We start from the raw sequence: 72,089 nt of genomic DNA, 5'->3' as shown, positions 1-72,089 counted from the left end.
GCGAGGTTATTGCATGAGATTCTCACTAGGACCAGTGCCCTCGAGTCTACTTTCGGTGCAAGCGCTTCTTCTTAGAGTCCCCAACCAGAGAACAAGCAACCAAAAAGGCGTCGTTCTTCCTCGCCCGAGGGTAAAATAAAAAAGTAAAGAAAATCACACCCGAGCCAGCCGCAACCACTATAGTTATTGATGATGATGGGGAGACTAGTGATGAAGAGGCTTCCTTCCAAAGAAGACAATGATCTTCATCAGCTCAACAGAATGCTCAATCTGAAGAGCCTAAAATCCCAACCGATGGCGAGGTCTGAGCGCTCTAGGGAGAAATGGATTTAGTGGAGAATGTTGATTCTCCCTTTCCGGTCCCAGTTGTTGCTCCCCGTCCTATGAGGTCGGATACCAGGCCTCTTTTGTCTTTGGTTGGTGAGAAACCTACAAACAACATTGCCTCTGTCACAGCTGCTTCTCAACCTACAACACCATCAACTTCATCTCCTTCCACATCAGCTGTGCGTTAATCACCACCAACTGCTACATATCCTCCCTCGGCCATAAATGCGCGAGAGGAGGATTTCCCTCCTCCCCAGTTCCCTGACCATGGGAATTTGGGGCACAACTATTCACCCCCTTCTACAGATCCCAAAGGGGGAGGAGCGTATCTCTCTCTCTCTCTCGGTCTCAAAGGAGTGTCACCTGCTATCCAGGCCGGTGGAACTTGCCAACCATCTAAAGCCGTTGGCTTCAGATAAGAAGAAAATATACCCTCTTTCAGGGGAGTGTATGTTGAAGAACACGATGCACAATGTAGCAGCGGTACCGTACTTATTCTTTTACTGCTTGTTTCTATTTGTCTTGTTACAACATGGTTTCTGACTTTGATCTTTGTTTCACATGTCAACTTCCTTGCTTCTGAGGGTCTTCGGAGATTGATCCTTGACAAAGAGGGACTTATGTATGAGCAGAATCAACTGTTGACCGAGAGGAATCAACTTGTCGCGCACCTCCCGGTGCTAGAGGCGAAGGCTGCTGAAACGGCCGAGCTTGAGGCTCGGTTGTAACAGAGTGATCAAGAGATGATGAATCATAGTCAATAAGCCACCCAGATATATGCACAACTTCAGGATGGAAAGGCTAGGTGGGTTGAATCGCAAGATGCTGTTCTTGCTGCTACCGAGCGCGAGTTTGCGTCCAGTGACGAACAAAATAATTTGGAGGCAACTTTGAACTCCAAAGCTAAAGAGGCTGATGCTGCCTAGGAGAAGCGGTCCCGGATGGAAGATAGGTATAAGAAGATCATGGAACAAAATAAGGTTCACATAACTACATTTTGTTATCTTGATCTTAGCCTCAGTGCCATGAGAACCGAGAGGGATGGACTTTTGACCGAGGTTGATAGGCTTAAAGCAAAACTTCAGCACCAAGGGGATTCTTTCATTATTGAAAAAACACACTCTATGTACCATATGAAGAGGAAAACCTTGGAAGAGGCCAAAGCGGGCATTATTGATATCGACGATGAGATCGCTAAGGCCCGAACGCTAGAGTTAACTGCTCGGGAATGTCTCCCTACTCAGCCTGATGCAACTGACTCTTCTAGTGCTAGTTTCGGGTTTTTGGGAACCGAGGAGGAAGTTTAAGAGAATAACGATAAAGGCCAAGATCATGCACCGGCGGTAGATCCGCCTACTTCTCCCCTGGGCGTAGATGCCTCTCTTTCCCCGAGTTCTGGTGGCAACAAAGTTTAGCCTTTCTGCTTTCTTTTTGTTGTTTTCGTTTTATATTTTTGTACTTACACTTCTTAGCATGTTTGATAAATAAAAAGGACCTTTTGTTTAAGCATTGCGCAAAGTTCATTCCTTTTGCGTCAAACTAAGTAAGGCTTCATGTGTATTTTTTTCCTATAGCTTTTGGGTTCCGGACATAAACTCTTCCGGAACCAACTCTCTACTATGAGGGTTTCATAAGAGAGGGACCTCTTATGTTTAAGGTGCTCTTGAAGAGGACGTCTCCTATTCATTTTGGTACTAACATTTGAAATTTTCAGTTAACTTTGAAATAATAAAATGAGTTCATCGTTTGGACAAGAAACAAGATAAAAATAAAAGGACTTCATTTTTATTTCTTCTATCTTCAAAGTACATAAGCATTCGTTTGCTAAAAAACGAAATTGCCAATACATGTGGCTAACTTATACAACTTATTTCTATGGGGTTAGCTATGCAGTCTCCGGTCCTGATGAGACATTATTGTTCTCTGGTCTTGCAGTCCCGGTTTTTGTGGCAATCATGTTTCCTTATTCTCGTACTATTACCCCCAGTATTCAAATGCGAAGTATGCGAATTGGAACACTAGAAGTCTTGCTCTTATGAGGAAAAACACTTGTGAACAGTTGAACAGCCTTTGGTTCGATGGCAAATTTTACTTCCCATTAGCAATTTGCGATCAAGTCAAAGACTATCTAACCATCCCGCAATGGTTTGTTATCTCAATGCCTTGTCATTTAAAGGTCTTAACTCTGTTGATGACGTTTCCTTCGTAATATGCTTTCCGTTGCTGACTTGTTAAAAAAAATTCCAGAGAAATCCAATTGGGACAAAAACTAGTTAAAGAAAAAAAGAGTGCAGCACATACTTTCAGTATAAGTAGGATCCAACAACAGTAATACCTTTTAAGATGAGTCACATTCTAGTTGCTCGGCAATTTGACTCCATATTGGTTCTCTAGTTCGTATGACCCTTTTTCGGTGACAGCTGAAACTCGATAGCGGCCTTCCCATATCGAACACAGTATTCCCGCGTTGAGCTCCCGGGTGTTCTGAGTCACTTTTCTCAAAACCAAGTCTCCCACTTTAAAATAGCATGAGACCGGCCTTCCAGTTATAGTATCTTTCCATCCTTTGTTTCTGAGCCACCATTCTTATATGCGCCAAGTCCCTACGTTCGTCAAGCAGCTCCAGTTTGACCAGCAATGCCTCATTATTTGCTTCTTCGTCCGCCCGGATGTACCACAAGGTCGGTTCTTTTACTTCTACCGAGATTAGAGCTTCTGCACCATATATGAGAGTGAAGGGTATCTCCCTCATGCTCGATTTTACCGACGTCCGGTATGCCCATAACACGCCCGGTAACTCTTCAAGCCACTTGCCCTTGGCTGCTTCCAACATCTTTTTGATGTTTTGAATAATCACCTTATTGGTTAATTTCACCTGCCCATTTGTGCTCGGATGGTATGGTGAAGATGTAATCCGTTTAATTTTCAGGTCTTAAAGAAATTTTGTGACTTTGGAGCCTATGAACTATGGTTCATTGTCGTGGGCAATCTCCTTCGGTATTCCGAACCGGCAAATTATGTTTTCCCACAGGAAATTGACCACTTCGCGCTCACCGATCTTTTAGTAAGGATCTGCTTCAACCCATTTAGTGAAGTAATCAGTTTAAATTAAAAGAAATCTTATCTTCCCGGGACCTGGTGGCAGCAACCCAACTATATCTATCCTATATTTCATGAATGGCTATGGGGACAGTACCAAATGCAAGAGTTATGCCAGTTGGGTACCAACTGTGTATGGCGCTGACACTTGTCGTATTTTTCAATGAATGCCTTCGCGTCTTGCTCCATCCGGGGCCATTAGTATACTGCCCTAACTAATTTTAGCACCAATGAATCTTCACCAGAATGATTCCTACAAATTCCTCCATGCACCTCTCCCATGACATAGTCTACCTCCAAGGCTCCTAAACATCGGGCCAACGGGCCTTGGAACGACCTTCTATATAACTGCCCCTACAGGCTATAGCGGGCTACTTTGGTGTGGAGTGCCCAGGATGCCTTCGAGTCTTGGGGCAACTTTCCGTGCTGAAGGTAATCGATAAATTCATTCCTCCAGTCCCAGACTAGGTTGGTTTTATTTACTTTATAATAACCGTCCACATCCAATACCGAATGCATGAGTTGCCCGACAGTATCAGAATTTGATCCCTTCATCTCCGTGGATGATCCCAAATTGGCCAATGCATCTGCTTCCACATTTTCTTCTCTCGGGATGTGGGTTATCGACCACTCCCTAAATCGTGTGAGTAAAGTTTGAACTTTAATCACGTACCGTTGCATGAGTTCCTCCTTCGTGTCAAAGATATCATACACTTGGTTTACCACCAGCTGCGAATCACATTTTATTTCTATGAACTTAGAGCCAAGTCCCCGGGCCAATTCGAGTCCTGCAATAAATGCCTCATACTCGGCTTCATTGTTAGTTAAAGGAACAGTTTTATGGCCTGCCTCAGGGTTTCTCCCGAGGGCGTGACTGGGACCACCTCGAGCCCAGACCCTTTCACATTAGAAGATCCTCCGTGGACAAGGTCCAAACTCCCGATGTCATTTTCGACACCATCACCGCTTCTTTTGCAGCTAAAGGCAGTAGCCCGGGACTGAAATCGACCACAAAGTTGGCCAAAACCTATGACTTGTTCGCAATCCTGGGCTTATACTCAATATCAAGTTCACTAATTTCAACTACCTATTTGGCCAACCAACCTGACAACTAAGGTTTATGAAGGACATTTCGCAGGGAAAAGGTTGTCACCATGGCTATCAGGTGGCACTAAAAATAAGTACTAAGCTTTCGAGAGGCAACTACGAGATCTAAGGCCAATGTTTTGAGGTACGGATAACGAGTTTCCGCTCCTGACAAAATTTTACTAATATAATAAACATTAAATTGTGTACCTTCATTTTTCCGGACTAGAACGACACTTACCGCTATCTCCAAGACCGCTAAGTATATCAATAATTGTTCACCTTTCTCGGATTTTGATAATAGTGGAGGGCTTGATAGATAACGTTTCAGGTCTTTTAAGGCCTGTTAGCATTCTGGAGTCCACTCGAAGTTGTTCTTATTCTTCAGAAGTGAGAAGAAGTAATGACATTTTTTCGAAGATTGAGAAATAAACCTGCTTAGAGCGACCAATCTACCGGTTAGCCTTTAGACTTCTTTCACACTTGTCAGCTAGTCTGGGATGTCCTCAATGGATTTGATATTATCGGGATTTACCTCGATCCCTCTTTGTGACACCAGGAAACCTAAGAACTTTCTGTAGCTAATCCTGAACTCGCATTTTTCAGGGTTGAGTTTCATGTTATGCTTTCGTAGGATATCGAAGATTTCCTGGAGGTGTTTTAAATGGTCACTGCATTCAAATACTTGACCAACATATCATCTATGCACACCTCCATTGTTTTACCTATTTATTTCTCGAACATCTTGTTCACGAGCCTCTGATAAGTTGCTTCGACTTTTTTCAGCCCAAAGGGCATCACATTATAACAATATGTGCCAAAGTTCGTTATGAACTAAGTTTTTTCCTGATGTTCCAGGTTCATATTAATTTGATTATACCCAGAATAGGCATCGATGAAACTCATTAACTCGTGCTCGGCAGTGGCGTCAATCATTTGATCGATGTTCGGCAGTGGGAACGAGTCTTTGGGGCACGCCTTTTTCAAGTCCTTATAATCTACGCACATTCAAAATTTGTTATTCTTTTTTTGGAACTACAAATACATTAGCTAGCCAGTCGGGATACTTTACCTCCCGGATTGAACCGATGTCAAGTAACCGAGTTACCTCTTCTTTAACAAATTTGTTTCAAACGTCGGCTATTGGGCGCTTCCTCTGCCTTACCGGTCGGATGCTTGGGTCTAGGCTTAGCTTGTGTATGGCCACCTCTAGCGGGATACCTGTCATATCCGCGTGCGACCATGTGAAACAATCAATGCTAGTTTTAAGGAAATTAATAAATCCTGACCTGAACTCGGGGTTTAGTCCAGTCCCCAAGTGAAATTTTCTCTCCATGATTTTTTTGAACAAAGCCACTTGTTTGAGTTCTTATGCCATGGACTTGGTCATGTCTGTTTCTTCCGATATCTGAAAATATCTAGGTACCTGGTGAGATTCCGACGACTCCTCCCCTTTGTCATCTTCGCTTGGTTCGGGAGCAGGCGTCGGCTCCTGTAATTGCTATATGTTGAGTTCCTTTCCTTTACTGTTGGAGACCGATACTGCGTTCATTTCCCTTGCTGCCGATTGATCTCATTTTACTTGTTTGATTTCCTCTGGAGTCGAGAATTTTAGCAGTTGCTGATATGTTGATGGTACGACCTTTAACTCATGTAACCATGGTCTGCCGAGAATTATGTTGTAGCCTATGTAGTCGTCCACCACTTCAAATAAAGTGGTCTTCGTGACCCCCTCGGCATTCGTGGGTAGTAAGATCTCCCCCCGAGTTGTCACACTCGCTAAGTTGAACCTGGTTGCCGGAATGATGCTTCCGGTTAATTTGTGTTATTCCAGCACTCTCCATTGAATGATGTTAACTGAACTTCCTTAGTCAACCAAAACATGTTTAATCTTGAAATCTAGAACGTTAAGAGAAATTACCAGGGCATCATTGTGTGGCAGAAGAAGTCTATCGGCGTTTTCTTCCGTGAAGGTGATGTCGTCTTCGGCGACTTTCCAGAGTCTCTTGCTATGAGTCACTGATACCTTTGTCTTCTTGTCTGCCAAGAAAGTTACACCATTGATCTCATTCCCCCCTAAAAATCATGTTGATATTTAGTCGTTGAGGGTCTTCCCCTATCTTCGAGGGTACTGCGTTGTCTCGGTTGCGTCCATAATTATTCTTGGCCCGATCGCTTAAGAATTCCTTGAGATGGCCGTTCTTGAATAGTATTGCCACCTCCTCATACAGATGTTGACAGTCCTCAGTTCAGTGACCACGAGTCCCATGGTATTCGCACCATAAATTAGGATACTTGTGGTTGGGATCGAATCTGATCGGCTTCAGGAACCGTGCTTCCTTGTTGTTTCTCATTGTCGATACCAGCTCCACTACGCCAACGTTGAAATTATACTCTAATAGCCTGGGATAAGTGGAATTCTGGGAATCCGATACCTCTTTGTCCTGTAATGACATGTTGTTCCGGTCGCGGTCAGTTCTTATATCGGGGTAAACCTATCTGCTGACCGCAACCCTTTGCTGTTGCATCTTTTGGCCCTCTCGTAAGGCAAGAATCGGCCCTTAGAAGATCCGATCTGTATCAAAATCATCTTTAGATTTATCCCTGTTCTTTTCTCGATCCCGACCTTTGGTTCATGTCAGGAATCCGAGCTGATCATCTTCTAACCTTATCTTTGATTCATAACAGTTATGGACATCCGCCCATGTGGTTGCTTGGAACTCGAGCAAGCTTTCCTTCAGCTTTCGGGAGGTATCAGAGCTCCTCATGTTCAATCCCTTAATAAATTCCTCAGCTGCCCATTCATTTGGTATGGACGGTAAGAGCATCCTTTCTTTCTGGAACCTGATCACGAACTCACACAGCAATTCGGACTCTCCTTGCAAAATTCTGAATATGTCCGCCTTCTGGGCCTGGTCCTTCCTCGCCACGGCATGGGCCTCGATAAAATAATCTGTGAGCATCTCAAAGGAATCCATTGAATGCTCAGGTAGGAGTGAATACCATGTCAAGGTCCTATTCATGAGGGTTTCTCCGAATTTCTTCAGCAGGACCGACTCAATCTCATGTTCGGCCAAGTCGTTTCCTTTCACCGCCGTTATATAAGTTGTGATGTGCTCTTAAGTATCTGAAGTCCCGTCATACTTCGGTATGTCTGGCATTTTGAACCGTTTCAGAATCAATTCTGGTGCTGCGCTCGGTTTGAATGGCTATTGGGTATGCTTCTTCGAGTTTGGGCCCTTCAACACTGGCGGTGCGCCTGGAATTTGGTCCATTCGAGCGTGGAACTCTTTCGCAATCTAATCCATCCACTCGTTTATTTCCCTTTTGAATCTCATGATTTCGATTTTGATGGGATCGTTATCGTTGTCATTATCGGATTCTCTACCGATCCCCCCGCCTCCGTTGAAGCCGACCTCACCCCTCGAGGTATTTTTATCAACTCTTTGAGTTGTTTGATTTACGGAAGAACCGAGAGTAATATGGACTCTTCCATTCCCATTGTTGGAAGTTCCTGACAACGCCTGCTTTAGTTCTGTCATGACCTGGTCTTACCTTGAGAGAAGGCCCATGATGGCCTTTTGCTGCTCTCTCAAGATCCTTACTGTTTATGCAAAGTGCTCGTCCTCAGCGTCATCAGGAGTCGTCTCTTGCACATGTAGAGGATATTGCCCGCCATGGACCAGAGTTGCTAATCCCCCTCGTTGCGGATGTCACTGATTGAATCCTCACGTTGAGGCAGATTTTCATGTGTCTCAATGTTATGTGTCATGTTAACATCATTAGCTGCCATTTTTCCGATTTTTGCTATGAAACAAAGAATCAAACAAGTTAGTAATAGACGCAAGGATCAACTCAATTACGCACCTGTCTAAGCCCCACGGTGGGCGCCAAACTGTTTACCCATAAAATAGTATAGTTGAATTTATTACGTGATTTATAGACAAACGAACTGATTTGATCCAAAAATGATAAATAAATTAAATGAAAATATAAGACTTAACGTTGAAATTGAAAGAAATAGGAAGCATGGTTCTGGGAGCAAGGCTTCCGAAGATAGAAATAAGAACAATAATAGAAAGGAAATAAAGTTTGTGTTATTTAGCTTAATAATAAAATATTTTCGTGTCTTACAATGGTTATTGAAGCCACTATTTATAGCTATACCTAAGGAACAAGATCCTAGGATCAAGCCCCTATTAAATGACAATAAAGGGAGGTTATTGATGAATATGTAACGGCAGGTCATGAATACTAAAATTCTCTGCAACGGCTGCATATTTAATACTGATGAATATTCTTCATTAAGTGCTATCTGGTGACAAACATTTGTTTGCTCCCGTTGACTGTTTTCTCCTCGGGATATACCCGGTACCAGCCGAAGCTATTGTCCTCGGTCCTGGTTTCCATTCGATTAATCTTCCGTTTGCCTCCGGTTTCACGTGTCATGCAATTATTCGAATATTTAATATAAATTAATTTTACCCTATACAATAAGATCAATTTCTTTTATGTATATATATTAGATATTAAATTCCTTTGGCTTCTTCGCATATTTACTTTTTTTATTCTTTGAATCTCCTTGGTGAAAATTTTATCTTACCACAGTTTAGATCACGTACACATTTTCGTGAGTTCGTATTTCATGTTGTGTTACCGAAACTTTAATAATACAAAAAAGAAAAAAGCTATAATGGCATGAAAATATTATAAGAGCAACTTTTAGTTTCTCTAACAAAATTGTCCATTCGGAACATACAACTAAAAACTGTATCCAGATTCAAGTCTCCATCTTTTATATTTAAAGGGATTAAAAAATAATTACAAGTTATTTTCCTACGATATATAAAGCTATCGTACATTTAAGATAGTCTAATAATATCATTACAAGGAGGATACTACAATTAGTTATACGTTACTCGTTAACTAATTAACGTATTCCTAGTAATAGTATCATTACAAGGAAGATTTGACTACAATCTATGCAAATATTTTTTCCTTTTAAACAAACTTTCTCCAAAAGTTTCAAAGTAATCGTTTGAGTTAATAATGGTAAGAGAAATTTTTCTCTTCTTCTCCCAAAAAAAACACACGTACGATAGTATTTTAACCAAGAAAAACTCTCTCTAGCTTAGGGATCTCGACACACGTTAAGATAACGTACGGCGACGGTGGTAGCCATGGCCAGAGGGCGAGGTCGACCGAAGAAACAACCAATTGTTAAAGCAGGGAGCTCGGTAAGTACTAGAGTAATAGCTGAAACTCTAAAAATGGAGGAGAACAAAGAATTTCAACACCAGTAGCAACTCATTTTCCAGATCTTTCACCATTAGTGTCGGCAGTGAAATCGAACCCTGGGGTTAAGAAATTGAACCTCAACGGAGAACCAAAGATGCGATTGACTGGAAATGAAAGACCACAAGGAAGTACAACCACTAATGATTCAACAAAGGAGAATGCTGAAGCAACAATGAAGCAACAAGCTCCAGAGCCTACTTGGACTGGACTATTCAATCGTAATCATGCTGCAACTAATGGTATGTCTCTTGATTACATTCCTCCGGAATTGGTTAAGGGATCTGTAATTGTTAAGCTTGACAAAGGAGAAACAGAAAAGGAAATTGATAAATGGAAGTCGGCACTAATAGTATATGTAGTGGGAGATACACATGGGTATAATTACATGAGCAAATATGTGCAACAAAACTGGAATACTATATCGGAACCTGGAATCTATTATCATGAGGAGGGATACTATGTTGTTAAATTTTAAAGCATAGCAGACACGAATGAAATATTGTATGCATGACCATATAATATTAACAACATACCTATAATTTTAAAGCAATGGACTCCAGATTTTGACTTCAATGCAGAGTTCCTCACAGAATTGCCTTTATGGGTTAAGTTCCCAAATCTGCTCATGGGTTGTTGGAGCAGAGAGTCATTGAGTAGGATAACTTGTGCCATTGGTGTTCCTAAATATACGAATGAATGTACAGCAAAACAGACTAGAATATCATTTGCTTGAATGCTCATTGAAGTTAATGTTACTAATGTCTTGCCATCTGAAATAACAGTGATGGATCCTTTAGGGAAACATTCAAGCAGGGAGTGATGTTTGAATGAAAACCTGAATAATGTGAACAATGCTTAATGATAGGGCATAACTGTGGTAAGCAAAGAATGTATAAATTGAAGACAGGAAATAAAACAAACTAGGCCAATAGAGAGGAAGAAGAGACCCCAAAAACTGGTTCCAACTTGGGTGCCAAAGATAGACATTTGTATGCCAGCTACCTCTACTCGTGATCAGCAGGGTACTAGCTATGCAAGGGCAGCCAAACAAACACAGCAAGAAGCAGAAACAATGACAAATGAAGAGATAGATCCACAAGCCAAAGAGAAGCAGATATTGAAAGGAAAGGTAGCTAAAGAAATAAATGGCAGACCTATGAATCAAATAATGGAAGTTGCTATACCTGTGAGAAATGAGTTTGAAATATTGCAACAAGATGATGTTGTGGTGGCAACCTCACTCTCTTCTGATTTAGGAGGGGGATTCATATGCCATCAATAATGTCTTGGCTAGCATGGAATGTGAGGGGGTTAAATAAAAGGTATAAACATAAAGAAATTGCTACATACCTTAAATAGAATAAAGTAAAGCTAGTTGGATTAGTGGAAACAAGATTCATGGAGCATAATACAGGCAAAATTAGTAGGAAAATAGCTCCTGGATGGGAGTTTGAAACTAATTATACAAGTTCAGTTAATGGAAGAGTTTGGATACTTTGGGATAGTGCAGTATATCATATCAAGAGTATACAACAAGAAGCACAATTACTACACTGTAATGTGGTTAGCAGAAACCAAGCCATTGATTGTGACATAACAGTGGTGTATGGATATAACACAATAGAAAAGAGAAAAGAGCTATGGCAACAACTTGCAGGAATCTCACATAAGGTATATAAACCCTGGATTATCTGGGGTGATTTCAATTCATACACAATGCCCACAAGATAGACTATATGGTACTGCAGTAACTAGCATAGAGATAAAGGACTTTGTTGAATGTGTACAAAACCTGATGATGAATGAGTTACCATGGAAGGGAGATTACTATCCTTGGACAAATAAATAATAAGGTGGAGACAAAATTTAGAGTAGGATTAATAGAGCAATGGGAAATGCAGATTGGATGATGCAGTTTGGACATCTCACTACTGAGTACAGACTGCCTCACATATCATATTATAGTCCTATGATGATAAATACTAACCTGAGGGAGCCAAAGATCAAGCCACCATTCAAATTATTCAATGTTTGGTCAACACATGAGAACTTTCCCAAGATGGTGGAGAATTGCTGGACATGGAACCTGTATGTAGATACAATGAGAAACATTTAGCTGAAGCAGAAAGATTTACAAGGAAAATTGAAGGTCCTAAATGAAACTGAGTTCAAAGGTATTACTATGAAGATTGAACAAGCCAGGGAAGACCTAAAAGAGGTACAGACCAAGATAAGTGCACATTATACAGATGCACTTGCATTAGAAGAGAAGAATATATTATGCCAGCTTGAAAAGTGGTCCTTGATTGAATAAAGTATAATGTAACAGAAGGCGAGGGCAATGTGGATAAAACTTGGAGACTCTAACACTAGCTACTTCTCAGCATTTATGAAAGATAGGAAACAAAGGAAATAAATCACAGAGATTGATTCTCTAGATTGAAGGAGACTGCCTGACCTAGTAGCTATAAGGGAATAGATTACTCAGTTCTACAAATCACTCATGGGCACATCAATTCCCAATGTGGCAGCAGTAAATAAGAAGACCATGAAAAGAGGCAAAAAGCTGAAACATGATCAGCAACTTCAACTATGTGAAACAATAACAGAACAAGAAATCTATGATGGATTATGCTCTATAGGAGATGACAAAGCACCAGGGGTGGATAGATACAATGCAGTATTCTATAAAAAAACATGGACAATTATCAAGAATGAAGTTATAGAAGCAGTAAAGGAGTTCTTTATAACACGTACTATGTTCAGAGGCATCAATTGTACTGCAGTAACTTTGTCACGGCCCAATTTCCCCTCCGTATGACGTCGTGACAGCACCTAGGTAAGCTAACATTTTGCGGAATAAATAAAATAAAAACAAAAATTTAACAACTAACTGTAGCAATAACACTATAACTGAGTACTATGCTACTTGGCATGTATAATAACCAACTCCTCAATATACTACACAACATTCCCAAAATCCGAAACATCGTGAATCATAAACTACAGAAGGAAAATCTAGTGTCTCTATACATCAGAGTCTGTCAAAGAAAATACAAAAGATAATGGACATGGGGAAGAGTAGAAGGGGACTCCGAGGTCTACGGACGCGACATATATACCTTGAAGTCTCCAAAGTTATCCTAACTCACTGATAGTGCGGCTGATAAGGAGTACCTGGATCTGCACACGAAAAATATGTGCAGAAGAATAACACGAGTACACAACAATCGGTACCTAGTAAGTGCCAAGCCTAACCTCGGTCGAGTAGTGACGAGGTCAGGTCAGGGCCCTATTGGTATACATATAATAACACAAGATAGAATGAAATACCACAGTAAAATAAAGACTGAAATTTAACAAGAATGAAATCATAGAAGACAACAACTCAGTACACAGAGATAACAATAGGGGATTTCCTGAGATACCATCTCGTAGTCCCAAACGTAAATGTGCAGAACAGAGAGATCTCCCGGAATACCATTCCATAGTCCCAAAGTAAATATGCAGTACAGGGGATCTCCTAGAATACCATTCCGTAGTCCCAAAGTAAATATGCAGTACAGGGGGATCTATCGGAATACCGTTCCGTAGTTCCAAAGTAAATATGCAGTACATGAGGATCTCCCGGAATCCCGTTTTGTAGTCCCAAAGTAAATATACAGCCAAATAATAGGATTCAAAAGTTACGGCACGAAATTCTACAGTTCAACCTAAGTACCAATTAAGAAAAGACAGGTAAATTTACTAAACAGGTTGCACGTAGTTCAAGTAAACAGATAAGGCAAGTAGGCATGCAATTCTAGTCTAGCCGGATACCACACATACTGATGGAACTCAAATAAGAAGGAAATCAGGTTATTACTTAGTAGAAAAATCGGGTTTTTACACAATTAGCATGTGTACGTACTCGTCACCTCACGTACACGGCGCTCATATATCAAAAACAATACAAATCCTACGTGGAGTTCCCCCCCACAAAATTAGGCAAGCCACTTACCTCGAACCAAACTCAATCATTTGGCAAGAATGCCTTTTCCACGAATATTTGACTCTGAATGGCTCGAATCTAGCCAAAATAATTCGATACGGTCAACAAAAATTGTAGGAATCAATTTCATAAGAAAATACTACATTTTCAACAAAAAACCGAAATTAACTCAAAAATCGCATGTGGGGCCCACATTTCGGAATCCGGCAAAACTCACAAAATCTGATAACCCATTCAATTACGAGTCCAACCATACCAGTTTCACTCAAATCTGACTCCGAATCGACACCGAAATCTCAAAATTTTATTTATATGAGATTTCTAAAATTTTCCCAAATTTCCATCACAACACACTAATTAAATGGGGGAAACAATGATATATTCGTGTATATTGACCAAATCCGAGTTAGAATCACTTACCCCCAATATTTTTCCTTGAAAATCTATCAAAAATCGCCTCTCTTCAAGCTCCAATTCGTCAAAAATGGCACAAGGGACGAAGTCCCCTGTTTTATAATTCTGTCCAGGTAGCCCTCAGTCCTGCCTCAATCATGGCTTCGATTATGTCCCTCGATCATAGCTTCGATCATGGCCCCCGATCCTGGGCCTCGATCCTGGGCCTTGATCCTGGCCTTCGATCATGGCCCTCGATTCTGGCCTTCGATCACGACCCTCGATCCTGAGCCTTCGATCATGGCCCTCGATCCTGAGCCTCGATCATGGCCCTCGATCCTGAGCCTCGACCATGTCTTCGAACGTGGCCCTCGACCCTAACCCTCGACCCTGACCTCGATTTTTGTGCTTTGATCCTGGGCTCGATTTCTGCATTTCCAGCATAAGAAAATTTGCAGCAGCTGTTTTAGTCCAACTTTTGATCCATCAACCATCCGAAACTCACCCGAGACCCTCGGGAATTTAACCACATACACCAAAAAGTCCTAAAATATCATACGAACTTATTTGAAACCTTAAATCACATAAAACGATGCTAAAACCACGAATCACACCCCAATTCAAGCTTAATGAAACTTAAGAATTTACAACTTCAACATTCGATGTCGAAACCTTTCAAATCGAGTCCGATTGACCTCTAATTTTGCACACAAGTCATAAATGACATAACGGAGCTATAAAAATTTTTGGAACTGGATTCCGACCCCGATATCAAAAAGTCAACTCCCCAGTCAAACTTTCAAACTTAAATTCCTATTTTAGCCATTTCAAGCCTAAATGAACTGCAGACCTCCAAAACACAATCCGGACACGCCCCTCAACCCAAAATTATTTAATGGAGCTAACGGAACCGACATAATTCCATTCCGGAGTCATCTTCATATAGTTCCGACTACGGTCCAAATCCTAAGGCTTAAACCTCCATTTAGGGACTAAGTGTCCCAAAACACTCCAAACACTAAAACGAAACCTCCCGGCAAGTCACAATAGCAGGAATATATATCGGAGAAGCAGTAAATAGGGGATCAGGGCTATTACTCTCAAAATGACCGGCCGGGTCGTCATATCCTCCCCCTCTTAAAACAATCGATCGTCCTCAAACAAGCATGGAGAGATACCTGAAGTGGTGAAAAGATGAGGATAATAGTTGTGCATATCCTGCTCGGTCTCCCAAGTCGTCTCCTCGACCGGATGACCTCTCCAGTGAACCTTCACGGAAGCAATATCCTTTGACCTCAGCTTTCGAACTTGCCTGTCCAAAATAGTCATTGGTTCCTCAACATAAGATAGATCCTTGTCCAACTGAACTGAACTGAAGTCTAACACATGAGATGGATCGCCGTGATACTTGCGGAGCATGGAAACATGGAACACTGGATGAACTTTAGAGAGACTAGGTGGTAGGGCAAGTCTGTAAGCCACCTTCCCAACTCTCTCAAGAATCTCAAAAGGCCCAATATACCTAGGGCTCAACTTGCCCTTCTTCCCGAACCTCATAACACCCTTCATAGGTGAAACCCAGAGCAAAACCCGCTCACCAACCATGAATGCAACATCACAAACCTTCTAGTCCGTATAACTCTTCTGTCTGGACTAGGTTGTGCGAAGTCTATCCTAAATCACCTTAACCTTCTCCAAGGCATCCTAAACCAAGTCTGTACCCAATAATCTAACCTCGCCCGGCTCAAACCATCCCACTGGAGACCGACACTGCCTACCATACAGAGCCTCATACGGTGCCATCTGAATGTTGGACTGATAACTATTGTTGTAAGCAAATTTCACAAGTGGCAAGAATTGGTCCCAAGCACCCCCAAAATCTAACACACAAGCGCGGAGCATATCCTCAAGTATCTGAATAGTGCACTCGGACTGTCCGTCCGCCTGAGGGTAAAATGTTATGCTCAACTCAACCCGAGTACCCAGTTCCTGCTGTACAGCCCTCCAGAACCGTGATCTAAACTGCGTACCCCGGTCAGAGATGATAGATACCGGTACGCCATAAAGCCTGATGATCTCGCGGATGTAAATTCGAGTCAACTGCTCGAAAGAGTAGGTCGTCATCACAGTAATGAAATGAGCCGACTTGATCAGCCTATCCACAATCACCCAAACTGCATCAAACCTCCGTTGAGTCCGTGGGATCCGAACAACGAAATCCATAGTGATTCACTCCCATTTCCACTCCGAAATCTCCAACTTCTGAAGCAACCCACCCGGCCGTTGATGCTCATACTTCACCTGCTGGCAATTTAGGCACCGAGCAACATACTTCACTATGTCTTTCTTCATTCTCCTCCACCAGTAGTGTTGATACATCTTTGGGGCACCCGGATGAATGGAGTACCACGAGCTGTGAGCCTCCTGGAGAATCAACTCACGCAAACCATCTACATTGGGTACACATATCCAGCCATGCATCCTCAACACGCCGTCATCACCAATAGTCACATCTCTAGCATCACCTCGCCGAACCCTGTCCTGAAGGACGAACATATGGGGGTCATCATACTGACGCTCCCTGATACGATTATAAAGAGAAGACCGAGAGACCACACAAGCCAATACTCAACTCGGCTCAGAAATATCCAATCTCAATAACTGGCTGGCTAAGGCCCGAACATCTAACGCCAATGGCCTCCCCAAACACTTTGCCCAGCGACACAAAGTATCGGCCACCACATTGGCCTTCCCAGGGTGGTACAAAATTGTGATATCATAATCCTTAAGCAGCTCCAATCACCTCCTCTGACGCCAATTAAGATCCTTCTACTTGAACATATGCTGCAAACTCCGGTGATCGGTGTAAATCTCACAAGGAACATCGTACAAATAATACCGCTAAATCTTCAAGGCATGAACAATAGCTGCTAACTCAAGGTCATGGACATGATAGTTCTTTTCATGCACCTTCAGCTGTCTGGACGCGTATGCAATCACCCGACCGTCCTGCATCAACACCGCACCAAGACTAATTCGTGATGCATCACAATATACAGTATAAGACCCCGAACCTATAGGCAATACCAACACTGAGGCTGTAGTCAAAGTTGTCTTGAGATTTTGAAAGCTCTCCTCACATTCCTTTGTCCACCTGAACGGAGCACCCTTCTGGGTCAGTTTGGTCATAGGTGCTGCAATAGATGAGAAACCCTCTACAAATCGACGGTAATACCCCGCCAAACTAAGAAAACTCCGGATCTCTATAGCTGAGGACGGTCTGGGCCAACTCTGCACTGCTTCAATATTCTTCGGGTCTACCTTGATCCCCTCATTCGATACTATATGACCCAAGAATGCCACTGAGTCTAGCCAAAACTCACACTTTGAAAATTTTGCATATAATTTCTTTTCTCTTAAAGTCTGAAGCGCAGTCCTCAAGTGCTGCTCATGATCCTCCCGACTCCGGGAGTACACCAGAATGTCGTCAATAAACACAATGACGAATGAGTCAAGATAAGGCCAGAACACACTATGCATCAAGTGCATAAAAGCTGTCAGGGCATTGGTCAGTCCAAAAGACATAACAAGAAACTCATAGTGACCATATCTGGTCCTGAAAGCAGTCTTCGGGATATCTGGCTCCCGAATTTTCAACTGATGATAACCTGAACGTAAGTCAATCTTGGAAAACACTCTAACACCCTGTAACTGATCAAATAGGTCATCAATACGAGGCAAAGGATACTAGTTCTTCACTGTGACTTTGTTCAACTGGCGATAATCAATGCACATACGCACAGAACCATCTTTTTTCTTCACAAACAAAACAGGAGCACCCCAAGGTGATACATTAAGCCGAATGAGTCCTTATCAAGCAACTCCTCTAACTGCTCCTTCAACTCAGGAGGAGCCATACGGTACGGAGGAATGGAGATGGGTTGAGTGCCCGGCAACAGATCAATGCCAAAATCAATATCTCTGTCGGGGCAGCATGCCCGGAAGATCAGCTGAAAACACATCTGGAAAGTCTCTCATTACTGGAACTGACTCAACTGTAGGGGTATCAATGCTGACATCTCTCACATAAGCTAGACACGTATCACACCCCTTCTCAACTATTCGTTGAGCTTTAAGAAATGAAATAACTCTGTTGGGAGTATACTCTAAGGTAACTCCCCACTCTAATTGAGAAAATCCTGGTATAGCCAGCGTCACGGTCTTAGCGTGATAATCAAGAATAACATAATGGGGCGACAACCAGTCCATGCCCAAAACAATATCAAAGTCCACCATGGTGAGCAATAATAAATTGGCCTTGGTCTCAAAACCACTAAGAGCAATCAAACACGACCGATACACGTGGTCCACAACAAGAGAATCTCCCACAGGAGTAGACACATAAAAAAAGGAACTCAAAGAATCACGAGATACACCCAAATACGGGGTAAAATAAGAGGACACATAGGAATATGTAGAGCCTGGGTCAAATAATACCAACGCATCTCTATGATAGACTAGAACAATACATGTAATGACAGAATCAGAAGCAATTACCTATGTATGAGCAGGAAGGTCATAATATTTGGCCTGGCCTCCCCTTTTAGGGCGACCTCTACCTCCCCGACCTCCACCTCGGGCTGGCTAAGTAGGTGGGGTGGCAGCTGGTGCTGTAATTATAGCCTAAGGAGGAAATGGTCTTGTAACAACAGTCTCACAATAATATTGTATGCTCTCCATAAGGAAGTGGTACCTACCGTGGCTAAGAAACGGGAAGAAAAAATCAAAAGTAATATTCGAGATCATATGAGTTGCACAAAAATTTCGGCACGCGTGAGAACTCAGATATGCTAACTATGCACGCAACAAGGGGGCAAAAAGACCAGGAAAAGTAATTGCTTACATTTAAAGAAAGATGAGAAGGAACGAAAAGAATTATCCGATCAATAATCCAGAGTTAGTTACATTATGAAAGCATTTAAGATTTTGGAGTATTATCCATGCAGCATATATGTTGCCAATCATACTACCATAGAAGACTCCGGTATAAGTTAAAAGAAAGAACAGAGTCCAGGTCATAGACAAAGGATTGAATTGTTAAAAGATTGTATCCTGGATATTCCATAGCGTCCATAAAAGGCTAAAGTGATACCATAAGCAGCAGATCAGAAGATAGCTTAAGCCTAAATAAAGGCTGATCAGAAGGAAGAGGAAACTAAAGAGTTACATCAACGAAGTAAATCAGGAATCTGATTATTGGACCCAGAAAATTATAGACCTTGCGATTGAGAATATTACAGGATCACTCTTAAATATCAGAGGTACAAGAGAGATAGTACAATAGCCATATTCTATAACGGCTCTACGATAAAGCCAGTCAGAAGAGTACCAGCCTCCTAAGAAGTCAGTATGAAGCTCTCACCGGATTGTATATGCACCAGAGGTGCAAGTATTATAATAAAGCTTCAAGTTGTGGATGTAAATCATACCTATGTGGAAGGGAAGTTATGAAAGATATAGACGATGTGATGTGAGATTTTAAAGCAAGTAAGGTAAAGGTGAATAACGTACGAGATACTCAAGTACAAAAGATGGTGAATAGTTCATATTGCAGATAAAAGGCTAGAAGCGCAAGTATTCAGTACCCAGGAATAATAGCATCATCATCAGTAGCATATCTTCCAGCCTATGGTTTCTAGGTACCGAAAGACCTAGCCGAGAGAGTAAAGAAGAGTTAGAGACGATGCGTTGTCTCGCTTGATGTTCCAGAATAATACAAGGAAATCTATGTTGCAAGCAAGATTGCAAGTAGTATAAATGGATATATGTAGGTCGCAAGCTAAAGTATGGTAAAGCGACAAGGTTTTAGGAAGACAGAAGTGAGGATAAGAAATGGCAAGTGAGAAGGTGACGAAAATGGATAAGTCCTCAGGATTAAGCCCATGAAAACAAGAAGAGCTGATGGTTTCTCTAAGTTATAGAAAGCTCAATATAGCCTGAATGAACTCAAAGGAGTTTAAGACTAGTAACATTTAGAAGAGATGGAATGCTGCCCTGGTAGTAGAATGGGGGTGTAATTGTGGTAAATGGTACATGATTAAAATACCCACGTAAGGTGAATAACATTGGGATGCTATGAAATATGGTTATGGAAGCATGGTATCCCCCTCCAGGTGGATCAGTCTAATCATTTCAAATGTTCCCCGATAAGACGTAAGCCCTAGTAATAATGTTTTACATGAAAAGTTTCAAGATATCAGTGGTAGATTGTAGATCATCATTGAGGTAAATCAACAATGGATGGATAGAAGTTACAAAGTATGAAATGAGATATGGCAATATTCGTAAGTTCGACAAAGTACCGACCGAAGAACTTCAATACACTTATAGATGCCCAGAGGGACATCTTATCAAGTTCTGTATATGTTCCCAAAGTGAGGCCTAAAGATTGGCTAAAAGCTGAAGGGAAGAGTGGCATAGGAGCACATGCAAAAAAAAAAAAAAAAAAGTCCTACAGGCTGCATGGCAAAAGGTAGCAAGAGTTACGAGATTGGAAGAATTCCAATCACAAACCGTGGTGTGAGAAAGAGGCCTAAATGGGGGAATGCCCTGGCCTTTGGAATTGTTCACAGAACAATTACCTAGATGGCAATGAGATTACTAAAGTATTCGAAAGGCATAAATCATGAAAATGATAAGGGCATCAGTCAACATTCGAGGACGAATATTCCAAAGGGGGGGGGGGGAATGATGTTACACCCCATGTTTTCGTACGGGGAAGTACGCTAGAAATAAATTGATGAAAGCTCGAAAATAAGATGTTACATCCCGCATTTTCAGACGTTAAAGTTTCGTCGTAAGTTTATCGACGCAAACTCGGGAATGAGATTATTTTGAGGTTACAAATATTATGCTATTTCAAATAAGTGATGAGTAAATTCGTGAAGGTGAGAGGGTAAGAAAATTGAAGAAAATAAATTTCGTCGAAGTTTGATATGTTGGGATAAAATACGGCCCGAGCTAAAATACCCGGTATTTATGGACTAGTACCATACAAGGTACCATACAGCTATGATAGTAAGGTGTATAAAGTGTAGTAAAAGTGAGTAGTATTTTATGTAATTTGAGATAATTTTTAATTATGTGAATAATCGAGTAATTATTTATTTTAGTGGGAGATTAATAATTAGTGAATACTTAATTAGGATCTTGGATTGGATAAGCCTAAGAGGCAAAAACGTGGCAGCAAGTAAGGATTAAATAATGACTAAGCAAGTCTTGAAAGTTAGGTGAAAAGATTTGAGAATTTTTTGGCCAAGTAATCCAAAAGGTGGGCCCCACTCAATTTGACAAAGAAATAACCTACCTTCAATAATTAAATGGAAATGGGAAGTGCATATGTTTAGCAGTGAATCTTTAATAAGAATTCAACCAAAGTTGCTTATCATCTTAGCAACGTAGTTGCTTCAATATTCCATTCAAAACGGGAGATTTCATAGCATCTTCAAGCAATTCTTACAAGATTTCAACCAAACTTCTTGCAACCAAACAATTCCAACGAGAATTGTTAGAACCGTAGCAATGTAAAATTTTACGGTTCTAAAGGAGTACGGTGCAACCTTTTTCAAGAATATCATACAGATTTTCCCCTACTCTAGGTATGTTAAGGCTATCCCTTCTTTCTTTTTGGCATGATCCAAATGATACAAACAAAACGAGCAAAATACGCAACTTTCATAAATGACTCTATTCATAGAAATACTAGGGGTGTCTATATTCTTGATTCTCCATGTGAATTATTATTATATCCTCTGTTCATGGGTCTCAGAAAAATACGTATTTGATAAAGTTTGTCCGAAAGGCATATGGATTTTATGATATTCGAGAAATCTTATTAACGTATTTCTTATGCATTTCATGCATTTATACATGTACATTGACCCATGACCAGATGGCGTTATATACGCGTATATTATATGTATATGGGATATGGGAAAAGGTTATGGCGTTATATACGCACCACCACCTGATCAGCTGGTATACGTTGATGATTTTGCCCACAGTGGCCGAGATGATATGATGGGATGCCCTCAGAGGCCTGATAATGTTATGAAACATGTACCTAAGCACGACATGACATTCATACGCATGTGCATGACACTATAATTATTTCATGATTTACAGAGTTATCCAGACTTACAAGTTAAGTCATTTACTCTATATTTCTTCCATGTCTGTTATGTACTTATTTATGTGCCTTACATACTCGATACATTATTCGTACTGACGTCCCTTTTGCCTGGGGACGCTGCGTTTCATGCCCGCAGGTTCCCATAGACAGGTCGAGAGTCCTCCAAGTAGGCCATCAGATCAGCGGAAGATGTTGGTGCGCTCCATTTGCTCCGGAGTTACTTGTTTGGTCAGTATAATTTAGACGTGTATTGTTTAGTATGGCGGGGCCCTACCCCGACCTTTGTGATAAGTATATACTCTTAGAGGCTTGTAGACAGATGTCATGTATACGAATATTTGTATGGCCTTGCCGGCCTATGTTTAGAGTTTATAAATGATCATGTTGGCCTATTAGGCTCGTATGTCATGTATATATGATGATGTAATAAGAAAGATACGTTACGTTGGTACTTGGTTGAGTAAGGTACCGGGTGCCGGTCGTGGCCCATCAGTTTGGGTCGTGACACAAATCTAGCCAAAATAATTCGATACAATCAACAAAAATTATAGGAATCAATTTTATAAGAAAATACTACATTTTTTCAATAAAAATCTGAAATTAACTCAAAAAATCGCATGTGGGGCACACGTCTCGGAATCCGGCAAAACTCATAAAATCCGATAACCCATTCAATTACGAGTCCAACCATACCAGGTTCACTCAAATCCGACTCCGAATCGACACCGAAATCTCAAAATTTTATTTCTGTGAGATTTCTAAAATTTTCCCAAATTTCCATCTCAACACACTAAATAAATGGGGGAAACAATGATATATTCGTATATATTGACTAAATCTGAGTTAGAATCACTTACCCCAATATTTTTCCTTGAAAACCTATCAAAAATCGCCTCTCCTCAAGCTCCAATTCGTCAAAAATTTTGTCCCCTATTTTATAATTCTGTCCAGGCAGCCTTCAGTCCTGCCTCGATCATGGCTTCGATTATGGCCCTCGATCATAGCTTCGATCATGGCCCTCAATCTTGAGCCTCGATCCTGACCTTCGATCTTGGGCATCGATCATGACTTCGATCATGGCCCTCAATCCTGGCCCTCGATTCTGGCCTTCGATCATGGCCCTCGATCCTGAGCCTCGATCATGGCCCTCGATCCTGAGCCTCGACCCTGGCTTCAATCCTGGCCCTCGACCCTGGGCTCGATTTTCTGCATTTCCAGCAGAAGAAAATTTGCAGCAATTGTTTTAGTCTAACTTTTGATCCGTTAACCATCCAAAACTCACCCGAGGCCCTCGGGACTTTAACCAAATACACCAACAAGTCCTAAAACATCATACGAATTTATTTGAAACCTCAAATCACATAAAACGACGCTAAAACCACGAATCACACCCCAATTCAAGCTTAATGAAACTTAAGAATTTACAACTTCTACATTCGATGCCGAAATCTATCAAATCAAGTCCGATTGATCTCAAATTTTGCACACAAGTTATAAATGACATAACGGAACTATGAAAGTTTTTGGAACTGGATTCCGACCCCGATATCAAAAAGTCAACTCTCTGGTCAAACTTCCAAACTTAAATTCCTATTTTAGCCATTTCAAGCCTAAATGAGCTACAAACCTCCAAAATACAATCCTGACATGCCCCTAAATCCAAAATTACCTAACAGAGCTAACGGAACTGACGAAATTTCATTCAGGAGTCGTCTTCATACTATTCCAACTACGGTCCAAATCCTAAGGCTTAAACCTCCATTTAGGGACTAAGTATCCCAAAACACTCCAAAAACCAAAATGAAACCTCCCGGCAAGTCACAATAGCAAGAATAGATATGAGAGAAGCAGTAAATAAGAGATCGGGGCTATTACTCTCAAAACGACCGGCCGGGTTGTTACAAACTTTGATTCCAAAAGTAGCTAATCTTGCTACAATCAAAGAGTATAGGCCCATTGCTTGTTGTATAAAGTCCTCTATAAAATCACTAATAAAGTCCTAGCAGGAAGAATAGAAAAGGTTATTGCTAGCATCATCACAGAAACACAAGTTGGATTCATTCCTAGGAGAAGAGTTGCAGACAATGTGATCTTGGCACATGAATTGGTAAAGGCATACACATGGAAATACATCTCACCAAGATGCACGATCAAGGTAGATATTCAAAAAGCCTATGATACTGTAGATTGGAGGTTCTTGAAGTAGATTGGAGGAAAGAGCTACACTTTCCTCCAAAGTTTGTTAGATGGGTGATGGAATGTGTGTCAACTGTTAATTATTCCATAATGATTAATGGAGAACCAACCAAACCATTTGATGATGCAAGAGGGCTTAGGCAAGGGGACCCAATGTCACCTTTCTTATTTGCCATATTTATGAAGTACTTAAGTAGAAATCTTAGTGAATTGAGAGATGAGAAGCAATTCAAATATCATCCTAAGTGTTCAAAAATGAATATCACTCATTTAAGTTTTGCGGATGACCTACGAATGTTTGCCAAAGGAGATCTAACTTCTATAGGTCTATTGCACAAAAAGTTTGGTAACTTCATAGATGTTTCAGGTTTACAAGCTAACATGTCAAAGAGTGCTATATATTTTGGTGGTGTACCAGATCCTCTTAGACATGATATTCAGCAACTGCTGGGATATGGGCAAGGGGAATTACCTTTTAGGTATTTAGAAATCCCACTGGCTACAAGGAAGCTAAAGATGGTAGAATGGCAACCATAAATATCCAAGATCACTGCATGGGTGGCTTCATGGGTAGCAAAGAAGTTGTTATATGCTGGTCGAGTCCAGTTGGTAAAGTCAGTTATGTTTGGAGTCCAATCTTACTGGGCTCAGTTGTTCATAATACCTGCCAAAGTGATGAAGGCCATAGAAGCTTACTGCAGAAGTTATATTTGGTCAGGAGCAAATGAAATAACTAGAAAATCATTGGTTTCCTGGAGTAGAATATGTGTGCCAAAGTCAGCTAGAGGAGTTAACCTCACAAATTTGAAGATTTGGAACAAAGCAGCTATAGTTAAAACCTGCTGGAAATTACATAGTAAGAAAGATACTCTTTGGATCAAATGGATACATGAGTACTATATAAAAGGGAAACAGTTAGCAAATATGCCCATACCCCAGCAAGCAAGTTGGATGGTAAAGAAAATATTCAAGGCAAGAAAGGAATTGAGTAATGTGGAACATAAGTCACCAGGGAGCAGGAGCATGATTAGGACCATCTACATGAAAATGAGAGGAGATCTACCAAAAATCACATGGAAGAACCTAATGTGTGAGAATGCAGCAAGACCAAAAGCAGTCTTCATAACATGGATTTAATTTCAAGACAGATTACTCACGGCTACGAGACTAAAAAACTGAGGTATGCAGATAGATACAATGTGTCAAATGTGCAAACAAGCAGAGGAAAGCAAAGACCATCTATTTGCTGAATGTGAAGTTAGCAGAAGAGTGTGTAGTAAACTAATGGCATGGATACAAACTGATTGGCCATCAATCATGACATAGGGGCAAATGTAGAGCTGGGATAGAATAAAAAATAAGAGGAAAGACAAAACAAGCAAAAATACTAAAGCTGGTATATACAAAGTTCATATATGCAATATGGATTGAACGAAACAACAGAGTTTTTATGCAGAAAGCGAAAACTAGTGATGTTGTAGCTAAAGAAATAGCCTATACCTGTCATGTTCGTGTTGCTGAGAATCTTAAGATGACTTTACTGAATTTCAGATTTTCTAGTTAATGTGTATAGGATAGTTTCTATCGGTGTGGATGTGTTCGTCATATGAACATACTGAGTATAAAGTCTAGCTGGATTTGCAAATATTCAACTTGGTAATTAATGAAAGTTTGATAGTTACAAAAAAAAAAAAAAAAAGGTAAGAGAAGCGCAAGAGATATTCTTACATTTTTTGTGATATATGCAACATTTTAAGAGTTAGGTTCTTAGATATTTTCGGATGCAAAAAAAGGTAAATAAATATTCAAGTGATATTATTATCGAAAGAAATGGAAGGAAAATAGTCTTTACAATCAAAAAGTAATTACAAGTTATTACTGTATATGATATATATATATATATATATATATATAAAGCTATTGTACTTATGAAAACAAATTGCGATTTGATCTGAAATTATAATTACAGATCGTATTATAACAAATTGCATATGCAGAAATGTGAAATTAATTGATTTGATTTCGAAAATAATAAGAATTTTTGGTGTGATTTGGTTAATTATTAAAATCAATATAACAGAAATTGCAATAAGTTATTTGGTGCTTACATTTTGTTTTTTGAAGAATTAACTAAAATATTCGCTCAATCGTTTAAATTAAAAATAGTCTATGTATATATAATTCATATATAATATATGTGTAATTGTGTATAATATAATCTATATCTACTGGTTCGAAAAAGTAAACAATAAATCTGCCGGCTATTTGTATAAAGATTCTTCTTTAATTACTAAGTTCTTCTTTTAGTAATTTACACGAACTAGTGAAAAGAAGTTATTATGTTGAATCACTAGTTGAAAATTGTTATAACGAGAATAATTTTCTATTTTCGTTTTTTGCAGCTTTAATAAGCTTGTCTTGGTTTGTTTTTTTAAGAAGCTTGTTTTGAATAGATTGTTACGGTGAGATTATTTGGTCATAAGAAAATGATCCATTTTTTTTCATTGTATGTTAGCAATTTCTTCCCTTTCTTCCATTTAAAATGAAAATGCAATTAAGTTGTATGGTGATTTCTATTTATTCTTTTACTTGGATGCTTCACTTTGCCAGGGAATTGGTGTGGTAATAATCTATTTGAAGAAGTTCAGTTGAGTGTTAAATTGAAAAAAGACTATTATTTTCATAATTAGAATTATTTTTCTTCTTCTTTTTTTCAACTCATTAATCCAACTATTTTGAATTCGTATCGAGTAGGTTTACTAAGAAGGTAAAGCAATGTCTTATTAAGAAATATTTTGTTTCTAATCACCATCAATTAAAGGCAGAAGATTCCCAACTATCCCTATTGTTTTTCTTTTCCTTTCTTTTTTGTTATCCATTAAAAAATAATGTAGATCATATTTAGTACCAATAAAAAATACTACTACATTATTTTCACAAAATGCCAAAAAATACTTTGTTCCTTATTTAATCACTTTCTACTTCAAGAGCTTAACTATTTTTATTATAAAAAATCCGATTCAAAAGTCCGGTACTTTTACTCTAGATTTTCGAGATTTTTTAGGGTTCGTACATGCATTTACCTAATCGATTATTAAAATCTTAATGCAATCACAATTATCATGTATGCTTGTAAAGCTTAATCAATTATGTATTTACCCGAATCCAATGAAATCTGGTATTTCTACTATAGACCTATAGGGTTTTTAGGATTTGTATATGCATTAATCTAGCCGATTAGTAAAATCTCAATTTGTTGCATAAGTCATGTGTACTTGTTAGGGCTTAATTAACTATATATTATATGAATTCAATAAAATCCCGTATTTCTTATTCTAGACTTTTGAGATCTTTTTAGGGTTCATATTTGCATTTATCTAATCGATTAGTAAAATTTTAATGTATCCATATTTATACGCGCTTGTTAAGGGTAAATCAATCATATACTTACTCGAATCTAACAATGAATTTAATCTAGCCTATTAGTAAAATCTCAATTTGTTGCAAAAATCATGTGTACTTGTTAGGGGTTAATTAATTCAGCATTACGTATGCGTATTTATCTAATGGATTAGTAAAATCTCAATTTGTTGCCAAATTCCTATGTGATTAGTAGGGTTTCTCAAATTAATTGCGAGGACAAACTTGTCACTCTATGAGTAAGAAGCACAATTATAAGTACATCAAAGCCTTTTCTGGTAATTTCATGATTTTGCATTACAATTGAGTCTACCAAATATAGAGAAGAAAAAGGAAAGAATATAAGTAATAAAATAAAATAAAACAGAATAGGACACAAACAAAGAGAGAGATACTGATCACTGAAACCCTAAAATTTACAGCCTTTTTCTCTCTCTCACCTGAGCTTCCTAAAAACCTCGTTTCTTCACATCACTCTCCTTGAATTTTACAACTTATTATTACTTGTTTTTTTCTACATTTTAATTAATCTCTTTTTGATTTTGTTGATTGTTTTTGTTTCGTTTTGTTTTGTTTATTTTTTGGTTTTGAATGGCCACGGCGCCGGATTCTTCTGCAGATAACTCACCAAGTTCACCGGCCGCCAAGGCTGATGGTGCCGCCACCGGAGCCACCGTCAGCAGTCCACAGTCTCGACGGAGTTTACAAGCACCGTGGGCACAAGTAGTCCGCGGCGGCGGCGGTGAGGTTGAAGCAGCATCAGTATCCAATCCTCGCTCGCCGTCACCGTTGTCGCCCGCTGCCGTTGTTTCGCCGGAGAAAATTTCTATATCGGATGATTGCTCGGCCGCCCAAAAGTCTTCGCCGGAAAACTCTACTTCCGATGCTTTGCCGGAGAGTTCTGGTAGTAACGACGGCAATGTAGGTCGGCCGAAAAAGCATGCTTGGAATAAACCCTTAAATGGCGTCGTTGAGGCTGTTACTGTTATGGGTGGGGCCCTCTCTTGGCCCGCTCTCTCTGAGTCTACTCGGCCCGGCCCAAAATCATCTGCTGATTCATCAAAACCAATTCCAGATGGATCCACTTCTGTTTCTCAGGTTTTTAATTAACTCAAAGTTTCAATTTTTAGCTTTATCTTCATTTTTTGGATGTTAAAATATTACAGCATTTGTATTTATGTTGAATATGAATGAATTAAAAGTGGGGGGATTAATTTTGTGTGTATATGTTTTTGTGAATAGGGTCCAATAATTTCTCAGTTACCTCAAAAACAAGCTAATAGTAATGCAAACACAAATTCAAATGCAAACCCTAGTACCCCTGTTAGACAAAGATCAATGAAACACAGAGGAGGTAGCAGCAGCAGTGGTGGTGCTGGTAGTGGCCCTGGTGGTGGAGGATTTATTAGAACTCCGCGTCCGCCTCCAACTCCACCTCCATTGCCTCCACCATTTCCTGGAATGCCTCCCTATGGGAATCTGATACCACCGCCTCCACCGCCTGTTCTCGAGCCTCATGTAAGAGGTCCAAGGTCTGTTGGAGGATTTCCGTCTCAGCCGCATTCAGCAGGTGATCATTCTCCCCATAGAAATTATAGCAGGAAGGGTGGTAACTTTGGGGGACGACCCCGTGGAGATGGATCTTATCATAATAACCACGGGGGCAGGCGTGATCAAGATCGGAGAGACGTTCATATGGCTCCTCCTCAGTTTGGTCCTCCTCATGCAGCGTTCATGCGGCCCCCACCTGCTGGTTCTGGTCCATTTCTTCCACACACATCTCTGAGACCCTTTCCTGTGCCAATGGGATATGGTAAGTCCGCTTCTCCCTTTTTTAGTAATATACTTTGCTAAATGTGTCCGATTATGTTTTTATTTCCTTTCAGATATGACTCAACTCTTTCTTTTTTGATGGTTCAGATATGGGTCAATTCTATTATGTTCCATTGAGTCCAGAGTCCTTTACTAGTGTGCCAATTATCAACCAAGCTCCACCACTACCCCAACCTTTCCCTTTAGTGGATCCAAATTTACCTCCCTCCTTGGTTAATCAGATAGAGTATTACTTCAGGTAATCTTCAAAGCTAAGAATGTGATCCTTTTCCTTTTCTTTTTTGCTTCTCTGGTTTTTCTTTTAAATAAATTTATTTGGGGGTTTTTCATAACGATTTTCTGACAAAGTTTCTTTCTGTTTTTGGGGTTGCAGTGATGCTAACCTGGTAAAAGATAACTTTTTGAGGTTAAAAATGGATGAGGAAGGCTGGGTTCCTATTAAATTAATTGCTGAATTTCCTCGAGTAAGCGATATCCCTATTTCTGAAATACATACATATTGGTTGAATGCTGCCTGTCTCTGTGATAATGTGACAGTGTCATTTCTCCTATGTTGATAAGCTGAAGGACCATGTATGTCTTGTTTTCAAGTTATTGGCACACTTTTCGATTGCTTAAAGACTTGATGTGTGAGGATTTACCGTAGAACCATGAACTGGCTGTGATTTTCATTTCTTGTATTCTCTTTGATATTCAGCTCAGCTTTCTTTGTCGTTTTTCTTTTCTTTAATTATTTTTTGGAAGCGTAATACTAGCAGCAAGAACTTGGAAGACCTTGCCAAATCATTTTACGACGCATGCATCTGATTCATGCTGGGGAAGTTTGCTTTCTCATTTCATCAAATGCCCCTGCAAGATCTAATCTGCAAAGATTCTGTGAGCTTCTGGCTTGCATGCCATTATTGACGGTCTCATTTGAACCTGAAAACTTTACAGTTTCCATCAAGCATGGCGCTCTATGTTAGTTCTTCCTGGATTGTCCTTTCAGTTATTATCTTCTTAGTCCAATAAGTGGATTAATGCTTTTTTACAAAATTCATCGACTCAACGACATAAGAGATGTCTCATTTGGATTAATGTCACTACTCGTCAACTCTAGGATTGTTGCTAAGTGTTCTGACAAATGTGTTTTGATCATTGCTCCAGCGGTACTATTGTGAATTTATGTATGTTCTAGCTGCCTACTAAATGAATGCTTTGACTTTGAACTCCTTCAGGAAAATGGAAGCTTTAGCATGTTCTTGTGCATTTGTCCTTCTCTTCTTTGAGCATAAGTTGTGGGGCATGGAATGACTGAAATTACTAGATGCATACCCCTGTAAATAAGTCTGATCATTTTTTGGATTTTGGCAGCTCCTCCCTGCTTCTAGCTTAATCTCTTTTGTATTAGAGCTGAGTTAATCTTTCCTTTATAATCTCTTTTGTGATTTCTGCATCTGCTTGATGCCATCTAAGAAATCTACATCATAAAAATTAAGAAAAACTGAAATTACTAGATGCCTAATTTCTCTAACCCATTTTAAAAAGTTCTTGTTCCTCTGATTGGTGAGCGAATACACAAGTTTCTTTCTCCACTTAAAGGGAGTGATATCTTGCCAAAGCATCTATGCAGTCTCATATTTTGTTTTCTACGTATATGCTGTAGTAGCTTCTAGTCAATTGTTTCATGTTGGTTTACTTTTGATGTTTATTAGCATAGTTTCTGTTTGCTGGTGGATGCTATTGCAGTTGACAGAAGTAAACTTTGTCGAAGCGAAAAACTGGAGATCAGAGTTCCATTTCAGACTTTCTTTGTTCATTTTATTTTATTTTTGTGCCCTTAAGGGAACTCAAGGATAGAAAACTGGAACTCGTTTCGCTTTTCTTTTCAACTCCATTTTAAATCCGTATACAAATTTATATTTTGGCAGTTTTTTTCTGAATTCTGAAATTTTCACTGACCTAGCATCTTGACTGTTCTTGTCGAAAACATTTCCCCAAGCATTTTGTCTATTCAAACTTTGTTACAAAAAAGGCTTATATACCTAAGTCAAGAATTTGGGGCTTTGTCCATGTGGATTTTTGCAACTTTTGTTGGATCTTTAAATATTGGAATTATTCAAATAAGGTTTTGGGTAATCTCTTATACTAGTGATCATATTATGAAATCCCTCTTTTCTGTGAGAAGAAGTATATGTTTTATAAATCTTTAAACCATTGCCCCAAGGGTGAAAATTCCTATATGTTGAGTATTGATGATGGTAATACGATAAGATCTAAATGCCTTTTTATTACCTTGAGATTTGCAATTTTGTTTTTTTATAGAGGGACTTTTTCATATCTGATGTACTGTAATCTGCAAATGCCATTATATACTATGTTACTTGGACTATTTATTTGCCTGACACATCCATAACGAGAAGGGATTGCAATGCTATAGTTACTTCCTATGATTTTGCAAAATACAGAAAGAAAAAAAACGTACTAAACATCAGTGGTGGAGCCAGATATGGGAATTTAAAAAAAAAAATAGAATGTCACATGTGGGATTTAAACCTGTGATCTAAAGCAATGTCTAAACTCCCTTTGCTACTTCACTAAACTTTCCTTATAGCAAGGGTATTCAACTTGTATATAACCCAAAAAATTCGTTATTACCCTATTTCCACTGTATAATTTTTCAACTGAGGGGATTCAGTTCCCCCAACTTAGCTCCGCCGCTGCTGGAAATGACCATGTGTAAACCATACTTGTATTGTGATTGTTGTATTTTGTGTGCTCTGGTATGTGCTTTTACAATAAAGTAGTACTTCATGTTTGCATTGTTATTGCCCCATAGACGAATCAAGGTTTTGCTCTATGGTCTGCTTTTGCAGGTTAAGAGTTTGACAGATAAAGTCCAGTTTGATAATATCCAGTTTATTTCGTATTGTTTGGCGACTTCAATGCTTGTAGAAGTGCAGGTAATATATCAGTTAAAACTTCTCTTGCCTTGATATATTATCTTCAAAAGCTTTTAATGCAGTTTGATAATATTAGATAGCACTGCCTCTGTATTTTCAACATGTTGTATCATCAGTTGAGAATTTTATCTTATACGGCAGTCTCTCTGTTTATCCTGCTCCTTTTTCCACCATTAAACCCCATGATATAAGTGCATGAAGGTTGCTAAAGTTATTGGTTATTGAACTGCCTGTCTGAGTTCAAGGACTGTTGTCATATTCCTTATCCAAAATATGATGGTGACAAGCTTTTTAGTAATTATTCACAGAGAACTGGATTATTTTCTTGTTGTCTTTTGAAAGCTTTTTCATGAACTAAGAGAATCATATCTATCACGGTTAATAAAGGGTAAGATATGTGAGACTCGAGAATCCTAAAGTCCTTTTCCTTCAATATAACCTTATTTCTCGTGTTATGTTTTGTAAGGGTGCTGTGGTTCATACAACATAATTTTGAACCACTAGATTCTCATTGATTTTTGGTTCTGCACTAACTGTTCCACTCCTGCTGCATCGACAGATGGTGTTCTAACCTGTTACTGGAAGTAATCTTGATAGGATTTCTTATTTCCAGGATGAGAAGATAAGGAGACGGGATGATTGGAGGAAATGGACGCATACTTCTTCCCCATTTGCAGCTGATTCAGGTTCTTCAGCACCTGTTGCATCAACAGATGGTGCTCTAACAACTTCCTTGCAGAATGTCTCTTTGAACGAATCAGCTACAAATAGTAGTGGTGCTACAGAAGCGACCAATGCTCCAATGGATGTGCCTGTCGGTGGCTTATCAGACGAATCGGCTAATCAATCAACACTGGCTCAAGGAGGCAGCGCTGAAGAAATCTCTTCCGGCCACGCATGAAACAATGGTGTTGATTTTGCGTATTTTGCAACGAGTGGCGGACTCTGTCTTGCATACTGATTCAATTACAAAAGGTGTATTTGGAAGGTTATACATACATCATTGCTGCCCCTGGTGGAGTCATATTTTTGCAGTTTTTGAGGTGAGTGCAACAATTAAAAACTAATGTGTAAGTTATCTGGTATAGAGAGCGGAACGACAGTGGAGATTAAAAGGATATACAGTTGATAGGTTTGAAACTTTTGAGTTGTTTGGCTCGTCACTTGCATTATTGATGCAGGGTGAATTCGGATTTTGAGCCTAAGGATAACTTTTTTGGGTTGAAATTTACCTCCATTTTAGAGGAAAGATTCTGAATATGTAGAAAGTTTATTGCTTGGCTGGTAAAGAGGGCGATTGAGCCCTGCTGATTTTGTTATACTTATCTAGGCTAGGCATATTGATTGTTACATTATTTTGTTTTATTCTAATTTTTTTTTCGTCCTTTCATTTTGTTTCCTTTTCTTTTTGCATCTCACAATAGTTAGTTAAGCGTAAATCATTATATGGTAGACTTCCAGCTAAAATTTCCTAAAAGTACTGGTGAGAAAAACTAACCATAAATTTACACTTCTACTATACAAAATATATCAAGTAATAAGTTTTCTCTTCGTTATATTTCGTGTATATTTCTACTCTTGCCATTAGCAAGTTGTCTTTGTAATTGCCTTCAACTTTAATGGAGCTCTAGCTTGAGTAGAGCGACTCCACATGTTAAACTAACTTGTGAAAAGGAGTTCAAATTTATCCGTCTACGTTAGGTTATTGGGTTATAATTATTCTTTGTTATACTTCAGTTCTAGAGCAAGTACGAGACAATGATAAGTATAACTGAGGGTAAATTTAAGATATTTCGTAGAGTATATAAAATTTTGAACCTTTGGAGCTGATATATGTATAGCAGATTAAGGTACATGCGATTTACTACTGCCTACCCCAAGAAGGCACTGAGACTAATTACAGAACCAATCTTATTTTTGGGAGTTACTTTGTGGTAGTCAACTTTCAGAATAAGAATAAAGGTTATTATTGCTTTAAGAACAATGAGTTGGAGAAATAATAATGACATTTGAAGAACCTCTGGGTTTGTGGACCTGTTTTTCCTTTAGGAATATCATCCAAAAAGTTCATAAGCCTCTCTCTGCCTGATACTCTTTTTCAAAGGAAAATTAATAATGGTTTAAAAAGTTTCTTTACAATAGGGCCCTTTATACTTCTAACTTTGTCCCAAAATGGGTCCAGATATCCAATAATAAAAAATAATAATAATAATAAAAAAATCGCTTATAGCATTCGGTGTTGGAACTCAAACTTAACTAATTTGAATTCGCGTCCTAAAATACCAAAGAGAATCCTATTAATAGGGGCTCGAACTGAAATCTTAAATTAAGGATAAAAGAACCTTTCCATTTCACCAAAGTTAGGTTAAGCTAATCAACTATCTTGTAAAGGTCTTAAGGAGGAAAAGAAGAGCTTATTATTTCTTTGAACTTATCATCACCTGGCAAAAAGCAGGGAAACAAAGTTATTAAGAAATTGGAAACTTGGCCTTGGATAGTAAAATGCATCAATACAGTTCACTAATACGAACAGCCAATTGCACAAAATCCCACAGAATTAGAACTAGGAATTAAAGTTTTGGTGTCTCACCAAAACTGAAGAATTGAAAATCAATATATGAAAATTACCAACCAATACAAGAAAATATAAATAAAACACAGTGAGGAAATCTTCAACAAGAATCCGTTATCGTCCAGCGGTTAGGATATCTGGCTTTCACCCAGGAGACCCGGGTTCGATTCCCGGTAACGGAATGTTTTAAACCCGTATAATCCTCCTTTTTTCTATACATATTTCGACGAAAAGCAAAACCATTGGAATAGCTCGATTACAATGTGACAATAGATTAAACTTCACTGACAAACCTAAATGTGACAATAGACTGATACTATTTATATAATAGTTTATAATTTATTTATGCTACTTCTCTCAATGGAAACTACAAAAGATGAGCAATTCGTGGGGTTATCATTGTGGTAAATATCTTCCATTATCTTTACTGATTAAATATGCTAATTAAACACTATCTTGAATGTACATGTCTTTGGAAAGTGTTCTTTTGTTTTGCCATGTTTCTTTATCAGTATCTTGAAAGTACATGTCTTTAGAAAGTGTTCCCCTTGCTTCCCCAGTTAATGTGCTCTTTGTTTGGGTTTGTTGCCTAACTTTTAGTATGTCAAATACTCATGTCTATGTTTCTGTCATATTTCCCTCAAGAAATAACATGGAAAAAAGAGGGGTATTATGGCGTGCACTACTTGTATAGGACATGATTTTCAATACGTTACAACACTAGGTATTTGAAAAGAAATGAAAGTAAAGTTATTTTCGTGTGACCTATAGTTTACGGGTTCGAGGCGTGAAAGCAGTCACTAATGTTTGTATTAGGATAAGCTGTCTACATCACACTTCTTGGGGTGCAACCCTTTCCCGGACCCTGGGTGAACGCGAGATGCATTGTACACCAGACTGATTTTTTTTTTTTTTTTTTTACAACAACTTGCTGGGTATATAGACGTTAGCAGGGACAGAGCTAGAGTTTAGGTTACGGGTTCGGCTGAATCCAATAACTTATTCTATTTGTATACTTATCTTAAAATATTTATTGAATACAACAACAACAAACCCAGCTTAATCCCATGCGTGGGGTATGAAGAGGGTAGTGTGTACGCAGCCTTACCCCTACTTTATAAAGGCAGAAAGACTGTTTTCGATAGATCCTCGACTATTAATAATATGTATAATTTATTAAATTAGAAACCAATAATGTAAAAGTACTAGAATTCCGAACATGTAACTTTCAAATCTTGGCTCCGCCTCGTAGAACCATCCAATGTTGTGTTGGGTACATAACAAACGCGTAAAAACATCATAGTTTCCCACAAAGCTAACTATTACTCCTTCCGGTCCACAATAAGTGACTATTTTACTTTTGGCACACCCATCAAGGAAATACGAACTCCTAGAGAAAAAAAAGATGTATTCACTAAATTAACATTAATTAATTGTTACTTTGACACATTAGAATATGTAAATAAGGGTAAATTTTGAAAAAATAAAATTATTTCTTTCTTGATTATGTAAATGAATACTTATTTTAGACTAAAATAAAAAGGTAAAATTGTGATACTCTCACGTACGAGTAATGTAAGAAAAGTGATGACCAACTGCTTAAAGTGAGTGTCGCCTTGAAACTCTAATGATTCACATGGAGCACTCAAGTTTGTTAATAATTGTTATTGACCCACCAAATTAAAGTAAAGGCAGCTAAAGTACTTCTTGTGCTTTATACGACTTTTAACTTTTAAGTTTCTCCTTTTCTTTTTGTCATTATTTTTTATACCTGCTAATAATCACAAGTTCTTGCTAATTAAAAGGCAGTCATGACTTATTAATTATATTACTTAAAAAAAAAAAATTCACTTGTAAGTTACTGCTCCCTATAGGTTTTAGCTAGTTTTTATCCGTATGTTCTTTCTAATAATAATTCCATTTGTGTGAGTTTGCTCATATTATTAATCTCGAACTTAGATAAAGAAAAAAAAATTGACATAAGCTAATAGCTCAATTAATTATGACGAATTCTCATAATACATGATATATTGAGCCCAAATGGAGCGATATTGTTAGCCTAGATTCATACAACCTAATTTGCTTGCGATTGAGGCATAATTATTGATGTTGTATATTCTTGCTAATAATCACGATGTGCTCGGAGATGCTAAAGCTAGAGCGTGATGGCAAGAATTGATCGAGCGAAGAATCACAGTTCTCAACTATCACATTCAGAAAGACTACTGGACTAATTTCATGTGCATTTAAAAGCCATGCAGAAACAAGTTTCGTTACATCTACTACTTAATTTCAAAATACTTGGGTTTATTCGAGCCCATCTCAGATTCCCAGTAAGATTATGAAAAAATTAATATAATAAAAACAACACTTAAATTGTTAGGGGAAACCTTTCCATCTAAAATGCATGGGTAGTTCAGTTTTATACTTCTTTACAAATATATATACACACTGTACCCTTTATGACTTCAACATAATAAAATTACTACCTCCATTCTAGTTTACGTGAACCTATTTTCTTTTTGGTCCGTTTAAAAAAGAATGATCCCTTCATAAATTTGAAAATAATTTTACTTAAACTTATAATTCTACCCTTAATGAGAAAATTTTATAACCACACAAATACTCTGGGCACTTTTTGAATTGTTTAGGATCATAAATTCCAAAAGTCTTCATTTTTTCTTAAACTCCGTGCCAAGTCAAACATGTTCACATAAATTGGAACGAAGTGAGTATATATTACACACTAGTTACCAGTCGCCACTAGAACGGCGGCCACCGCCACCACCACCACTACAACTCCACTGTCTTAGTGGTGTGTTTGGATAAGCATTTAAATGCATTATAGGTGGTTATAATATATAACCCGTGGCAGCTGATTGACGGGCGTTTTTCCAGTGGGCACACGTTTGAATGCACCAAACAAAGCTTAACAGACCACACTTTATTCCACTGCTTAGCTATTTATACATATTATATATAGCCTTACCGTGATCAAGATTTCTTAAAAAGACCTTCTTTTGCAAAAAAAATGAAAGACATTTCTCTGCTTTTCTGCCTCTATTTACTCCTCGCCTCTTTTTTTAGAGAATCCAACGCAGTTTCTCAAGTACAAAACAATGGTGTATATATTGTTTACATGGGTGCTGCTGATGCATCCAACGATGGCATTAAAAATAATCAAGCAGAACTTATGAGCTCTTTAATCAGAAGGTTAGTTTATATTTATACCCCATTTATTCCATTTTATATGATTACTACTATTTTCTTTTTAGTCTGACAATCATAAAAATGTCATGACATATTTAAAAACATACTATCATTACTTTCTAGACTTTTAGTATGTCCGAAAAGTCGTTCTATTTTGACAAATCAAACACCGCCAAATAAAATAAAACGGAGGGAGTACGAGTTACGACACATGAATTGAATTTGTAGTCAGGTTATTGAACTAAATTGGTGCTAACATAACTGATGAAAGCTTTCAATTTTGCTTACGTTCAAGAATGAGCTAACTTCAGTCTTTAATTTCTGTTAGGAAAAAAGATGCTATTGTACACAGCTACAAGAATGGTTTCTCAGGATTTGCTGCGCATTTATCAGAAGCTGAAGCGAACTCTATTGCTCAAAAACCTGGAGTCATCTCTGTATTTCCTGATCCAATATTGAATCTCCACACAACACGTTCATGGGATTTTTTACAATATCAAACTGATGTAGAAATAAGTTCTGGTCCACTCTCTGGTTCTGATTCATCACCAAAAGGAGCTGACACCATAATTGGTATCTTGGATACAGGTACAACATTTATCAGAAAATTTCCAATGACGTTATAATATTATAGTGCAAGCTAGTTGCATATCTATGTCTTTATTATGATAAAGATTTCCACAATCTTATTCAGGAATATGGCCTGAATCAGAGAGTTTTAGTGATAATGATATGAGTGCAGTCCCCTCCCAGTGGAAAGGAACTTGCATGGAAAGTCATGATTTCAGCTCTTCCAAATGCAACAAGTAACTTTCTCCTCCTATTCCTGGCCATATATTTCATTTTATATGTAAAACACTAAGCACGAAGTTTAAGGAAGTAAAAAGGGCAGCCCGGTGCACTAAGCTCCCGCTATGCGCAAGGTCCATGAAAGGGTCGGACCACAAGGATCTATTGTACGCAGTCATAGAGGCTGTTTCTATGGCACGAATCCGTGACTTCCTTACCACATAAGGAAGTAAAAAAGATATAAAGTACCTTTAGAAGTTGTGGTCTTTAATATATGGCATGATAAGGGTAAAGTATAGTTTGCAGTCTCAAACTGCAAACTACATTTATTTTTTTATTTTTTTTGAAATTGCTGAGTAGTTGAGACTGCAAAAAATATGTTCTGTTTATATAACTGATTAAAAACATATATCTTTTACTATATATGTGATCATTGTAATTTTCTATTAGGAAGCTAGTTGGTGCAAGATTTTATGATGACTCTGGTGAGGACAACAGAAAACCTTCTGGCTCAGTTAGGGACCAAAACGGACATGGAACTCATGTTGCATCTACAGCAGCTGGGAATCCAATTTCAGGAGCATCTTATTATGGCCTGGCGGCTGGGACCGCGAAGGGTGGGTCCCCGAGTTCAAGGATAGCCATGTATCGTGTCTGCACGAGTGATGGATGCCGCGGATCAGCTATAATGAAAGCATTTGATGATGCCATTGCGGATGGAGTTGATGTTTTATCATTATCACTTGGCTCATCATCTGGACTTGAACCTGAATTTTCGAATGATCCTATTGCTATTGGAGCATTTCATGCTGTTGAAAAGGGAATTCTTGTTGTCTGTTCTGCTGGAAATGATGGACCAAGCGCGAAAAGTGTTGTCAATGTTGCTCCTTGGATTCTCACAGTTGCAGCTACTACAATTGACCGTGACTTCGAAACTGATATTGTCTTAGGTGGGAACAAGTTGATTAAGGTAAAAACTATGCTAAACATCAATCCTGTGTTCTGTTTTTGCATGTTTTAAGCCAGAGAAAACTGTCAAAGTTATGTACTGAAATACTACTTAGTAATCTTGTTTGAGTTACAGGGAGGGGGCATAAGTTTTGGTAATTTGACAAATTCTACAGTATACCCGTTGATTAGTGGTGATTTAGCCAAATCAGAAGATAATGATATTTCTGAGAAAAATGCAAGGTAATTTGAAGAACATAAAACATTAGGATCACATCATTTTGATGTCTTTCTCAAAGAAATTGAAATAGTATATACATGTAACTAACTAACAGATGTGCTTCAGGAGTTGTGTTCCGGATTCATTAAATGAAAAGAAAGTTAAGGGGAAAATTGTTCTTTGTCATAATCACGACGAAGGTTATTCACCTAGTGATAAGCTAGAAGAAGTGAAGAGCAAAGGTGGCATTGGATTTATACTAGTAGATGATAATGCAAGAACAGTAGCACCAAAATTCAAATCCTTTCCCGCGGCTGTAGTAACCGAAAAAGATGGCAATGAGATCCTCTCCTACATTAACTCAACAAGGTAATGAAATCACTTTTAAGTTTCCAATAGTTAGCTATTCTGAATCTCATATATTGGATACTGCACATTTGAATAAAAGATTCTTTAAAACTTAATAGGAATCCAGTTGCATCAATTCTACCAACTGTTTCAAAAACCAAGTACAAACCAGCTCCTGTTGTGGCTTACTTCTCATCAAGGGGTCCTGCATACAACACTCTTAACCTCCTCAAAGTAAAGACACTTACCTTTTTTCTTCTTATGTTATGGTCTAATGATATAACAGAACAAAAAATAAGCTGACCGGATTTGAGTTTGTACTTGCAGCCAGATACTACAGCACCAGGGGTTGCCATTCTCGCGGCTTGGCCTGGAAATGACACGAAAGAGGCTGTCTTAGGACAGGAACCACCACTTTTCAACATACTCTCAGGGACTTCCATGTCCTGTCCTCATGTTTCTGGTATTGTCGCGATAGTCAAGGCGCAAAATCCTTCTTGGAGTCCTTCAGCAATCAAATCAGCTATTATGACCACAGGTAAGAAATCTAATTCACCTTCTTCATTTTTTGGGTATACTGACTCATGTCAAGTCGTGAATATGGTACGGCCCTTCCCAAGACCCCACACATTAGCAGGAGCTTAATGCACCAAGCTACCTTTTATACTGACTCATGTTAAGCTTTGTCTTAACAGCTATACAGACTAACAATTTGAAGGCTCCAATCACAACAAATTCTGGATCAGTTGCAACACCATACGATATTGGAGCCGGAGAAGCAAGCCCTTCAGGGGCAATCAATCCAGGATTGGTCTACGAGACTTACGCTGCAGACTACTTGCAGTTCCTATGCTCAATCGGCTATGACCCAATAAAGATAAAACTCATCTCAAAAACAGTTCCTGACGATTTTTCATGTCCCACCAACTCAAGTTCTGAATCAATCTCAAAAATGAATTACCCATCCATAGCTGTTTCAAATATCAAAGAAAATGAAACTAAGAAAGTAACCAGAATGATAACTAATGTTGCAGAAGAAGAAGCAACATACACTGCAATTATAAAGGCGCCAGCTGGATTGGAAGTCCAAGTGATTCCAAATAAATTGGTATTTACAAATAATAGCAAGAAGTTGAGCTATGAAGTGTCTTTCAGAACTTCATCTAAACCAAAGGGAGACTTGTTCGGATCAATTACATGGATAAATGGTAAATACAAAGTTCGAAGTCCATTCGTTGTAACCACTTATAAGGTGTCTGATAACACTCCCAGGCCTGCAGATCGCCGATCAAAGTAGTCTAGCAAGTTTGTATGTCCATGTCTCCATGAATACAACTGTATTACTACCACATCATGTACATGCAACTTAAACTAGAAAAAAAAGAAAGAAATAAAGATCAGGGATTACACACATGTGCAGTAAGTGAGAAAATAAAATATAATTGATCAATCATTCGGCAACAAATACCATTGTATTACAACCCATGTGTTGTAATTCATGTATAATTGTGCGTGAACCAAATGATTAGGATAGTACATAGGGTGGGCTGGTAGTTTTCTTCTCCTTGCAGTATACTACTAAAATCATTTTTTTAATGATTGGTAATGATTCTAAAAGTGATGAGACCATCCAACTATGCATGTTGGCATGCAAATCTAGCATAAGAACCTTCTTAAATGTTGGACAAGAAGCTGATGAACTAACAGTCTGTATGCTTTTTCTGTATGAAAGCTATCCCAGAAAACATAATCAGAATCACTGGAATATGCGAATGTGCAAAACTTTATAACTTCTATTTCCTTGTTCCACAGCATCCCTTGTTTGCAATCTTGAATCCTGCACAACTATATAAAGATAAGGGATGGAAAATCTTGTCCATTCTTAACTATTTCAAGAAAAAGTCAGACATATTTTTACCATATTTTTGAGGGTTGTAGATGACATCAAGTGTAGGATTGTATATATCTACATACACCATTCTTGAATCAGGAAGTTTGTTTCCCAGAGAGCTCAACTCAGCTGCCAGCTTGCAGTTGAACAATTGTGCCACTTGGTTCAAATAATCAACGCATTCCCTTTTTTTCCTCCTCTCAATGTTCTTTGTGATGGCAAACATCCGATTGGTGGTATGCTAAAAACATCAATCCGACGTGCCCCTAGCCCATATAAATCCTTCAAAGTTATGAAAAGAGATCACATATTTAGTCTTGTATATTCCCATGAATTCAGATTGAGTTAAAATGTTATATTACCTGTACAAAACTAGAAGCAAAGTTGAGCAAAATATCAGTGTATGATGAAACATCATAGTAGGGTTTTCGAAGAGGCATACTAAGTATGTGTTGATAATGTCATTGCTTCCTGTGGCCAATATGAATAGACGTACTAAGTATGTGCAGACTACTTGCAGTTCCTATGTTCAATCGGCTATGACACATTAAAGAAAAAAATTTGATCAAATTCTATTGAGTACTCATAGTGATCATTTATCGAAGAATAACTCTAGTTATGAAATGATTGAACAATCGGGAGCAATTTACTTACGATACTTAGTTGATAACTAATCTCAAAAGCAGTTACTGACAATATTTCATGTCCCACCAACTCAAGTTCTGAATCAATCTCAAAAATGAATTACACATCCATGGCTGTTTCAAATATCAAAGGAAATGAAACCAAGAAAGTAACCAGAATTTTATTTAATGTTGCGGAAGCAGCAGCAGCATACACTGCAAGTATAAAGGCACCGGCTGGGTTGGAAGTCCAAGTGATTTCAAATAAATTGGTATTTACAAATAATAGCAATAAGTTGACCTATGAAGTGTCTTTCAGAGCTTAATGTAAACCAAATGGAGACTTGTTTGGATCAATTACACGAACAAATGGTAAATACAAAGTTCGAAGTCCAACGTTGTAATCACTTACTTATAAGGTGTCCGATGAAAACACTCCCAGGCCTACAGATCAGTCAATCATTGGGCAACAAATAATAAGAATTCATTGATTATATTTAACTGTATTACAATCCATGTGCTATAAATCATGTATAATTGTCCCAAAAACCAAATGAGTAGGATAGTACATAGGGTGAGCTGGTATTCTTCTTCTCGTTGCAGTATACAACAAAAATAAATATTTTTATGATGAGATTATCCAACTATGCATGTTGGCATGTGAATCTATCAGAAGAAGCTACTTAAATGTTGGGCAAGAATTTGATGAACTAATTGTCTGTATGCTTTTTCTGTAAGATGAAAGCTATCCCAAAAAACATAATCAGAATCACTTGAACATGTAAATGTGCATAACTCTGCAACTTCTATTTTCCCCGTCCCACAACATCCTTTGTCTGAAATCTTGAATCCTGCACAATCATATAAAGGTAAGGAATTGAAATCTTGCCTATTCTAACTGGTATTAAAGAAATTAAAGGCAGACATATTTCACCATATTTTTGAGGGTTGTAGATGACATCAAGTGGAAGATTGTATACATCTACATACACCATTCTTGAATCAGGAAATTCGTTTCCAAGGGAGCTTAACTCTGCTGCCAACTTGCTGTTGAACAGTTGTGCCGCTTGGTTCAGATAATCAACACATTCCCTTTCTTCTCCTCCTCTCAATGTTCTTTGAGATGGCAAACATCCGATTGGTGGTATGCCAAAAACACCAATCCGACGTGCCCCTAGCCCATATAAATCCTTCAAAGGTATGAACAACATTTTATATTTAGTCTTGGATAGTCGCATGAATTCAGATTGAGTTAAAATGTTATATTACCTGTACAAAACTAGAAGCAGAGTTGACCAAAAGATCTGCATATGATGAAACATCATAGTAGGTTTTCCGAAGAGGCGTATTAAAGTATGTGTTGATAATGTCATTGGTTCCTGTGACCAATATGAATAGACTGTTGGCCAAGATCTCATTTTTCTTATCCTCTCCAACTATTTCTCTTAGCTTTAGTATGTACTCTTTGAACATTTCCAACTGACGCGACAATGAAATAACTTTCTGCATTTATTTATATTTAAAAGTTTTCAGAAATATATAAGGTAAAAACACAGAAAAATGAACAAAGGAAAGAAATGTACCGCGAGTTCAGATGTTAGAGGATCATATCCTGCACCACCCGAAGCAAAATTAACTCCTGTGATGAGGTCTTTTGGTTGTAAAGTTGGATCAAGATATGCTGGTAATAGCTCTTTTATTCCCAATTCTTCAACTGAAATTAAGAGAAAGACTAAGGATTATTCTCTAATGTAATTGTAGATAAGCAGGGGATGTAGTCTACATGCTACGGATTTATCTGAATCCATAACTTTCGACACTAAGTATAGCTATATATGTTAAATCTACTAAAATCGCAAAATATTAGATTTGAATCCATAATTTTAATAGTATAGTGAGTTCAATACTGAAAATCTTGTAAGTTGAACCCACTAAGTTTAAATCTTGGATCCGCCACTGTAGATAAGACAATACTCGAAATGCTTATATCTCAAATTGTTCTTACCAATCAAGTCCGCAGGAACTTTCCCATTAGAAAACCTTCCCGTTGGTTTTCCTCCCATGAAATCCTGACCATACGGCGGATAATTAACCTTAGATACAGTTTTGAGGCCATTATTGTTACCTGTATCGACAATGGAGTCTCCGAAAACTATCACTGCCGGAATAGACTCATTATATGGTATCCTTGTAACTGCTTTGACATAACACACCAGAAGTGAATAACAAACAAGAGAAGAGTATATTTTAAAAGAGAGGAACTTCATTGTTAAATTTGAAGGCTTTTCTCTGAATATAGGAGGAAGAAACACCACACAAGTACTAGTATTTAACTTTAAGAACTCAATCATGTTGAGTAAATGCTTTGATTGGTACAAGAAAGGTTGCACCTATAGAGCCATGATAACTTTTATAAAAGCCTTTTATTTAATGTTTCCTTAAATAGAAAGTTTTAAGCCACAAACCAAATATAGATAATTGGATATCTTTTGGACAAATTGGAGTGCAACTGCAAATTAGGAGTTGTAATACAAAAGATTGCATTAAATGACTGTACCTACCACTTTCTTGATTTTTTACAGAAGTATATCTCAACAAACAACTGCAAACTAAGTAGTAAAGATAAATGGCATGTGCAGACTGCAGAAATCCAGCTTTCATTCTACATTAGTAAATACAACTTCAGTGAGTTTCAGAGTAGTGAGATCAATATATATACTACTTAACTACCTTAGGACATTAAATTTTTAATCTTTTTTAGTAGAGCCTGGCAGCAATGGTAAAGTTGTCTCCATGTGACCTATATATTATGCGTTCAAGCCGTGGAAACATCCATTCCCCGGACCCTGAGTGAACACGGGATACCTTGTGCCGGGCTGCTATTTTTTAACTTTTAATCTTTTTGAAGGGAGATTTGGAGCAATGGTAATGTTGTCTCTTTGTGACCTATATAGGTTACGGGTTCGAGCCTGGAAGTAGCCACTAATGCTTGCATTAGGGTAGGCTGTCTACGTCATACCCCTTGAGGTGCGGCCCTTCCCCGGACCCAAGTGAATACAGGATACCTTGTGCCGGGCTACTATTTTTTAATTTTTAATCTTTTTGAAGGGAGGCTTGGAGCGATGGCAAAGTTGTTTCCGTGTGACCTATAAGCCACGGTTCGAGTCGTGGAAGCAGCCACTAATGCTTGCATTAGGGTAGGGTATCTACGTCACATCCCTTGAGGTGTGGTCCTTCCCCAGATCCTGATTGAACTTGGAATGCCTTGTGCACCGGGCTGCTATTTTTTAATTTTTAATCTTTTTGAAATAAAATTTACTTGATTGAATGAATAGTGCAGTAGCATTAAAGTGTGATAAACAGAGTAAACCATGTGCAACCAGACTTCTTCAACCAATACCAGAAATATATATAAAGATTTGAATTGAATGAATGATATGGGCTAAGTTGCTCAGAAGTCAGAGCTCCGTAATTCCTTTCTGATTGCAGGCATTTTAATGATATACTATAGTTTATATTATATGCAAAATTTCTTACATTATTAGTGTATTTTGATACCAGTTAATCCAGTCCGCTCATTTGCCACCTCCTAGATCCTTCTGCTTCTTTAATTACTATAATATTCTACAGGTTACGTGTATGTATTTTACTACAATAGAATGTAAGAAGGCAGCTATTAAAACTCATACAGTTAGATGTAAAGAGCTTTGAATACGGACTATTTTATTAAACACAAATTTGTTTTTCTTTCAATAAGAAATGTCAAAATAAATACCATTACGTATGTAATACTCCACGAGCTTAATAAAATTTAACTAACTTTCATTGTTTTATTAATTTTTCATTTTTGTAAATGGAAGATTAATACACTTAACTTGCTCAATATAATCAAGTTGATTCTGGATATTTAAACATCCCAAGAGAAGGATTAAAGACGCTAAATCCGCCATCAATTAAGAGATTATGGCCACTTAAATATTTAGCATCATCACTTGCCAAGAAAAGAGCAGCTTTTGCAACATCATCCTCTCTAAGCGTTACTCCTTTAAGATTCCCAGCCATATGCGTGGTATTTTCAAATTTCTCAGGATCAAGTATTCCAATAAATTTCGTGGCCAAAGGCGTAACCATAGCATAAAGAGACAAGCAATTGACCCGTATTCCGAATTGGCCCAATTCAACTGACAAGTTTTTCGTGAGACCTAACACGGCGTGTTTGGCGCTGGTATAAGCATCGGGAACCCGGATAGTGCAAAATTTTGCCAAACAACGATATAATGACAATAACAAAAATAATGGAAGTTGATAACAACGGCAATTAAAGCAGATAAAGAAGACACAAGTTTAACGTGGTTCGGTCAAAGTGACCCACGTCCATAAGCGGAGAGGAGCAATTTCACTATATTAATAAAAGTATAAAAGAGAGTACAAAATTAGACTAAATACTCTAATTAATCCCAAATACCCTAAGAGAATAACCTCACAAGATCACTCCAAAGAAAGGGTTCACACATGTGCTTTCCAACACTAACTCTCATACAAAACATTCTTAATAAAGGAGAAAAGGAAGAACACAAGAAATGAAGACTCAAATCTTGTTGGTGTGTCTAAAATAACTAATGGCCTTCCCTTTTATAGGCAAAAAAGTTTTGGCCTCTTAGGTATAAAAGAAGAGATACAACTTGTGCAAATGATGTCCACCACACAATGCAATATTTTTGGGTCCCAAAGAATATTGCTAACAAAGTCTACACTTTGCAAAGATGTTTATGTTTATGTGAGATGGACCCCATTAGCCAAAATATTGGTCATAATATAAATCTCCACCTTGGCCTAATTTTGGCTGATATAGTAAATTTGCTCCACCCTCTCCGCAAAAGCCCCAATGGACATATGTCAAAATTTAATGCCATCAAAATCAGACAAATTGTCTGATACCGAAACTGTAGTAGGGCCTATAACAGTGGAGCCCAATAAAGTATACAACGAACCAGATCTATGTGCTTTCATGATCACAAGAGCACCATGAGAAACTTTCAGAACTCCACCTTCACATGTGTACTTGCACCCAAGAGATTCTAGAGTACCCAAATAGATGAGATTTTTTTTCAACTCAGGAACATATCTAACATCGGTGAGAGTTCTCACCACACCATCGTGCATTCTGATCCGAATTGTACCTTTCCCAGTAACATTACAAGTAACATCGTTATCGAGTTAGACAACTCCACCTGCAACTGAATCATATATAGAAAAGAAGTCCCTGTTAGGACACATATGATATGAACAACCGAAATCTGAAATCCACTCATTGTCTAATCTGAAACTAGGTTCAGTTGCTAAAAATATAGTTCCCTCAATCTCATCAGTTGCTACACTAGTTTCGGCGGTGTCAATATTTTTGTGCTCATTTTTTCTTTCTTTATGTTTTTCTTATTTTTTTAGTTTATAGCATTCAGAGATAATGTGACCTTTCTTATGACAATAGCGGCACTCTAAATTATTGTATCTGGATATGGAGTCGGATTTGCCCCTAACAAACAAGCCAACTTCCGCTTGAGTTCCACTAGCTTCCCCAGTAATATCACAATCTATATGTTCTTTTAATATCCTTATAAGAGATATTATCCTTTGTATAAAGCATAGTATCTCTTATATGCTTAAAAGATGGGGATAGAGAACAAAACAGTAACACGACTTGATCCTCATCTTTAATTTCAACATCTATATTATTCACATCCATAAGAATGGAATCAAATGTGTCAAGATGAGAGAGAATAGAGGTACCTTCACCCATACGAATTGTATAAAGCTTTTGCTTCATGTAAAGTCTATTTTTCACCGTCCTCTTCATATATAAGATTTTCAATTTTTCCACATGCCTTTGGCTGTGGTTTCTACAGAAACATCACGTAAAACCTCATTTGAGAGATTTAAAATGATACATGTTTTTGTCTTTTTGTCTATGACGACAAACTCCCCATCCGTCATTTTATCCGGCTTGTTCTCCTTTCCTTGCAACGCCAAATTTAAGCCATCCTGAATTAGGATAGCCTCCATCTTTAATTGCCATATTCCGAAGTTCGCACTTTGATCATATTTCTCAACATAAGTTTTTGTTAAAGTTATATTGGCTACTGAAACAAACCCGGTTAGATCCGGCTCTCATACCAATTTTTTAGGATCGGGAACCCGAGTAGTGCGGAATTTAGTCAAACAACGGTATAATGATAATAACAAAGACAATGGAAGTTGATAACAATGGCAATTAAAGCAGATAAAGAAGGCACAAATTTAACGTGGTTCGGTCAAAGTGACCTACGTCCACAAGCGGAGAGGAGCAATTTTACTATACCAACAAGAGTACAAAAGAGAGTATAAAATTAGACTAAATACTCTAATTAATCCCAAATACCCTAAGAGAATAACCTCACAAGATCACTCCAAAGAAAGGGTTCACACATGTGCTTCCCAACACTAACTCTCATACAAAACATTCTTAATAAAGGAGAAAAGGAAGAACACAAGAAATGAAGACTCAAGTCTTGTTGGCGTATCTAAAATGAACTAATGGCCTTCCCTTTTATAGGCAAAAAAGTCTTGGCCTCTTAGGTGTAAAAGAAGAGATACAACTTGTGCAAATGATGTCCACCACACAATGCAATATTTTTGGGTCCCAAAGAATATTGCTAACAAAGTCTACACTTTGCAAAGATGCTTATGCTTTTGTGAGATGGACCCCATTAGCTAAAATATTGGTCATAATACAAATCTTCACCTTGGCCTAATTTTGGCTGATATAGTAAATTTGCTCCACCCTCTCCGCAAAAGCCCCAATGGACATATGTCAAAATTTAATGCCATCAAAATCAGACAAGTTGTCTAATACCAAAACTGTAGCAGGGCCTATAACAGTGGAGCCCAATAGAGTATACAACGAACCAGATCTATGTGCTTTCATGATCACAAGAGCACCATGAAAAACTTTTAGAACTCCACCTTCACATGTGTACTTGCACCCAAGCGATTCTAGAGTGCCCAAAGAGATGAGATTTTTCTTCAACTCAGGAACATATCTAACATCGGAGAGAGTTCTCACCACACCATCATGCATTCTGATCCGAATTGTACCTTTGCCAGTAACATTACAAGTAACATCGTTATCGAGTTAGACAACTCCACCTGCAACTGAATTATATGTAGAAAATAAGTCCCTGTTAGGACACATATGTTATGAACAACCGAAATCTAAAATCCACTCATTGTCTAATCCGAAACTAGGTTCAGTTGCTAAAAATATAGTTCCCTCAATCTCATCAGTTGCTACACTAGCTTCGGCGGTGTCAATATTTTTGTGCTCATTTTTTCTTTCTTTATGCTTTTCTTATTTTTTAGTTTATAGCATTCAGAAATAATGTGACATTTTTTATGACAATAGCGACACTCTAAATTATTGTATCTGGATATGGAGTCGGATTTGCCCCTAACAAATAAGCCAACTTCCGCTTGAGTTCCACTAGCTTCCCCAGTAATATCACTATCTATATGTTCTTTTAATATCCTTATAAGGGATATTATCCTTTGTATAAAGCATAGTATCTCTTATATGCTTAAAAGATGGGGATAGAGAACAAAACAGTAACACGACTTGATCCTCATCTTTAATTTCAACATCTATATTATTCACATCCATAAGAATGGAATCAAATGTGTCAAGATGAGAGAGAATAGAGGTACCTTCACCCATACAAATTGTATAAAGCTTTTGCTTCAGGTAAAGTCTATTTTTCACCGTCCTCTTCATATATAAGGTTTTTAATTTTTTTCACATGCCTTTGGCTGTGATTTCTATAGAAACTTCACGTAAAACCTCATTTAAGAGATTTAAAATAATACATATTTTTGTCTTTTTGTCTATGACGACAAACTCCCCATCCGTCATTTTATCCGGCTTGTTCTCCTTTTCTTGCAACGCCAAATTTAAGCCATCCTGAATTAGGTTAGCCTTCATCTTTAATTGCCACATTCCGAAATTTACACTTTGATCAAATTCTCAACATAAGTCTTTGTTAAAGTTATATTGGCTACTGAAACAAATCCGGTTAGATCCGGCTTTGATACCAATTTTATAGGATCGGGAACCCGGGTTGTGCGGAATTTAGTCAAACAACGGTATAATGACAATAACAAAGATAATGAAAGTTGATAACAATGGCAATTAAAGCAGATAAAGAAGGCACAAATTTAACGTGGTTCGGTCAAAGTGACCTACGTCCACAAGCGGAGAGGAGCAATTTTACTATACCAACAAGAGTACAAAATTAGACTAAATACTCTAATTAATCCCAAATACCCTAAGAGAATAACCTCACAAGATCACTCCAAAGAAAGGGTTCACACATGTGCTTCCCAACACTAGCTCTCATACAAAACATTCTTAATAAATGAGAAAAAGAAGAACACAAGAAATGAAGACTCAAGTCTTGTTTGCGTGTCTAAAATGAACTAATGGCCTTCCCTTTTATAGGCAAAAAAGTCTTGGCCTCTTAGGTGTAAAAGAAGAGATACAACTTGTGCAAATGATGTCCACCACACAATGCAATATTTTTGGGTCTCAAAGAATATTGCTAACAAAGTCTACACTTTGCAAAGATGCTTATGCTTATGTGAGATGGACCCCATTAGCCAAAATATTGGTCATAATACAAATCTCTACCTTGGCCTAATTTTGGCTGATATAGTAAATTTCAGTTCGGGTTATTTTTGAAGTTTTGTGAGTGATTCTTTCAGTTTGGGTTGTTTCAAATTTTCGAAAATTTTCAAAATCTATCTTCAAGTGTTCAAGTGAAAATTAAAAATTTTATGATCAAACGCTGATTTCGGAAAAAAGTGAATTTTTTTTGGAAAGATCTTCAACCAAATTGTATGTCCAAACGGGCCCTTAATAAAGGAAAAAAAAAGAGGAAGAAACAAGACATGAAGACTCAAATCTTGTTGGTGTGTCTAAAATGAACTAATAACCTTCCATATTATAGGCAAAAAAGTCTTGTCTCTTAGGTGTAAAAGAAGAGATACAACTTGTGCAAATGATATCCACCACACAATGCAATATTTTTGGGTACCAAAGAATATTGCCAACAAAGTCTACACTTTGCAAAGATGCTTATGCTTATGTGAGATTGACCCCATTAGCTAAAATATTGGTCATAATACAAATCTCCACCTTGGCCTAATTTTGGCTGATATAATAAATTTGCTCCACCCTCTCCGCAAAAGCCCCAATGGACATATGTCAAAATTTAATGCCATCAAAATCAGACAAATTGTCTGATACCGAAACTGTAGTAGGGTCTATAACAGTGGAGCCCAATAAAGTATACAACGAACCAGATCTATGTGCTTTCATGATCACAAGAGCACCATGAGAAACTTTCAGAACTCCACCTTCACATGTGTACTTGCACCCAAGAGACTCTAGAGTGCCTAAAGAGATGAGATTTTTCTTCAACTCAGGAACATATCTAATATCGGTGAGAGTTCTCACCACACCATCATGCATTCTGATCCGAATTGTACCATTGCCAATAACATTACAAGTAACATCGTTACCCAGTTGGACAACTCCACCTGCAACTGAATCATATGTAGAAAACAAGTCCCTGTTAGGACACATATGATATGAACAACCAAAATCTGAAATCCACTCACTGTCTAATCTGAAACTAGGTTCAGTTGCTAAAAATATAGTTTCCTCAATCTCATCAGTTGCTACACTAGCTTCGGCGGTGTCAATATTTTTGTGCTCATTTTTTCTTTCTTTATGCTTTTCTTTATTTTTTAGTTTATAGCATTCAAAGATAATGTGGCATTTCTTATGACAATAGCGACACTCTAAATTATTGTATCTGGATATGGAGTCTGATTTTCCCTAACAAACAAGCTAACTTCCGCTTGAGTTCCACTAGCTTCCCAAGTAATATCACTATCTATCTGTTCTTTTAATATCCTTATAAGAGATATTATCCTTTGCATAAAGTATAGTATCTCTTATATGCTTAAAAGATGAGGGTAGCGAACAAAGCAGTAACACAGTTTGATCCTCATCTTTAATTTCAGCATCTATATTATTCACATCCATAAGAATGGAATCAAATGTGTGAAGATGAGAGAGAATAGAGGTACCTTCACCCATACGAATTGCATAAAGCTTCTGCTTCAGGTAAAGTCTATTTTTCACCGTCCTCTTCATATATAAGGTTTTCAATTTTTTCCACATGCCTTTGGCTGTGGTTTCTACAGAAAGTTCACGTAAAACCTCATTTGAGAGATTTAAAATGATACATGCTTTTATCTTTTTGTATATGACGACAAACTCCTTATCCGTCATTTTATCTGGCTTCTTCTCCTTTCCTTGAAGCAATCTCGGTTAGATCTGGCTCTGATACCAATTTTTTAGATCAGGAACCCGAGTAGTGCGAAATTTAGTCAAATAACGGTATAATGACAATAATAAAGACAATGGAAGTTGATAACAACGACAATTAAATCAGATAAAGAAGACACAAATTTAACGTGGTTCTGTCAAAGTGACCTACGTCCACAAGCGGAGATGTGCAATTTCACTATACCAACAAGAGTACAAAATTAGAGTAAATACTCTAATTAATCCCAAATACTTTAAGAGAATAACCTTACAAGATCACTCCAAAGAAAGGGTTAACACATGTGATTCACAACACTAACTCTCATACAAAATACTCTTAATAAAGGAGAAAAGGAAGAAACAAGAAATGAAGACTCAAGTCTTGTTGGTGTGTCTAAAATGAACTAATGGCCTTCTCTTTTATAGGCAAAAAAGTCTTGGCCTCTTAGGTATAAAAGAAGAGATATAACTTGTGCAAATGATGTCCACCATACAATGCAATATTTTTGGGTCCCAAAGAATATTGCCAATAAAGTCTATACTTTATAAAAATACTTATATTTATGTGAGATGGACTCCTTTGGCCATAATATTGGTCATATTACACTGCACCAACTACAGAGCTTACGCTTTCCATGGAAATGATGTAGCCCTGTTTTGCTGGGACCTGTTGCAAAATATGAATGAAGAATTAACATAAATAGTCGGTCAATTTCACTATTTATTTTTTTTACCTTGTATATATATAAATTATATATTAATTATTATACATATATTATGCATTCACTTATTATTTTTAATTTAAAGTAATTGAGTGGGCTGTTATAAAGACTGCTTCCTGTTGCAAAATATGAATGAGAATTAACACAAATGATTTAATGCTTCTCAGTTCTCACTACTAGAAATCTATGAATTTCCCATGGACGTTTATATAGAAAATAGTGGTGGACTGGAGCCCAAAATTCTAATAAAGGGGATTCAAAAAAATATTACACTTGAAAGCTTTTTATTTTTTATTTTTATATAAATAAAGTGAATTCAACTAGTTATATATATATACATAAAAAACTATGTACATTTATACGTAAGTACAATTTTTTGGCTCCACTACTAGTTGGAACGTTGTCAGTAATATGGAATTTCCGACGAAAATCTGTGGTAAACAGTTCCATCGAAAATTATGTGGGAAATACTCCCTCACGAGATTGCTATGAGATATATATGCAATTTTTTTTAGTGAATATGATAAGTCTTTAAGTTAGCGATTGGACAAAGATTTGGTTGAAACTTGAAAAAGGAGTATTTGAAGCTGTGTTTAAAAATAATTTTTGAAAGTTGAAATTGTATTTAGACATGCATTTTATTTGAAAAAATTAAAGTTTTGTGAGTAGAATAAATATTTTCACCCAAAAACTGTTCTAAACCAATTTTTGCGAACTTGAAAATTTTTTCAAATTTTTTTCAAAAACTAATTATATCCCATAAATATAAACAAACTCTGTTTTCAATTTTTTTGGAAAAAAAAAAAAGCCAAAATCTATGGCGAAACAGTAACTAAATTTGTGCACTAAACAAATAGCGGAGAAACTCTTAAGAAAGAAAAAACATTTCTAGTCAATTTTCAGATGCAGAAATTTAAGAAGAAAAAGAGAATATTTGGAGGAGAAGACAAGACTAGCTATAGAAGGTCAGTAAGCAACAAATTATAGCGACAAGAAAACCAACTTAAGATGAAAATATTCATCCTTTTTTTAAGACACAAATTTTAATTTAAAACATATTTTTTCTTTGGAACAAAATAAAAGTATTTTATTTATTGTTTATATTTAAACAAAATTCTAATTAACAGGACCATGACTCTTGCGGCATGTTTCATGCACAGGAATACTCCGGTCAAGTTGATGCTAACAACTCGCTCAAAATCCGCCTTGTCATTGTCGATAATTCGGGTTTTATTCTCGCCACCTATGCCAGCACTGCAGATCATAACGTCAAGTTTTCCGAAATCAGACACAGTTTTGTTGACAGCATTTTGGACATCCTCTATTCGTTTGTAACATCACAATGAATATAAGTGGAGTTGCATAGTGTGGAGCTCAGTAACTGGCCGATTTCATCTTGGACGTCAGCAATGGCGACTTTGGCGCCGTGCTCACAGAACAGCTTGGAAATTCCTTCGCCGATGCCACTGGCTCCTCCACTTATCAATGCTACTTTAATTCCCTCCAACCTTCACAATAAAATGTGTAAGTAAAGCAGCTTCATTGTAATTTTAATCATACTTCTATGGTCTATTTTAAGTTATCTTTTCATTTAAGGACAAAATATTAGTCCCTTCAACCCATTTTATATGATAATATATACCGTCAAAAATCAAGTTTTTCTTGAAACCGATTTTTACGTTATGTTACAATATATATTTTTTTCTATAACAACACTTCACTATACCAACCAACAAATATCAGAATAAACGAGACTATTATAGAGAAGTTTGACTGTATTTGATTGAACAAGAAATTTAAAAAAAGAATAAAGAAATGCTTTTGAAATTTATGGTCTAGAACATGTCATATATGAGGTTGAATATGGTACAATAGAGAGGGATGTTAAACACGACACTAACCTCTTGGCCATTGTTGAAAGAAGTGGAGAGGATGTCATAATGAGAAAGAAAAATCGCAGCAAAACTGGATTGTGTAGGAGAAATTTGTCGAAGATCCTTTATTAATTAAGGAAGTATTAGGAGAAAAATATATTGATTTTATAGGAGACTTAATACCTAACATGTCAGTTATGGTAGGTGATCATAATAGAAGGCTTCAAAAAGACTTTGTTAAAGGTGCATTTTTTTTAATCATCTAGTATTCGAAACTCACTGATCGGACTAATCCAGATTCGTGGCGCGTAAGAGAAACGTTTTCTATTAAAAATAAATTTAGTCTCAGAGCTCGAACACGAGACTTAAGGCATGAAGGGATCCCATCCCACCGAGTAACCAAAAATTGAATGCTTGGACATAGTGTTTAATGTTACCTCTTCTCATAAGGATTCAGTTGTAATTCCATTGAGAAAGAGTTATAATTTTATCGTATGATAATATGGTAAATGTATTTTATCTCCCTAAACCTACGCATGGGCTTAAAGTTGTTCTTTTGTTTTAATGGTAGATTACATGTTTTACATATGTGTGATTAGTATAAGTTGGCATGAGATAAGCGATTGCCTGATTAGACAACTTCATATATTTATGTGATATTTCTCTTGTTCATATTTTGGCAGCTTAATACCTAATTGAATTGATGGATATATCGCGAACTATACGATCAGGCAATTTGAGTATACTCATGCCATTTTGGTGAAAGCAACTTTATATTAGGTTGCTTGACAATTTATGGGTGTCAAATGAAAGAGTTGAACTGAATTTAGGCAGATCAAAATATATAGATTGAGTTAATATAATCGTCAAAGATCACTTTATTTAACATGCGCTAAACAATGGATAAAAAGTTGTCCAACTCTAAAAAAAAAAGATTAATCACTTTGTTTATTTTATTATAATTTATTTAATTTTCAAACAAAACTAATACAAAATTTTGTTTTCTTTATTATGACTATATCAAACAAATCAAACAGGAAAAAGTTTTATTTTTAAAAAAAAGGGAAATTATCCAAAGTGTCACTCTATAAACTTTCCCAACTAAAAATAGCCCACAACAAAATATCTACTAAAAAAAGGCCAAATGTCATTTTGGGCCCAAGTAGTTTCAATTAATGTCAGTTTTTTTGTATCCGTTATTTTTGTAATACAGACACCGTTCTCTTCTCTAAGTTTTCACTCTCTCTCTCTCTCTCTCTCTCTCTCTCTCTCTCTCTCTATATATATATATATATATATATATATTGCTAAATTGAACCAAAATTGCTGAAATTGACGACTAAACAAGATACATTTGCGGTTATTTTTGTCTGATTCCAGGTAATTTGGAGTAGAAAATCTCTTATTTTGTACATTTTTCGGATTGCATGTGTTTTTGGAGAAGCGATGTTGCTTTTTTTTTAGGCTTTTGTAACTGAATTGTTTAGGTAGAGTTCATTGTAGGTATCTATTATAAATTATTTTGTTAGTTTTGATTGAGTTTTGTATAAATTTCTTCATAAAATTCTGTAACTATTTGTTCGTATAATTGCTTTTTAAAATTTTCTCATTGAACCTAGTTTCAATTGTGAAACAGAGCAATATGACAAGACAAACTCGTTCGATGATTCATCACCTTATTCAAAGCCACTTTCAATTGAGAAATCGAGCAACATGAGAAGAAAAAATAGGTCGATGAGTTTATCTCCTCATTCAACTACGGTTTTAGTTGAGAAATCGATTGATGAACAAAATATGGGAAGACAAATTATTCCGACAGTGTTAAAGTATTAGAATCTCGAAAGGATATTATTGGACAATCTGAGAAAAAGAAGAGCAAAAGGGTTAGAGTGGATGATATTGAAGATAAGAGAAAACGTGTCGTGGAGGACGAAGTGACTTTTGGTGTCAAACAAAAAAAAAGTAAGGATTAGAAGGCAGAAAAAGTTAAAATTCCTTACAAATTTTGTAAGGTACATACAATTCTAGTTATATTTTTTTTTATATTGTTGAATCTTCTTTTAAAATTGGATTTAGTTTGTATTTGTTTGTTGTTAAATTGTATCATTTATTTGTAGCCTTGGAAGCTTTATATTTCAGTTGGTGAGCCTTGTCCTGTTACTCATTGGACATCATATACTAACGTGGACATCGTATCAGTTTTACAGTCAAAGTTGACTAATGTCCAGTTTCGGATGTTTAGGGAAAGCTGTTTTGGCTATTTCTTTGATTTACCTCGAGTTGATATCCAAGCACAACTGATTCGTTCTTTAATGTTTAGGGAGTTGTGTGAGAACCTAATTTTTGACTGTGCTTGAATTTTTTCCCACTCATCTTCCCAATACCTAACTTCCCACTTCCCCACTCACACTCTCACTTTCACCACTCATGTCCCCCACTCATATCCCACTATCCCCTTCCATCGTCTGCACAATATTCTCCAGACCTTCACTCTTATTTTTGACTATAAAAACTCATTGAAAATTCACTAAAGAGGAGAGATTGGTAAAGAACCCATCAGTAGCAAAGAAAGGCAGCAGAAACTCCCAAGGAGAACCAGTCGCACCTTTATTTTCTTTCTCTTCAACCCATTATTATCTTCACACCACAAAAAGTCATGACAACTTCCAGCCCAAAAACAGACCAATAGTCAGCTAAAAATCACAGCCTTAAACGCCACTTCTCGAAAAGGTTTCAGCCGAGTTTCGAGGTTGCCGGCGAGGTTCCCTCCATGGTCGTTGGCAAATTTTTCGGTCGAAAGTTTTATAATCTTCAAATTACTATAAGTTTTAATTTAAATTCATCTATATAAAGGTCCGATTCTTCCATGCTCTTTACATAGTCATTTAAATATATTTGAGTATTTGTTGAGATTTGAGACAGAACATTCGAATTATTTCTATCCATGAACTACTTGGAAGTTTGCTTCTATGTTAATTTGATTTGCTATTTTCCTTATGTTAGGGATTATTGATGTTGAGTACTTAATGGGTTAGTTGGATTTTCTCGGTGGGTCATTGAAGTAGATTTTGTGTTTAAATATTTTTTTTTCTTAATTTGAATAGGTTTATTTGGATAAGTGCGATCAATTTCAGTTTAGATAGAGTGATCTTTTCTTATCATGTTTTGAAATTTATGCTAGAAATTTGGTTCCATAATCTGTTCTTAAATGCTTGAACAATTCCATATGATTAGAAATGAAAATTAATATGATTTTAGCTTCTTTTACCTGACACCATTAGTTACCGCAGTTGTGCTTTTCTAGAAATTGAATTTGATTTGTCAAATTATATTGGGCTATCAAGTGTCTGATTGGCGGGCTAATTAAACAGAAGTTTTGGACCGAATATGCTGAAATTTGGCTAGGCCCATTTCCTTAATGACAAAATGTTGATCCATTTTTTAGAGTTAGCCCATTTTCATGATAATCTATAAGCTAGCCTAATTTTTTTTTTTTCATAATTAATCCACTTGATGCTCTACAACAATTTCATAATTCTCATGCACCACAATAATCTCAAACTAGTTTAGAAAAATAACTCATAAATGTCGCTAGTATGCTTTAGGCGCGCTATAATAAATTAATTATCGTGATTATGTACATGTTCGCGTGACATAATTACGATTTTTAAAATTGAAACCAAGGTATGCGTTCACGCAACTTTGGGCGAAACAATCCTAATGTTAATAAAGTGTTATTAATTGTGTACACGTACGCGTGACATGATTCTTGACGCGCCAAACAAAATAAGTACACGTACGCGTGACTCGTTTCAGGATAATTCTATAATTACGAATAATTAAGCAATAAAAGCAGATAGATAAAACATGAAAGCCAATAAATCACAGTTTGTCTAAAATTAATTCAAGCCAAGTTGTAGTCAATAAAGCGACCGTGCTAGAACCACGGGACTCGGGAAATACCTTACACCTTCTCCTCAGCCATCAAAATTCCTTACTCGGACTTTATTTTTGCAGACCAATAATAATAGAGTCAAATCTTCCTTTGATTCGGGATTCAAACAAAAGGTGACTTAGAACACCAAAAAATCAATTTCAAGTGTCCACTCTGTAAATAAAATAATCCCTATTCAAGTTTGTCACTTTAATTGAAAAAATTCTTTTAACCCATAATAATCCATAACATATATATCTTTTTGGGGGTAAAAAGGAGGTGTGACAGCTCTGGCGACTCCGCTGGGGACTATAAGAATTCGAGCTTGTACATTGATTAATTTTTGGCTTTTATTATTTTTGGATATTACTGTGTATGTGAGCCTAATGTGCTAATTTTCGCTCATTTACTGCTTTGATATTGTTTGAAATGTATATATAAATTGTCTTCTCTCGCACCCCATCTGAGTCTTCTGATAAGTAATAGTGTTGTGTGTGCTGACCAACTCACAAAATTTTCTGTCTGAGATAAAGTCAGTGCAGACCTGCTCCTGGTGAAGGATTTAATCACACATGTTTAGACAGGGAGAATCACCAGTAAAGACGGAACCGTTCTACGGCCGGTACGCTGACGCTCCTCGGCTTGGGTTATCCGCCTGAGTAAGCCAGGTCTAGATACCTTCTCCTATAAGATTTAAAAACCTAGAAGAACAAGCCACATGCCTGGTTATCCCTAGTAGGATCGTTTTGTTGCATCATTTGACTTAGCGAAGCTCGACACAGGGGTCGGGCTCGTATAGGACAGATATCCTTTTTGAGACCATCATGTTCCCTTATGTGCTACTTGCTACATCATTTGTAAGGCTTATTTTCATTATTGACCGGCTTTAGCAAAATTAGAGCGGAGTTAAAAAAAAAAAAAAAAAAAAAAAAAAAAAAAAAAAAAATAATAATAATAATAATAATAATAATAATAATAATAAATCATTCCTCCCGGTTCGGTACATATACCCAATTTTTACTAACATTTTCAAAGTGGTTTGGTGTAAGTTTTTTTTTTTTTTTAAAAATTATAATTAAAATTTTCAAAATTGGTCAATTTTTTTCTAAAGTCTTGTTTGAACTACGCGAGTCTGATTCTCACAAATCCGGTGGGATACGTATGCAACCTTTATCGGGTCCAACATCCATTTTTGCAAAAGTTTTCAAAAATCGGCGTGTCCATAATATTTTTTCAAAAACAAAATTAAAAAAATAAGATAATAATAATAAATCGACAGCTTTGCCGTTTTTGTCATTTTGTCATTACATCCGGTTATTTTTTCAATACAGCCCTAATATCTTTCTCGGAAGTACCGAAAGGCTGTTCTCGAATAAATAGTCATTTTCCTCCTTTGCGGTAGCTTTTACTGTTTTGCCCCTATGTCCGGCCCTTTTTGCCGAGACAACCTTAAAACCTTCCTCGGAAGAATCAAAAGGCCATTTTCGTAAAAATAGCTATCTTTGACCATTTTTCCCTTTGTCCGACCATTTTGTGATAGCTTTGAAACCTTTCTAGGATGTTCGTATCATAAGTATTCTGCACATTGTGCCAACTGAAATTTTAATTTCCTTTCTTTCTTCTTTTCAATATATTTCATAAACAGTTTTCACAACCCATAATAAACCCTCATACCGGTAGGGCATATCATTCATAAAAATTAGAATCAATTATTCCAAAACACTTTAAATCCACTGTAATGAATAATAAAAATTACTTTTGAACTTATAGCCCTCAATGGTGTACAAAAATAAAATGACAGACACGGGCTCACATCTTTAAATATCCCAACAGGGATAAACATATAAGTGGGTCATAAAATTACGAAGCTCACCCATAAGCGGAGCGTAATAGGAGGACTCACCTCAATATTCAGAACTGAATCAAATTAAGGGAAAATATTCTTTTATAATAAATCGGGATCGTACCTGTAACGACACCATCTAGTGTATCGGCCTCAGCCAAATCATAGTGATTATATCAACGGGTCGGGCCTCCGCCTCTTAGGCGCCCTCTACCCGCCTGCCCTCCACCTCTAGCTGACTGTGTACGTGGAGTATTAACTGAAATAAAGCTTGTAGCTTGAGTGCTGTGATGAAATCCACCCATCCCAAGTCTGGGACAATCTCTCATGATGTGCCTAGTATCACCACATTCATAACAACCTCTCTGAGGTCGCGGTTGCTCTTATTGAGTCTGTGCCGGATAACTGGAATAACCACTGTAAGAATCTCGTGTCGGTGATGCACTATAAACTGGAGCACCCCAAGTAATCTGATGTGCGGACTGAGCTGACCGACTTCTCGAGCCTCCGCTATAATGGGTCCTAGCTGAAGAGTAAAATCCACTAAACCCTCCAGATCTTCGAGACATTTTGGCCTCCTTAGACTCCCTTTCCTCGCCTAAAACGCATTCAATCTTTCTCGCAATCTCCACTACTTGTTGAAATGGAGTATCAGTTTGTAATTCTCGAGCCATGCATATTTTAATATCATAATCGAGCCCCTCAATGAATCTGCGGACCCACTCTCTGATTGTAGGAACCAAGATAGGTGCATGACGGGCTAACTCACTGAACCTGATAGCATATTCTGACACTGTCATAGTACCCTGATGCAACCGTTCAAACTCTGTGCGCCACGCATCTCGGAGAGTCTGGGGAACAAACTCTTTCAAGAATATTTCCGAAAATTAAGCCCAAGTCGGTGGTGTTGCATCGGCTGGTCTACCTTCTTCATAGATTTTCCACCCCCGATACGCTGCGCTTGACAGTTGAAATGTAGTAAAGGCAACTCCGCTCACTTCTACAATACCCATGGTTCAGAGAATACGGTGGCAATTTTATAGAAATCCTTGGGCATCCTCTGTATTTGAGCCACTAAAAGTAGGTGGACTATACCTCTTAAAACTTTCAAGTCTCTTTTGTTCTTCATCTGATGCATCTGGCCTGACCTCAGGCCGAACCGGAATAACAGGTTGTACCGGAACTACACCCGAAACCTGACCAACGTGAACCTGTTACTCTGGAGTTGTGGTAGGAGTCGGAGCTACTCCCCAAATCTGTAAAATATTTGGTGCAACCGAGATCAATCCCGCCTGGGTTAATGTACCAAACATACTCAAGAACTGTGCTAAAGTCTCTTGAAGTCCGGGGGTAACAACAGGTGCTTCTGGTACCTGTCCCCCAATTGGAGCTACTGGGCTCCTCAACTGTTGCCCTGATAGGTACTCCAGTCGCGGCACTTGCCCTTCCTCGACCTCTGCCTCGGCCTCTACCTCGGCCCCACCCTCTTACAGCCCTAGCAGTATGTGCGGATGCCTGCTCAGCTAACCTGGTAGCACGTGTCCTCACCATCTGTGAGAGAATAGAGATACAAAGGCTCAAATTCTACAATCAACAAATCCGCACGACAGGAATGAAAGAAGTGGAAATTTCCTAACAGTTCTGTATTCTCTCGAAGATAAGTACAGACGTCTCCGTACCGATTCGCAAGACTTGTTCGTGACTCGTAGAACCTATGAACCTAGAGCTCTGATACCAGCTTGTCACGACCCAAAATCCCACCACAGGCGTCGTGATGGCACCTAGTCCCTAAGACTAGGTAAGCCGATTTCAATTATATTTTTAAGCCATTTTTTTTAAAATTAAATAAGTAATCAAAACTAACAGCGGAACAAATATGAATATACAACCTTCCAAGACTAGTAGTACTGAGTCACGAACTCTAACTGAATATGTGGACTGATCACGAGAACCGAATATACAATACTGTTTGATTAAAAATTTAACAGTACAATAAAATGAAAAGACTTCAAGGGACTGTGACGACCAATCATCTCTACCTTGAATCCTTACGATCCCGCTTTAGCTCTGCTCAAATCCGATATCTCCAATACCTGGCTCTGCACAAAAATGTGCAGAAGTGTATTATGAGTACACCACGGTCGGTACCCAGTAAGTATCAAGACTAACCTCAGTGGAGTAGAGACGAGGTACAGTCAAGACACTCACTAGTCTAAAATCCTATGCAATATGATATACAAGAATGATAGAAAGCAAATAACAATAAGGGCAACACAAATCAACCAGTGATATGCATAACAGGGCAACAATGACACCATTAATATCGCTCAACAATTTATAAATATAAGTACACCCAATTAAATTAAGTTCTTCTATTAATTATCTGTCACATATAATTTTTACGAATAAAACTCATTTTTAAATATAGTTTCCTCAAATAAATATCTTTCGAATATAAAATTCTTTCAATAAATCTCTTCAAATATAATTTTTCAAAAATAAATATCTTTCAAATACAATTCTTTCATATAATTCTTTTTGAATAAAAATCCTTCCAAATAAATATTTTGAATATAATTCTTTCAATTAAAAAGTCAGCATGTGACACCTCATTTCATAATCATAAAAATACGGGTCTCAGCCCATTTTTATATTTTTCGTAAATACGGGTCTCAGCCCATTTTCATATTTCCACGGCACTTCGTGCCCATAATTAAATCATCATATTTCCCCGGCACCTCGTGCTCACTTTTTATATCACAGCTGCACGGACAATTCACGTTCCAATATTATTATCATTATTTATTCACGGCACCTCATGCCCACATTTCTTTTCATAATTCGCCTGGCAATAGCCACATGCTCCCCATTTCAACATAAATCAGACTATTATCAAGTTACCAACAACAAGATAAATTACACAAGGTATAAAAATAAATACAAAAAAAATCACAACATCACATAACATCATCAATGCAACCACTCCACATCATCACATATCATCCCTGATAATAGCCATCCTTATCTCTCCTATAGCCACCCTTATCACTCTTATAATAGCCACCCTTATCCCTCCGCCCTCACAATATCAATAGCCATCCTTATCGCTCCTATTGCCACCCTTATCGCTCCTATAGCCGCCCTTATCGCTCCGCCCAGATAATATTCCAACAAACACAATAATAGTGAAATGCCACCCTTATACCCACATAATATCAACAGTGAAATGACGCCCTTATCTCCTCAAAATAATAATAACTCACACAACATAATAATTTACGCGGTAAATTATCACAGCAACATAACAAAATCAATTTATATCACAATTTGCCCGATGGCCACAACCAAAATTTTAAAGATACAACCAAGTCAATTCATTTCACAACAAATAGCCGAAGGCTCCACACAATATGTATAACACCCCAAAAATAATCAACAGAGATAGAAATTACTCAGCATAAAGCAAAGCCTTCATTAATCCAAATTTAGATAATTATATTAGCACATTTTCTTAAGCTTGCTTAATTAATTATTTGCATGGGGAAAGTTCATATTGAAATTTAATTCCAAGAAATATCAAACCAACAATACTCACGAAATTACATAAGTTTTCAAGCAACAACCACATCAAATTGTCATATAAAAATAAATTCAACAACAAGGATTTAGGCATGGCAAATAGATGATTTAATAAATACTAATAATTATCCAAATTATTACACAATTATGCCCAACACTTTAACTCAATGAATTTTGCACATATAAGCCCGAGTACGTACTCGTCACCTCGTATACACGGCCTTTCACATTTCACAAATGGCACATAAGACTCGATGCCTAAGGGGTAATTCCCCCACTCGAGGTTAAGCAAGACACTTACCTTTTTTTTTTAAAGTTATGTTGATATTCCAAAATCGTCTTTTTGCTTGAATTGACCTCCGGACAGGTCAAATCTATCTAATTTAATTGCATAACTTCATTAAAATTCATCGGAAACAATTCTGGATAATAATACGTCGACTTAAAAATTTATTCCAAAAAGTCAATAAAAGTCAACTCGGGGCCCGCCCCTCGGAACCCGGCACAATTTTCATAAAATCCGAACAATCATTCCGATACGAGTTCAACCATGCCAATTTTATCTAATTCCAATAACAACTCGACCTCCAAATCTTAAATTTTCATTTTTGGAAGATTTTTTCCTCCATTAAAATCCGAATTAAATGATGGATTCAAAGGCATAATCATGGAAATTAATCAAAACTGGATAAGAATCACTTACCCCAAATACCCACGCAAGAATCTCTCTAACAATCGCCTTCTACCGAGCTCCCAATTTGATTTTATGTTATGAACTCAAACCCCCGTTTTTAGGACTTTTAATTCTGCCCAGATAGGTCTTCTTCGCGTTTGTGACCAATGCTTCGCGTTCACGAAGCACAAACTTGACTGCCAAGATTTTACCCTTCGTGAACGCGACACAAGCCTCGCGAACGCGAAGGTTTATTGACCCTCTCTTCGTGAACGCGACACACACATCCCAGCTGCTTCCTTTCTTCTTCGCGAACGCGTAAGACTTCTCGCATTCGCGATGCACACCCTGTCCACCCTTCACGAACGCGTCCTCACATTCGCAAACGCGAAAAGTAAATTTTTGCCAGCTTCCCAGTTCCTCTTTGCGAAAGCGATCACTCGTACGCGAACGCAATGAAGAAATTGTTATTGCCATCCAAATGCACTACGCGCTCGCGACACTTGCCACACAAACATCGTGAAGGATTAAGGCACCAGATATCAGCAGAATAGAGTAGTGGAAAAAGAAGGGAAAATGGTCCGAAACACGCCTGAGGCCCTTGGGACCTCAACCAAACCTACCAAAAAGTATTAATACATCATACGAACTTAGTCGAATTCTCAAATCACATCAAACCACATCAAAACGACGAATCGCACCTCAAATCAAAATCTATGAACTTTGAACTTTTAAATTATATATCTTGTGCCGAAACATATCAAATCAATCCGGAATGACTTCAAATTTTGCACACAAGTCATAAATGACATAACTGAGGTATTCAAATTTTCAGAATCGGATTTCGACCCCGATATCAAAAAGTCAACCCCCCGGTCAAACTTCCCAAAAATTCATCTTTCGCCATTTCAGGCCAAATTCCTTTACAGACCTCCAAATAATTTTTCGGACATGCTCCTAAATCCAAAATTACCATACGGAGCTATTGGCATCATCAAAATTCTACTCCGGAGTCATTTTCTCAGAAGTCAACTCTCCAGTCAACTCTTTCCATTTAAACTTCTAAATAAGGATTGTTCTTTTAATATAATTCTGAATCTTCAGTAAATCTCGACCACATCCGCGGGTCACAATACATATTGCGAAGCTACTCAAGACCTTAAGTCACTGAACAGGGTGTTAATTTTTAAAACGACAAGTCGGGTCGTTACAGTCTGTCATTTCCCAATTCAATATGCGTGGTGTATGATCTCCAACGCGAACAACAAACTTTTTATCAACTACAGTGCAACATTCATAGAACCACACCTGTAGTGCAAGAGGAAATCCACTAATCCTATAAAAATCAGACTTTCTCCTCAACCTATACCTCACTGACTTCATTAAAGCTCGAAACGCAATCTTACCCCAGGAAAATGACACATACTCACCACTCTCGACAAGATGAAGATTACGTTTACTTATAAATGTATTCTAGGCCTGAGTGGATATTAGAAATGTGTTATTGAAATAAATGATTGCAATCTTAACTGCGTCTTCATCATACTGCCATTTCTTCTTCTCAAAACAATCAATATGCAACTTCTTTGACACCGCTTCAAAACTAGAAAAATAAGTATCTGCCAACCTATTGGTTCAGTGAAGTTACCCTCAACATGTTCATTGCCACAACATTTTAAACCACTTACAACACCAAATTTCCAAAGACCAAAACGTAAAACACATTCGTCATTCAATTTCACATAAAATTGATCACACTTATCTTGAACTAACTTGTCACACCTCCTTTTTACCCCCCAAAAGATATGTATGTTATGGATTGTTATGGGTTAGAAGAATTTTTCCAATTAAAGTGATAAACTTGAATAGGGATTATTTTATTTACAGAGTTGTCACTTGAAATTGATTTTTTGGTATTCCAAGTCACCTTTTGTTTGAATCCCTAGTCAAAGGAAGATTTGACTCTATTATTATTGGTCTGCAAAAATAAAATCCGAGTAAGGAATTATGTTGACCGAGGAGAAGGTGTAAGGCATTTCCTGAGTCACGTGGTTCTAGCGCGGTCACTTTATTGACTACAACTTAGCTTGAATTAATTTTGGACAAACTGTGATTTATTAGGCTTTCATGTTTTATCTATCCGCTTTTATTGCTTGATTATTTGTAATTATGGAATTATCCTGAAACGGGTCACGCGTACGTGTACTTGTTTTGTTTGGCGCGTCAAGAATCATGTCACGCGTACGTGTCTACAATTAATAATATTTTATTAATATTAAGATTGTTTCGCCCAAAGTTGTGCGAACGCATACCTTGGTTTAAATTTTGTAAATCGTAATTATGTCACGTGAACATGTACATAATCATGATAATTGATTTATTATAGCGCGCCTAAAGTATACTAGCAATATTTATGAGTTATTTTACTAAATTATTTTGAGATTATTGTGGAGCATGAGAATTATGAAATTGTTGTAGAGCATCAAGTGGATTAATTATGAAAAAAATAATTTGGCTAGCTTATATATTATCATGGAAATGGGCTAACTCTAAAAAAAAAAAATGGATCAACAGTATGTCATTAAGGAAATGGGTCTAGCCAAATTTCAGCATATTCGGTCCAAACCTTCTGTGTAATTAGCCTGCCAATCAAACACTTGATAGCCCAATATAATTTGACAAATCAAACTTCAATTTTCTAGAAAAGCACAATTGCGGTAACTAATGGTGTCAAGTAAAAGAAGCTAAAATTATATTAATTTTCATTTCTAATCATATGGAATTGTTCAAGCATTTAAGAATAGATTATGGAACTAAATTTCTAGCATAAACTTCAAAATATGATAAGAAAAGATCACTCTATCTAAACTAGAATTGATCGCACTTATCCAAACAAACCTATTCACATTAAGAACAAAAATATATTTGAACACAAAATCTACTTCAATGACCCCCAAGAAAATACAACTAACCCATTAAGTACTCAACATCAATAATCCCTAACATATGGAAAATAGCAAATCAAATTAACATAGAAGCAAACTGCCAAATAGTTCATGGATAGAAATAATTCGAATGTTCTGTTTCAAATCTCAACAATTACTCAAATATATTTAAATGACCATGTAAAGAGCAGGGAAGAATCGGACCTTTATATAGATGAATTTGAATTAAAACTTACAGTAATTTGAAGATTATAAAACTTTCGACCGAAAATTTTTCCAACAACCACGGAGGGAACCTCGTTGGCAACCTCGAAACTCGGCTGAAACCTTTTCGAGAAGTGGCGTTTAAGGCTGTGATTTTTAGCTGACTATTGGTCTGTTTTTGGGCTGGAATTTATTGTTAATGGAGGAAAGAGGGTAGTTGTCATGACTTTTTGTGGTGTGAAGATGATAATAGGTTGAAGAGGAAGAAAATAGAGGTGCGACTGTTTCTCCTTCGGAGTTTCTGCTGCCTCTCTTTGCTACTGATGGGTTCTTTTCCGATCTCCCCCCTTTAGTGAATTATCAATGAGTTTTTATAGTCAAAATGAGAGTGAAGGTCTGGAGAATATTGTGCAGGTGATGGAAGTGGATATTGGGGATATGAGTGGGGGACATGAGTGGTGAAAGTGGGAGTGTGAGTGGGGGAAGTAGGAAGGTAGGTATTGGGGAGATGAGTGGGGGAAAATTCAAGCACGGTCAAAAATTAGGTTCTCACAGCATGCCCCTCTTTCCTTGAAAACATGAAGAGTTTTCAAGCAAAGACAAGGTGAGTCATGTGACTAATTTTTGACCAAATCATTATTCAAAAAGAAAAATAATAAAAGATAGGGTGCAACCGAGTCCTGATTTTGGGCAGCCTATGGGTGGGGAACATGAGTGGATAGTGGATGAGAGTGAAGGTCTGGAGAATATTGTGCAGGTGATGGAAGTGGATAGTGGGGAAATGAGTGGGGGACATGAGCGGTGAAAGTGGGAGTGTGAGTGGGGGAAGTGGGAAGGTAGGTATTGGGGAGATGAGTGGGGGAGAATTCAAGCACGGTCAAAAATTAGGTTCTCATAGCATGCCCCTATTTCCTTGAAAACATGAAGAGTTTTTAATCAAAGACAAGGTGAGTCATGTGACTAATCTTTGACCAAATCGTTATTCAAAAGGAAAAAAAATAAAAGATAGGGTGCAACCGAGTCCTGGTTTTGGGCAGCCTACATATCCCGGGTTATAGGAGAATCAGGTCGTGTGTAGTTCAAGAAAAAAGATGGAATGCTTAGTTGGAGAGTCGAGTGAGGTTCCATCGAGGCTTTGGTCTGTAGTCCTGTTATTACATCAAAATCAAAAAGAAACTAAACAAGCGTATCAGTTATCAGTTACAAGATTCCTATCTATAAGTCTTCTAAAACTTGATCTTGAGTCTTGACTGGTTCTTCACGCAGACTCTGATCAGAACCTCGATGCTATCTAGCTGCAGGTGCTAGTGCATTCTTCTACGGCTTCTTATGACCAAAACGGAAAATGTAAAGCTTGTAACTTTAGTCGTCTTAAGTAGTCTATATCCTTTCCATCTGCTTCTGCATTTGGATTCACTTTTCTCTCTCTCTTTTTTATTTTGGATTGAGAATTCTTCTTTTGTTCATCTTGAACCCTGTGCCTCGAGGTAAAACCTACTCAGACACCAAAATAAACAAACGAATGAAATTTTTCTTCCCCAGTTTTCACTATAAAAATTTCGTGAGTTATTGTAACAAAATTCTAAACTACTTCTTTATTGAAAGCAATAAAAGATCGGGAATGGTGTACCCTGAAAAGATCATGATGATTTTTTTGTTTTTATTGTCAAAAAGATGTCTCAACCATGGATTGGTGTACCTTATGTTGGGAAAATATGTCTAGAGAATGCTATACCCTATATTGGCAATGATATTAGGAAGTGGTGTACCCTGCGTTTAAGATCAAATCAACTAGGAAGTGGTATAAATGCGGTAACGGGGAATCAACCATGAGTATATGTGTAAAAGAAAGATCATCGATTTGGTAACCTCAGAATAATTCTTAGCATGTTCGAGGACGAACGTTTGTTTAAGAGGTGGAGAATGTAACAACCCGACTTGTCGTTTTAAGAATTAATGCCTCATTCAGTAACTTAAGGTCTCGAGTAGCTTCGGAATATATATTATGACCCGCATGTGTGGTCGAGTTTGATTTACTGAAGATTCAGAGTTAAATTAAAAGAACAATCCTTATTTAGAAGCTTAAATGGAAAGAATTATTTGGAGAGTTGACTTTTGAGCAAACGACTTTGAAATGGAATTTTGATGATGTCAATAGCTCTGTATGGTAATTTTGGACTTAGGAGCGTGTCCGGAAAATTATTTGGAGGTCTATAAAGAAATTTGGCCTGAAATGGTGAAAGATGAATTTTTGGGAAGTTTGAGCGGGGTTTGACTTTTTGATATCAGGGTCGGAATCCGATTCTGAAAATTTGAATACCTCCGTTATGTTATTTATGACTTGTGTGCAAAATTTGAAGTCATTACGGATTGATTTGATGTGTTTCGACACAAGATATAGAATTTGAAAGTTCAAACTTCATAGATTTTGATTTGAGGTGAGATTCGTCGTTTTGATGTGGTTTGATGTGATTTGAGTATTCGACTAAGTTCGCATGATGTATTAAGATTTGTT

At 37.5% G+C, this 72,089-nt stretch overlaps 3 protein-coding genes, 2 long non-coding RNA genes, 1 other non-coding gene and 1 pseudogene across 8 annotated transcripts; 4 read left to right on the top strand and 3 right to left on the bottom strand.

Annotated features, from left to right (window-relative positions):
- The first annotated feature begins 28,374 nt into the window (after positions 1 to 28,374).
- LOC104099816 (la-related protein 1C-like) lies at positions 28,375 to 34,166 on the top strand. Its single transcript, XM_009606927.4, has 6 exons — positions 28,375 to 29,099; positions 29,244 to 29,814; positions 29,922 to 30,072; positions 30,208 to 30,298; positions 32,690 to 32,776; positions 33,390 to 34,166. Exons 1-6 carry the CDS (start codon positions 28,593 to 28,595, stop codon positions 33,675 to 33,677), a joined length of 1,695 nt encoding a protein of 564 aa, XP_009605222.1. The 5' UTR covers positions 28,375 to 28,592; the 3' UTR covers positions 33,678 to 34,166.
- Positions 34,167 to 35,458: 1,292 nt separating this feature from the next.
- On the top strand, positions 35,459 to 35,530 carry TRNAE-UUC (transfer RNA glutamic acid (anticodon UUC)). The gene has a single exon. It is a non-coding gene; the product is annotated as a tRNA-Glu (tRNA).
- Positions 35,531 to 38,339: 2,809 nt separating this feature from the next.
- Positions 38,340 to 42,276, top strand: LOC104099818 (CO(2)-response secreted protease-like). The gene is made up of 9 exons (XM_009606928.4): positions 38,340 to 38,561; positions 38,887 to 39,146; positions 39,253 to 39,364; positions 39,798 to 40,317; positions 40,432 to 40,538; positions 40,642 to 40,884; positions 40,983 to 41,097; positions 41,191 to 41,401; positions 41,559 to 42,276. The coding sequence occupies exons 1-9, from the start codon at positions 38,380 to 38,382 to the stop codon at positions 42,158 to 42,160; spliced, it is 2,352 nt and encodes a 783-aa protein (XP_009605223.1). The 5' UTR covers positions 38,340 to 38,379; the 3' UTR covers positions 42,161 to 42,276.
- A 135-nt stretch (positions 42,277 to 42,411) lies between these two features.
- LOC138910546 (GDSL esterase/lipase EXL1-like) lies at positions 42,412 to 43,510 on the bottom strand (annotated as a pseudogene).
- A 329-nt stretch (positions 43,511 to 43,839) lies between these two features.
- On the bottom strand, positions 43,840 to 45,811 carry LOC104099819 (GDSL esterase/lipase At5g42170-like). Its single transcript, XM_009606929.4, has 5 exons — positions 45,383 to 45,811; positions 44,961 to 45,091; positions 44,647 to 44,880; positions 44,312 to 44,567; positions 43,840 to 44,228 (listed from the first exon to the last, which is right to left on the bottom strand). Exons 1-5 carry the CDS (start codon positions 45,726 to 45,728, stop codon positions 44,047 to 44,049), a joined length of 1,149 nt encoding a protein of 382 aa, XP_009605224.1. The 5' UTR covers positions 45,729 to 45,811; the 3' UTR covers positions 43,840 to 44,046.
- Positions 45,812 to 54,014: 8,203 nt separating this feature from the next.
- LOC104099820 (uncharacterized) lies at positions 54,015 to 56,859 on the bottom strand. Of its 2 annotated transcripts, XR_011415676.1 has the most exons (3): positions 56,424 to 56,573; positions 55,653 to 56,030; positions 54,015 to 54,467 (listed from the first exon to the last, which is right to left on the bottom strand). It is a non-coding gene; the product is annotated as an uncharacterized lncRNA (long non-coding RNA). The 2 variants fall into 2 exon arrangements; XR_011415675.1 differs by lacking the exon at positions 54,015 to 54,467 and having other exon boundaries at positions 55,581 to 56,030; positions 56,424 to 56,859.
- Positions 55,906 to 61,313, top strand: LOC117277627 (uncharacterized). 2 transcript variants are annotated; one of them, XR_011415674.1, is made up of 3 exons: positions 55,906 to 56,046; positions 58,033 to 58,408; positions 58,514 to 61,313. It is a non-coding gene; the product is annotated as an uncharacterized lncRNA (long non-coding RNA). The 2 variants fall into 2 exon arrangements; XR_004507942.2 differs by having other exon boundaries at positions 58,033 to 61,313.
- Positions 61,314 to 72,089: the final 10,776 nt, after the last annotated feature.

Source organism: Nicotiana tomentosiformis, chromosome 4, assembly GCF_000390325.3.
Source record: "Nicotiana tomentosiformis chromosome 4, ASM39032v3, whole genome shotgun sequence".
NCBI classification, from domain to species: Eukaryota; Viridiplantae; Streptophyta; class Magnoliopsida; order Solanales; family Solanaceae; genus Nicotiana; species Nicotiana tomentosiformis.
Note: the sequence above shows the minus strand (reverse complement) of the source record. Positions and strands in the feature narration are given on the sequence as shown.

Coding starts and splice junctions, on each gene's coding strand:
- LOC104099816 (XM_009606927.4), top strand. CDS start 28,593: ATGGCCACGGCGCCGGATTCTTCTGCAGATAACTCACCAAGTTCACCG. Junction 29,815..29,921: donor TCCTGTGCCAATGGGATATG/GTAAGTCCGCTT, acceptor TTGATGGTTCAG/ATATGGGTCAATTCTATTAT. Junction 32,777..33,389: donor CAATGCTTGTAGAAGTGCAG/GTAATATATCAG, acceptor TCTTATTTCCAG/GATGAGAAGATAAGGAGACG.
- LOC104099818 (XM_009606928.4), top strand. CDS start 38,380: ATGAAAGACATTTCTCTGCTTTTCTGCCTCTATTTACTCCTCGCCTCT. Junction 38,562..38,886: donor ATGAGCTCTTTAATCAGAAG/GTTAGTTTATAT, acceptor AATTTCTGTTAG/GAAAAAAGATGCTATTGTAC. Junction 40,539..40,641: donor ATTTCTGAGAAAAATGCAAG/GTAATTTGAAGA, acceptor GATGTGCTTCAG/GAGTTGTGTTCCGGATTCAT.
- LOC104099819 (XM_009606929.4), bottom strand. CDS start 45,728: ATGATTGAGTTCTTAAAGTTAAATACTAGTACTTGTGTGGTGTTTCTT. Junction 44,568..44,646: donor CTGCTTCTAGTTTTGTACAG/GTAATATAACAT, acceptor ATACCTTTGAAG/GATTTATATGGGCTAGGGGC. Junction 44,229..44,311: donor CTACAACCCTCAAAAATATG/GTGAAATATGTC, acceptor ATGATTGTGCAG/GATTCAAGATTTCAGACAAA.